We start from the raw sequence: 66349 nt of genomic DNA on the forward strand, positions 1-66349 counted from the left end.
ATTAGGTCCCTCTGCTAGCTCATATCAGACTAAACCATAGAGTAGTGTGACGAGTGATTTCGAAGTGTTTGAATTCAAATTAGGGAATATGCGCTACATATATACGATATATTTATCCGCATTTTTGTTTTATTTACGAATTAAACAAAAAAAGAGAATCTGAGATATTTAAATAAGATTTAAATATCTTAATCAATTATGTGTCGGAATTGATTGAGATTGGCATTTGAATTAATATTAAGTATTAATTAAATAGTTTAATTAATCATTTAATGTTACTTTAATTTGAAATTAATTATTCAAATGAATGGTTGAATTAAAATGAACAAAGTTAAAATGTTGACTTCATTTAATGGAAAAATCCATGTTAGTGGAATTTTGAGGTGTCAAAATTTGGTTTAACCAAACTAGCATGCTTGCCATATAGACCCCACAAGTTCGAGTGGAATTTTGAGTGTCAAAATTTGGTTAACTCAAACATGCATGCTTGCCACATAATCTCAAACATTTGAGTGGAATTTTGAGTGTCAAAATTTGGTTAACTCAAACATGCATGCTTGCCACATAATCTCAAACATTTGAGTGGAATTTTGAGTGTCAAAATTTGGTTAACTCAAACATGCATGCTTGCCACATAATCTCAAACATTTGAGTGGAATTTTGAGTGTCAAAATTTGGTGATCTCAAATTTGCATGAACATCCAAACATGACTCTTTAAATAGAGTGATCATGGTAAATGGAAGTTCTTCTCCTTCTTGGTGAAAAACCTTGAGAAAAACCTCTCACAAACACTCTCTTCATATATACAAAATTCATCTCAAGTTTAGTCACTCACCGGATTCCACAATTCTGTTCTAAGGCCGGAGGATAGTGGAGAAGACACTAGTGGTGGTTCGAAACCGGTTCGTGAGGAAAAAGGAATTTGAACTACAAAAGGTTAGTATTCAAACTCATTAAGTTTTAACACTTATGAACATGCTAGTTATTTACTATAATTGATGTTCTAAAAGTGCCTAAGATCCAAATTGCTTCCGCATGTGTTATATTAACACCGTCATAAACTACATATAATTGTAAAAGCACATATGCTCTTTTTAGTAGAGGTGTACATTCAACAAGACAACACGGACCAACTCAACCCGAACTATAAGGGTTGGGTTGGGTTGGATTAGCTTTTCGGGTTGGTTTGGGTTCATTTTTCGGAACCCAAACTGACTCGGTTCGATTTTCGGGTTCATGGACAAAACTTTGAGGTTGACCTAAGCCAAATACAAATATTTAAAATATACTAAAAAGTCCACACTAAGGATAATTTACCAGAGTGGTATCTTGTCTTATCTTTAAAACTGTCACACCTTTGATGTCAATCAATTATATTAATTTCTTTTATATTATTAATTCTTTTAAATATTTTTAAAATATCTTAATATTTCATACTATTTTAAAATACATTATTAAAATATATTATTTATAATATGAATAAATTACATATAACTATTTATTTAACCAACAATCATTGAATTTTGTTTATAATTAAGTACATATAACTATTTATTTAACCAATCATTTAATTTAAGAATATAATTTACCATAGAAATACATATAACTATTTATTTAACAAACAATCATTTAATTTAAAAATATAATTTAAGATAGATTTATAAACACATTATTATTAACTCTACTGGGTTTATATTATAAACACATTATTAATAATGAATAAATTAATATATAACTAGTTAACAAACAATCATTTAATTTAAATTAATTATAATTTATATAAATATTTAGATTATTTTAAAACAAATACATATAATAAATTAACATTAATTATAAACATATGAATAAATTAACATGTAACTATATGTAACTATTCTAGCTTATTTAACCAACAATCATTTAATTTAAATTAATTATAATTTATACAAATATTTAGGTTATTTTTGAAACAAATAGTGTCCAATGTTCATAGATTATGAATAATTTTTACTTTCCATCTATCATCTTTTTGAGTGTTTACTATAGCTTCCGAATTAATATGTAGTACGAGTGAGAGAATTTTTTTATTATTTTATGAATTTTTTAACATCTAAAATAGTTGACATAAAATTGGACTAATAAAAAATTCGTTTCAATTGATTTAAAAATTTTGTTATAAAATTGAGACAAGTAATTCTAAATTCTAATGTATTTGTTATCTTGCACTATTATTATATCACAATTTATATATTTTTATTTTATTTTTTTCTAATAGTTTAAGGCTCTCTAACTTCATATTTTTGACTTCATCAACAACTATTTCAATTATAATTTTTTTTTTTTATATTTTTGGTACATATAGTATTTTTAAACTAATAATTTCTATTGTCTTTTTAATTTCATGATTTATTCTTATATTTTTTTTACTCTAACCAATTCTGAACAAGTGTCCATATTTTAGTTGTCTTTTAGTTTGATGACAATGTCACTATATTAATATGTTAAATTTTTGCTGGTTTTTTATTGTATTTGTTTTTTCTTTTTTTCTTTTTTTTTTTTTTTGTCAATAATTATACATTGATTTGTGTTTATTTGTGAACTTTTAATTATATTTATCTAATATTGTATCGAAATAATTATAAATTGTGGATAAATAAAACTTTTATTTAAAAACAATTTTTTTAACAACTCGAACCCAACCCGAAAATTTTCGGGTTGGGTTGGGTTGTGAAAATTTTCAGGTTGGATTGGGTTGCCATTCTAACCAACCCGAACTTTTGGGTTGGGTAAAAAAAAATCCCTCAACCCAACCCAACCCAAACCATGTACACCCCCCTACTTTTTAGTGCGTTTTTCAAGTCTCCTTTACAAAGACATCGATGTCAACACTCAATTTTCGAGTTTACCCAAAGCATGGATCACGACTACGGTTGAATCGATAGTATAGAAAATATGGACAAACTTTCGCAAAATAAAAAAAAAAAAAATTAAAACATAATATACAATATATTTATATTATATTAAAATAGAGTTAAGGCATAAATAGTTTTAGATACAAAATAAGGAACAAACACAAAATTTAAAACAAAATTGTGTTGGGGACCGAGGGTGAAGCTTGTTCAATATATTTATATTATATTAAAATAGAGTTAAAGCATAAGTAGTCTTATATACAAAATAAGGAACAAACACAAAATTTAAAACAAAATTGTGTTGGGGATAAAGGGTGAAGCTTGTCTATGACATCTACTCCAGAGTTCACCACTGACCTCAATCAGCTTTTTAGTTATCTGGAAAACATGGAGTAAATACGAAGACTTAGTAAGTAACCTACTTGTAGGCTGTCTGATAAGAATCACGATGTTCCAAATGGATCTATTACCAAGAAGATTAAAAAAATGTCGATGGACCTATCGCCAAGAAGATTAAAAAAATGTCGATTCAAAAATGTCAACAACAAAATGATCCATTGATTTTAAACCATCGCATTAGCCACTCAAGCACGTCAACATTTATTAGAAAGAACTATTTTTAATTTCATAAATTATGTAAAAGTCAAATGATCAATTTGACTTATTCTTGTGTGGAGATTGGAGGGGATCTGGAATAAATCTCGTCCACAAACGTCTTTTGTCGGGAAACTATAAATACCCACAATATGTTATGTAAAATTCAGATTCGTGGATGAATGTAATTCAGATCTCAAATTGAGACGTTTCCCTTAGAAATCCGAGCATCATATTTGCCATTTCTAAGTTTAGAGCAATTCTTGTGGTAGAATTGCACCTGAGTCATTCAATCAAGCCTTGATCAAGTTCGATTGTGGAGTGACTCAATTTAGAACAAGGTTTCCAAATCTTGATTCTAGATCTCCGATCATAAGAGGTAATCTAATTCTAGCCTTATCTCTTGGTTGATCCAAATTTCGTATAAGAGATTTAATTACTTTGATTCAAGGGTTCTTGCTTCAACAAAAGCTTGGATTGTTGGGTTGAGGATTAGGGTTGCCTTATCACTACTTGACCCAATTCGTTGGGTTCTAATAAATTGGGCTATCTTCAGGCCCGAACCAATTCGTTGGGTTCTATTGAATCAGGCTGTCTTCAGGCCTGAACCAATTTGTTGGGTTCTACTGAATTGAGTTGTGTTTAGGCCTGGACCAATTCGTTGGATTTACCTTTGTCATCTGATTTATGTTTTTGCTCTAGAAGACGAAAGATAGAATTGTTGTTTTAGTAGTAGGGGATTTGGTATTCATGTTGGCTACAGGTGTGTTAAATTTATGATGAATTATTTTTAACATTAAAAGATTTTAAATAGAATTTAAAATGTAATTTTGGTGTGTTTTTATTGTAATAATTAATGTGGGTAGATACTAGGCGAAAGGAAATGGCAAAGAATGGAATGTGTATGTAGGTAACATTTATTGGAAATAGTGTATGCAAATTCTATCGAATTTATTTATAACTTTTTAATTTGAATTTTCTATTTAAATGATAGGTAAGTAGGAGAGAGATGGAGAGAAAGGAAAAGTAAGATTTGAATTTTCATGATGAGTCAATAATATATCATTAAATATGAATTCAACCTAGGATAATAAATCACTCAAAGGGAAAGTAAGATTTGAATTACCTAATTGATCAATTATATCACTGCAAAAAAATACTTATTTGAGATTCAAATAACTTCACAAATAAAATTGATCATGTCAAACTTGAATGATTATAAACATTAAACCTAAACTAAATATAATTGTAAAAGCATATATGCTCTTTTTAGTACGTTTTCAAGTTTCTTTTACAAAGACATCGATGTCAACACTCGATTTTCGAGTTTACTTAAAGCATGGATCACGACTAGGGTTGAATCGATAGTGTAAAAAAGATGGACAAACTTTCACAAAGTAAAAAAAAAAATTAAAACATAATATACAATATATTTATATTATATTAAAATAGTAGTTTTAGATATGAAATATGAACAAACACAGAATTTAAAACAAAACTGTGTTGGGGACGGAGGGTGAAGCTTGTCTATGACACCTACTCCAGAGTTCATTACTGACCTCAATCAACTTCTTAGTTACCTGGAAAACATGGAGTGAATATAAAGACTTAGTAGTAACCTACTTGTAGGTTGACCCTTAATCGTGTCCTTAAAGTATGCTAGGGTACAACACTTATTCTTTGTTTTTGTTGAGTCTTATCATTAGTTCCTATTTCTTGAGTGGTATCTAGGAAATTTCATATCTTAGTATACTTAGACTTGGGTGGTGCTACTTTAGGCATGAATGTGTGATAAGCTTCAACCTCCTAATTACTTAAAAATCAAGGGTTTACTTGAACTCATCTTAATTTTGAGGAGATAGGTATTTGATTACTAAAAAAAAATCAAAGGCTACTTTAATGTCCTCTTGGGCTAGGGGTAGCCAATTCGACATGGTAATCAACCCAAGGAAAAACTCTGATACCAAATGATATGGAATCACTACAAGGGGAGTAAGATTTGGATTATCCTGTTGATCGAATATCTCAAGGCAAGAACACTTGTTTGAGATTCGAATCACTCCATAAACAAGATCGATCATGTCTAGTTTGAATTATTCTTGTTAATCAAATATCTCAAGGCAAGAACACTTGTTTGAGATTCGAATCACTCCACAAGCAAGATTGATCATGTCGAGCTTGAATGACTCTACATGCAACCTAAACTACATAGAATCACAAAGAAACTTAGTCATTGGCTAAAGGAAGCACAAATACTTATTAATCATATATTAAAAACTAGTTTAAATATGACAAACAAATATTTAAATTATAATTAAATAGTGTTATGAATGAAATATGCTTATTAATCATCCTTGGAGTAGTTTCATAAATTCAACTGAGTTCATTAAATGCAACTCAAAGTGTATTTAATGCATCTCTTTCTTGAAGCTCAACTTTGCACAACATATAAGGGAGGTCTCCAATTGGTCTTCTAGATTTCCTTTGATGAGCTCACCATAGCTTGAATATAAGTGTACAAGGTTTGTTGTAGCTTTTTGGCTCTCATCTTTGTAATTGGACCTTGAGGTATGGAAATTCCTTGGTCGTAGTTCATATTGAGAAGGAATTCCCCCTATTGAGAAGGAATCGTCATCGAATCCAGCCATCACCTACATCAAAAGGACTCAAATCAACAACATTAAAAGTTGCACTAACACCATACTTACCTGGTAAATCAATTTTATAAACATTGTCGTTGATACGCTCAAGAACTTGAAAAGGTCCATCTACTCGTGATAAAAGCATAGATTTTCTTTGAGTAGAAAATCTTTCTTTTTGGACATGCACCCAAACCCAATCTTATATGGAATCAACCCAAGGAAAAGTATGAAACGGATTACCTTGATGATCAAGATCAAGAGTAAAGAAAACTCATTTCTAAACTTATGATTCGAATCACTCCACAAGAGGTTTGATCACTACCACTTGAATGACTCTAGCATGCAAGTTCTCAACACAAGAATTTGCAAAGAAGATCTTAGCTCTCAACAAAGCTAGAAAAATAGAAATTCTATTCCTTTTTAATTAAAAAATGTGATGTCCCTAATCAAAGAAAAGGATGCTTTACATAACCTTTACAACGTTATCGTATATGACACATAACTCCCAAATTAAATTTGCTAGTAAATGAGAAATACCCATAACCTCCCTATTAAAATGGCTAATTAATGGTAGAATATGATAACCTAGGTAGGTTACAATATAACCTTTAACTCCTATATTAAAAACAAACAAATATTTAAATTATAATTAAACAGTGCAATGAATGAAATGTGCTTATTTGTCATTCTTGTACTAGTTCCATAAATTTAGCTTGAGTTTATTAAATGCAACTTAAAATGCACTTGATGCATCTCTTTCTTGAAGCTCAACTTTGCACAACATATAATGGAGGTCTCCAACATCTTATAGAATTTCCTTTGATGAGCCCACCATAGCTTGAATATAAGTGCACAAGGTTTGTTGTAGCTTCTTGGCTCTCGTCCTTGTAATTGGACCTTGAGTTATGGAAATTCCTTGGTTCATACCATTCTCCCCCTCTTGAGAAGGATTCGTCCTTGAATCCCAGCCATCACCTACATCAAAAGGACTCAAATCAACAACATTAAAAGTTGCACTAACACCATACTTACTTGGTAAATTAATTTTATAAGCATTGTCGTTGATATGCTAAAGAACTTGAAATCGTCCATCTCCTCGTGGTAAAAGCTTAGATTTTCTTTGAGTAGGAAATCTTTCTTTTCGGAAATGCACCCAAACCCAATCTCCTGGCTTGAAGATGATAATCTTGCGTCCTTTATTAATTTGGGTGGAAACCTTGGAATTTTGCTTCTCAATTTGTTCTTTTACTTGCTTGTAAACTCAACCTTAGTCAATGGGGGTTAAAGGATTAAAGCCATAAACAATTTCAAAAGGTGTGCATTCAGTAGTGCTATGAACAACCATGTCATATGCAAATTCTATAAATGGCAAACAATCCTCCAAGTCTTAAGATTCTTATCAATAATAGCCCTAAGCATAGTAGTCATGGTTCTGTTAACAACTTCAATTTGTCCATCCGTTTGAGGACGACAAGTAGTTGAATATACTAGCTTAGTTCCTAACTTACACCATAAAACATGTCAGAAGTTGCTTAAAAATTTTACATCACAAACTTTATTAACATCATGTCTCATTTTTGGCCAGAAAAATGTTCAGAGAGCATATCATAAGTTTTAGAAACTCCATGGTGTGCCATTAAACCACCTACATGAGCTTCCCTCACAAGTAGCTCATGTATGGAACAAGATGGTATGCAAAGTTTGCCTTTTCGGAACAAAAATCCATCTAACAACAAGTAATTATCCACAATGAGTCCTTTTTCATAAGATTCCACAAAAGGAGTAAAGAACATGTCATGTTGATACAAATCCTTTATGTGTTCAAAACCCAACAACTTAGCATTCAAAGTATTGTGGAGGACATACCTTCATGATAAAGCATCTGCAACAATGTTCTCCTTACCTTGTTTATATTTTATGACATAAGGGAATGTTTCAATAAATTCCAACCACTTAGCATGTCGTCTTTTGAGTTTATTTTGTACTCTCAAATGCTTTAAACTTTCATGATCCGTATGAATAACGAACTCCTTAGGCCAAAGATAATGTTGCTAGGTTGGCAATGCACGAACCAAAGCATAAAGCACTTTGTCATAAGTTGGATACCTCAAAAATGCACCAGTCAACTTCTCACTAAAGAATATTAAAGGTCTTTGATTTTGCATTAATACAGCACCTATCCTACTCCACTAGCATCACATTCAATTTCAAAAGTTGACTCAAAATTAGGTAATGCAAGCAAGGGAGCAAAACTCAATTTTTCTTCCAAAGTATTAAAAGCAAGTTCTTGATATTTTTCCCATATAAAGGATACATTTTTCTTTAACAAGTTCATTCAAGGGTGAAGCAACTATACTAAAATTCTTAATGAACCTACCGTAGAAACTTGCAAGATCATGAAAACTTCTTACCTCACCTACACTTTTAGGTGTAGGCCAATCTTTTATAGCCTTCACTTTCTCCTCATCAACCTCAACACCATTAGATGAAACTACAAACCCAAGAAAGTTAACTTTTTCCATGCAAAAGCTACATTTCTTTAAATTTACATACATACATTCGTTTCTTAAAGTAGTCAAAACATTACGTACATGGGTAATATGATCATCTAAAGATTTAAAGTAAACAAGGATGTCATCAAAATAAACAACCACAAACTTACCTAAGTATTCTCGTAAGACATAGTGCATTTTCTCATGAATGTACTAGGTGCATTAGTTAATCCAAAAGGCATAACCAACCATTCATAAAGACCATACTTGGTTTTAAAAGTTGTTTTCCACTCATTCCCAACATGCATGCGAATTTGATGATAACCCAATTTTAAATCAATCTTAGTAAAAAGACTACATCGATGCAATTCATCAAGCATGTCATCTAATCTAGGAATTAGATGCCTATAATTTATAGTTATCTTGTTTATAGCCCTACAATCAACACGCATACGCCAAGAACCATCTTTCTTAGGTACAAGAATAACTGGAACAGAACAAGAACTCAAACTTTCACGTGCATACCCTTTAGCAAGGAGTTCACTTACTTGTCTTTGTATCTCTTCAGCCTCCTTTGGATTAGTCCTATATGTTGGTCGGTTTGGAATGGGCGCGCCAGGAATGAAGTCAATCTTGTGTTCAATCCCTCTAAGTGGTGGCAAAGTACTAGGCATCTCATCGGAAAATAAATTTTCGAACTCTTGCAAAAGCACAACGAAATGCATGTTAGTAAAGTAACAAGACCTTTTACACATCAGTACAAGAATAGTCCAGTTAGAGAGCAAAATATTCACAGCCTCACTTGATCTAACATACCAGCTTACTGATTTGACTTTTCTCTCTCTTTTTTTTTTTTTTTTTCTAGGTGGAGTGCTACTTTCTTGCTTTTCATTCAAGCTCTTTTTTTCACTTGATTCTTTTTTAATATTTGCTTTTGCATCATCCTCTTGCCTTTTCTTTTCAAGTTGCAATGATCAATAAATACATCTTTTGGAGACAATGGAACAAGAGTAGTTTTTCTACCATTGTGAGTAAAAGTGTATCGATTTGCATACCCATCATACATTACCCGACGATCAAATTGTCAAGGCCTCTTCAGTAGTAAATCTCCAACATGCATGGATACAATATCACATAAAACATCATCAACATATTTTCCAATAGTAAAAGAAACAAGAGTTTGTTGAGTTACCCATACTTCCCCACGATCATTCTACCATTGAAGCTTGTAGGGGCTTGGATGTGGTTGTGTCTTTAAATTAAGTCTTTTGACAAGAATGGAACTCACAACATTGGTGCAACTATAGCTATCAATGACAACACTACATGGTACAGATTGAATAAGACATCGAGTTTGAAACAAGTTCTCTCGTTGGTCAAGGCCGTCCTCCTTAATGTGGGTGTTTAGAGCTCGTCGAGTAACCAAAGATATATATGTGTAGGGTCCTCTTTACTAAACTCCTCACTCTCATCAGTTTCCTCATTTATGTCGTCATGTGCCTCTTCATTCGTAACAATTTCTCCCTCCTTGATGGTCACAATTATTGCATTTGGGCAATCTCTACTATAGTGTCCTACCCCTTGAAATCTCCAACACTTTAGATCCCTATTTCGAACATTAAACTTTTCTATTTTTTCTTTTCCTGTTCTAGAACTCTCATCTTTCTCAAATTTAGCTTGAGGCTTCTCATTAATCTCTTGATTTTTATGCATATAATCAATGTTCTTACTATCCTTTTTCCATGTAGAAGTAGAATTGGGAAAAGTTTTAGAAGAATACCGTTGAGACCTTCGTTGGATTTGCCTCTCAATCTTAATTGCAATGTGCAACAACTCCTCGATATCAGAATAAGGCTATAAATCAGTCTTGTCTGCAACTATGTTTAACCCATTAAGAAACTGCGCCATGAGAACCTTCATGTCCTCATCGAGATCAAGTCGATCCATCAATATATCCATCTCCTTGTAATAATCCTCTAGAGATTTGTGTCCTTGTGTCAATGCTTGAAGCTTTTGCGCCATGTCCCGTTGAAAATATTGTGGAACAAAACGCTTCCTCATGGACTCTTTGAACTCGTACCATGAATCAATTGGTGCTTCAAGGTTTCTTCTTGTAACGATCCTAAATTTCCACATACTCAGAGTCGCTACTAACGTCTCATGCTCATCTATAATGCGAAAATATAACTCTTACATGAACATAATTGATAACGTAAACTTCAAAAAAACGTTTAACACAACTTCTTCTCTGGAAAACACAGCCATGGTCTTACGTGTTTAAATATGAAATACTGAAATTTAGAGAAAACAAAAACAAATACAAAATAATTTAAAACAATGAAATGCAAAACAACCTATTCTAACTTAAGACTAGAAATTTAAATATGAATCTACTCTATGCACGTGCCACAGTCTCTACTCGCGATGCCGCCGTCCTCCGTACAAGTGCGCCTTGCCTTTACCTGAAAAATGATGTGGCACACGGCCTGAGTATTTCAAAGAATACTCAGTAAGTGGCCCCACTATAGGGGCCATGCAAATGCAAACACATGCAATCATGATTTAGGGACCTATCTCTAATCATCTTAGGGGTGGCCTCCAGTCTCGGACAAATTGGATGTGTAGTACTTCCCTACACACGACTCACACGTGCGAGTGTGAATCCCCAGGGCGCTCGCACACCCCCTGGACCCTCTGGTCAAGTTAATCTGTAGCGACGTCCGGAGGTCAGCGGAACAACATAGTGTCATGCACCTCATGAACACCCTCATCTAGGTGCTTTCGCACCTGTGCGCATATGCGCTCATCATACGGTGCGCGTCCGCACTCATCATCTCTAGGGGAAGTAGCCCTATGCTTATGAACATACAATATGCATGAGGTCCCTCTAAATCCATCATAATGTCTCTTCTGACACAACCCTCTAGTCTCATCTCTTTGTTACTCTAGGTAACACATACTCGTGGATATTTATATTAATATCATTTTCACGCTCTTAGGGTTGTGTCCTATGTCGATCTAACAACATGATGCAATATGGCACTCATCATCATATGGCATGCTCAATATGGAAAACATCATCATATTAAGGTAAACGTCACGCAATCATCATACTCATCATATTGCCACAAAGTGCATCAAACATATCAAGTACGACATTCATCAAAATATATATATACTGAGCACATCATCATAAGTCATACATCATCATAACTCATATACCGCATCGTACGACATAGTTCATACAACATCGTAACTCATACAATTTTTAGTCTATCCTATAGTAAGGCCACTTACTTGGTTGGCCTTGGCCGAAGTACTCCCTAAATAGCTAAACGTAAGCTCCCGTTCCGTGAGAGCTGCTTCCTACGTCGCCGGGGTTTGTTTCCTATCACACCGTTCACCACTTTCCGTTAGTATTTCACAATTAATTTACCTATAATTTAATAAATGTGAAATACGGCTCTAAAACGGCATCGAATACCTTAATCGGGGCTGAAAACAGATCCAGGAGGGTCGAAATAGTGGAAATCGGGCTGAAAACAGGTGAGCTGAGCCGAACAACAGCTGGAGCCGCCGAAGCGTCACCGGAGGGAGCCCGAGCCGTTTGCGCCGAGCCGAGCCGAGGGACTGCCTGCGCCGCTGTGTGACACGTGGCAGTAGCGCGGGTTGCAGTCCGGTTCGGGTCGTGGTTCGGGTCGCGAGCTGTGGAAGGCTACTGAGCCAAGACTAATCGTTGGGCCTCGGCTTATTGGGCTGGGCCGCAAGTGTTTGGTTTGCAGGCCGACTCAATTGGACCGTAGGTCTAGTCTAGGTTGGTTCAACTGAACCGTAGCTTCTGGGCCGGTTTGAGGTTTGGGCCGCTGTAGTTGGGCTGGGCCGAAGGCAGAGGCCAAGGGAGGAACGGGCTGGCTCTCCCGGGTTCTGGGTTCGGGTTGACCCGGATCCGTGGATCTCGTCTTCCTTACCCGACTTCGGCCGATTTTTCGGCGAGCTTTCTCTCTCCTTCCCACGGCGTTTCCGTTGCCGATTTCGGTCCTCTTCCTTCCCTTTTCCTCTTTGTTCGTCGTCCTTCTTTTCTTTCTGGGAGTTTTGCGGCCTAAAAGCTCCTAAAAGCCACAGATCTAAGAATCGATTAAGAAACCTAATTTTCCGACCTCGGTTACTGACGACGACGCTTACGAAATAACACAAAACGCACCCTGAGTTATTGTGCTTTCGTTAGGGATCCCTCTTATGGTGGTAACAGGTCGTTTGGTGTCGGTTTGAGGGTGGTTTGAGGGCTCGTCGGAGAAACTGGACACTCGCCGACGTTTGTCCGAAATCTCTCTCTCTCTCGAAATTTTCTCTCTTTTCTCCCTTTGCAGGTGTTCTGAAGATGCTGGGTGTCGTGGACTGAGGGTGGGCGTGCTGTGGCCGTCGTTTCGCGTGGGTTCCGCGAAACTCGGCGGTCGCCGGATTTTTTTTTTTTCGTTTTCTCGTTTTCCTTTATTTATTTATTTATTTATTTATTATTATTATTATTATTATTATTATTATTATTATTATTATTATTATTATATTTTTTTTTTTCTTTCTTTCTTTCCCGGGTCGTTACACTTCTCCTACTTGACATCAATTTATCCCACCAAATTTGAGCATATTGTTTGAATTGAGCAATGCATAACAGTACCTTCTTTTCATCAATAAAATTATGACAATTGAACACTGACTCCACCATTTTCTCCCATTCAAGGACACTGACTCCACCATTTTCTCCCATTCAAGGTACTCCTCAGGATCACTTTTGCCATAAAACATGAGAAGTTTTAATTTGATCCCCACGTTACGATCAATTCTATCATCATAAGGAATGCGTTGTTGTAAATTATGATACCTTTTTCCATGGTCTCTCCCTCGCATCAAGCCACGACCAACCGCATGTGGATTATCCTCGTGGTGATCAGAATTGTCGCCTTCATATTTATCGGTTGAGGGCGCAGGTAGTGGAATCCTTTGTCGAGCTTGATTTTGAATCTCCAATCTTCCTATTCGATTAGTCAACTCTTCTATTCCTCGAATTATTCTTTCCATGGTTCGTTGTTGGGCTTCTCTCAATCGTGCATCAGTAATGTTAGGATTGTCGTCTGAATTTTCCATGCTACAAAAGAAAGTTGAATATATATATATATGGAATCAACCCAAGGAAAAGTATGAAACGAATTACCTTGATGATCAAGATCAAGAGTAAAGAAAACTCATTTCTAAACTCGTGATTCGAATCACTCCACAAGAGATTTAATCACTACTACTTGAATGACTCTAGCATGCAAGTTCTAAACACAAGAACTTGCAAAGAAGATCTTACCTCTTAACCAAGCTAAAAAAAATAGAAATTCTATTCTTTTTAATTAAAAAATGTGATGTCAAGAAAAGGAGGTTTTATATAGCCTTTACAACTTTATCCTATCTGACACATAACTCCCAAATTAAATTTGCTAGTAAATGAAAAATACTCATAACCTCCATATTAAAATGGTCAGTTAAGGGTGTGGTAACTAGGTTACAATATAACCTTAACTCCTATATTAAAAACTGACAAATATTTAAATTATAATTAAACAGTGCAATTAATGAAATGTGCTTATTTGTCATTCTTGTACTAGTTCCATAAATTTAGCTTGAGTTTATTAAATGCAACTTAAAATGCACTTGATGCATCTCTTTCTTGAAGCTCAACTTTGCACAACATATGATGGAGGTCTCCAACATCTTCTAGAATTTCCTTTGATGAGCCCACCATAGCTTGAATATAAGTGCACAAGGTTTGTTGTAGCTTCTTGGCTCTCGTCCTTGTAATTGGACCTTGAGATAGGGAAATTCCTTGGCCATGGTTCATATCACAATCTCTTGGCTTGAAGATGACAATCTTGCGTCCTTTATTAATTCGGATGGCAACCTTGAAAATTTTCTTCTCAATTTTATTTTTACTTATTTTTATCTTTATAGTTTTTTATTGACCCAGAGTTTAAATCGAAGCTTCGCTTTATTGAAAATTTTGAGAGGTGAGAATGAGAGCTTCATTTGTATAAATGAGTGCAAACAGAGTGGCCTAAAATTCCTTGAGTGTATACACGTGAGAGAGTGTTGTGAGGTCCTTCGTATTTCCATAACTTATTTTTTGCAACAAAGTTTCAAAAATAGATTCGAGGACGAATCCTCTGGAAGAAGTGGAGAATGATATGAACCAAGAGATATCAAGATGTGAAGAAAATGCTATTGAAATTTTAAAAAATATTTCAATTCATGCCACATTAAAGAAGAATGAAGTTTCATTGTTATAAATTTTAGGTGGATTACAATTTAGAGTAATTTCGAGTGATTGTATTTCATTAATATATTTTAAGACTTTTTATTTAGTTTAGATTACATTTACATCATGGTTAATTATAGCCATAAAGTATGAATATTACAGCTCTGTAATGTCTTTAATAGTTTCATTTTGAGGCTATATAAAGCCATGTATGTTGTATTTGTGAGTAGACTTGGAAAATGTAGTAAAAGAAGCATTTGTGTTTTCTTCCGCACATGACTAAGTTTCTTTGCAATTCTATGTAGTTTAAGTTGCATGTAGAATCATTCAAACTCAACATGATCAATGTTGCTTGTGGATTGATTCGAATCTCAAACAAGTGTTCTTGCGTTGAGATATTTGATCAACAGGGTAATCCGAATCTTATTCCCCTTGTAGTGATTCCATAACACAATTACTTAAAAACTAAGGCTAACTTATCATGAGATAGCATCCTAATTACTTACAAATCAAAGGCTAAGTTTTAGCTCATCTAATAATAGTAGTCTTTTGGTAACTTAAAAACCATAGGCTATTCTAGCTTATCATGAGATAACATCCTAATTACCTAAAGTTTAGTTTAGGGTAATCACCTGATTACTTAAAAATCAAGTGCTAACACTAAGCATAACATAAACTTATAAAACACCCCGATCATGAAACATAATAACATTCAAGGCCTTAAAAGGTTAATCGATAGGGATATTCTAGTCCTTTTCCTCATGTTTTAACTTAAATCTTTTCAACTTAGTTTAAGTTTTAAATTTGGACCAAACTTCTTGGGTCAAATTTTATGTCCTTACATTATCTTAAAGAAATATTAGGGGCATTAGGATCATTTACAACCTTATATCTTAAGTATATCTTAAGGAAAATTCAAATTTGTTACTTACCTTGTTATTGACATTCGAGACCTTTATTATCGAGCTTTCGGTGTAAGAAAATAGATCTATCTTAGAGTCTAGTTACTAGAATCATAAAATATTTTCTGAGAACCAGGAATGAATTTAATTGGACCAAATTTAAGGATCACATTTTGGGCTGATATGGCTGGTTTAATTGAACCGGTCACGTCATCTGTCTTCTTCCTCAAACAGGGGAAGAAGACGATTCAAGCCAATGCTCCTTTGCCTGAAACTCAATCCTTCCAACCTAATATAGTGGTATGTTGTCCTTGAATCCTTTATGAAGCTCAAAAGATGGAGAATCAAGGATGAGAATGACTTTGGTTTTATACCTTGGCATGCACGGTAGCTCGAGATATAACCTTCAAAAATGGAAAACAATTTTCTCGCTAGAGTAAAACTCAAAAACTTGTTATTGGTTGGGACGATTCAGATCATATCATTCCTCGATTCCTTAATGAAATCGCTTCTTGGTCTTCCCCTCAAGCTAAATAAATAGATTTGGAAGAACAACTTTACATGAGGACTACAAATTTTTCGTTTGAAACTCTCGGACCCATACCCTATTGGGCAACTGATGGGGACCTTCTTAGGTCTTGACTTCTGAATGAAGCTCTCCCTCTCACCTCCACAAATATATTGGGATTGGTTTTATCTAATGATGTGGTAGGTAGAAGCTTAAATTGAATTACCCCCATCTTGTTTAAAATTGATTCGCTAATGATTTCTTTGATTACCATCGATCCTAAGCTTTTCACTCTTCTTTGTCATCACGAAAAAACACTTCTCATCGTCCTAGAAAGCGTTTGACATAGATTTGGTGTCACAAATTTGGTTGTAGTCTCTAATTGGATTTTTCAAAAAAAAAAAAAAAAAAACTTCCTTCCTCAGCCATGGAACTCAATTGTTTGAGAAAACGTGGGAAAAGCGGCCAAATCCCAGATTGGTACGCTTGGAAGGTTTAAATGTATATTTGAAAACATATGGGAAGGGAAGACGCATGAAGCAGACGATAATCACGACCCAACTCTATTGTTGTCGGCAAACCATAAAGCTCAAAATCATGGTTGTAGGCAATCAGTTTTATGGAGAAAAGTTGGGGGTTCAATTCATTCAAGCTTAAACCCGAGCTCTATGGAAGCCACACGCACACGAATGAAGCATGGGAAGATATCGAACTCAAAGGTTCAAGTTGCACTCTTATGCACTATAAACTTCAATGAGGGTCCATAAAGGAATGAATTCTGAAGACAAAATAAAATATTGAACGAACAAAATCCATTTGATAAGGCTTAATAACGAATTATGAACCACAACAATATACTCTTTCAGGTAGAGCCTGATCTAGCAGTCGAAATGGAGGCACACATAGGCTAGCGGTTATAGAGGGTCACGTCATATCTAAGTCTAGATTTCCTTTTATACTTGTATTTTAAATCTTGATCTTTTATTTCATGTATTTTAATTTGTTTGAACGGTAGTAGTGTACTTTGGTAGTCTTCTTTGTCTTTTGTATAATATAAATTTTTATTGCTATTTTAATTGAATTTTAAATGGATGCATGTTTAAATGTTACCCAAATTATTTTTTTTATTACGAAGAGTCGATCATTACATTTCTCATTTATATTCAATATGTCTAATATATTTAATATTAATTTGAACCTTTCAAAATTTTCTTTAACTAAATAAAGATTAACTAAATTGATTAATGTTACTATCATCTAGTAAAGTGACCTGAACTACTGATTATAAGTTTAATTAATTAAGTTTCATAGTCAAACCTCTCGAGTTATGCACTAAAAAGTTGTCTCCATTAATATAATCATTATAAACAAATCAATATTTCACAACTCATTCATAATAAAAAATATGTTTTACTTTTGTAATTATATCTTTCATTTATCTACCACGAATTCTATAATAAATAATTTATTTACAATCCAACAATAAACTAAGTCCATTTTGGATTAGTGAGAATGTGAGACCCCATTGTTCAAGTCTCGATCAACATTTAAGAGAATTACTCCTCTACTTTTCCTATACGGGAAGAAATGAGTTCCATCTTGTCAATTGTGTTTTCATCCGCATATTTGGTCAAGTCCCAAAAAATTGTACGCATATTACAAAAATCATTTGCTCATACAAGCCAAATGGTGAGCCCTCGTAGACAAGAGTTCATAATTCACTTAAAATTAAAATCGAGACACGTGTGATTATCCTATAAAATATTAATCTTCTCTATTGACATATTCCTAAGAAGAGATTAAATATTATATAGTTTAGTTATATACAAACTCATGGTATATAATACCCTTATTCACATATCTCCACCTAAACAATTTGAATCAAACCACAATTAGTAACTAAATTATATCACTAGTGTTAGGGCCCTCCCTTCACCACTCTCATGGGATAGTCTACAGGGTTCATAACTACTCCTTTTACTAGCTTACGTAGCCAACATTTAGATCCGGCTCTAAATTATATCACTAGTGTTAGTAGATAGAGAGAAGCCACCCAACTATATCTATATATATATATATATATATATATTAACCTTTTCATACAATAATGTTAAATTGCTTTTTACCTTCTTAGGATCATATTGGGGTTTAACTTCCCTTGCACCCTTCGCTCCAACGTTTCCTTGTCTATGTCTACCATGCTCCAACAGAGTTAGCTCCTAGTGGGTGCTTGGTTGCTACATTTTGGGATCAACTGAAACAGAGGTTCAACATCTTATGAAAAGTAATGGAAACAATAAAATCAAGGGTTGTTCTTGGTTTTATGATTATAACATCTTACTTCATCACCTTCTTTTCTGCAGTTTCACGTTCATAGCATTCACCAACTTCTCAGTCTTTGCCTCAACCATCATTCCCTTCAATGTCATCTCCCTATAATAACGCAACCCCTCTTCTTTTCTTCCCTTCTCGTACAAACCGTGTATCATAATCGTGTAAGACCGACGGTCCGGTCCCAACCCCATCTCTTCCATTTCATTCCAAGTACACTTAACCCTTTCCTCAATATCCCACTCCATGTACAATCGCAATATCAGATTGTAAGTGTCACTGCTCATCTTGCATCCACTCCTCTCCATCCTTTCCACGAGTATCGGAATTTCCTCCGGTTCCCTTACCGACGCAAGTAAGTAGCTAAACGTCACAGAATTCGGCCAACAACTTCTATTTCTCTCCACCATTTCATCCAAAAGCTCATTAACCTTCTCCATCCTCCTAATCTTACAGAGGTGTTTGATGAGAGTGTTGTAAGTTGCTACATTTGAGGCACACCCTCTCTCGTTCATTTCCTTGAAGATCTCTAGAGCTTCAGGAATCCTCTTCTTGAAACAAAGTGCATCAATGATGCAATTGCAGATTACAACATCGGGTTTTAAGCCCTTCTCCCACATGGCTCTATACAACTTCAAAGCCGTCCCTAACTTTCCCTTCTTTGTCAATGAGTTTATCAAAGTCCCATAAGTGTATATATCAGGCTCCCACTTCGATTCAATTATCTCCCTCCAAAACCTCTTGGCTTCATGAACATTTCCCAACACACACCACCCATTAAGAACAATATTACTCGTCTTAATATCAGGAAAAAACTCATGTTTCTTGGAGTGGAACAGGGTCTCTGCAATTTCTACATGCTTGTATCTACATAACCACATCAAAAGTGACTGAAACGCTATCAAATTCATCTCAAGACCAAGTTCTTGCCTTCTGTGGAAGATGTCAATTGCTTCCTCCACCTTATGAGCTGCAGCATATCTATTAAGAAGAACTAAATATGTTTCCTCATTAACAAGTTTTTTTCTCTTAGACATTTCTACAAACACCTTGTCTACTTCCTCGAAGCGTCTGGATTTCCCAAGAATATCAAGAATCTCATTGTAAATAACAGAACCAGGGGAGTACTCACCTTCTCCATTACCTCTTTTCGTGACCCAATTGAAGAAATCGAAGGCGGGTTTCCAATCCGATCGATGCCTTCGCAACACTTGGAGAACAAAATCATCGGTTAAGACGAGGCTGCATCGATTAAGAGCCGTCTCGATCTCCTCCACTGGTTTGTGTCTTCTAAATTTGAGGACGTTTTGGACATAAACAGCAGATTGGTCATAAACGTTGATGGAATCATCTGAGACAGCAACTGGGTTTGAAAGTTTAGTCGTTTCATGACAGTTTCTAGTCGTTTCGCAACTTTGGGTATGATGAATATGATGGGAGATGTGGAAGAAGGGCCTGTATGAAATGGGAGTGTGAGGAAGAACACCTTTTATGAGGTATGCTTGGAACCCTAATCTGAATTTTCCATGGAAATTTTGCGCCGCATTGTTCCTCAACCATAGGAATTTGAACCTCATATCGAGCCCTTGGATCACAAATGGGAAATGGGGCTCTTTCAATACGGAAGACTAGATTATAGATTATAAAATTTAATGCAATTATTTCAAATCAGGTCTCTCTTATTATTCCTCTTAATGCAATATACTCTACGATTTTTGTGGAGGAACCGAGTTGATTGAGTTTTCTATGAAAATATATGAAAATGTAAAGAAATCGAAAAACTAAATAGGGAGGAGACACGTGTCATACAGCGAGTGCCTTACACACGTGTTATTAGTCTTGGGATTCTGACTGCGTAGGCGAACAGGAGACCCGCGTCATGTAGCGATTGGCAAACTGCGGCAGTGTTCGACATGTGGCATGCTTCGGGTGGTGCAATGTGGCTAAATATGGTGGTGACCATCACTCAGATTCGACCCACACTTGAGAATCGTCCCACGGTCCGATCCAAACCTATGCCATCGACCTAAACCGCACAAATTGATTCAACTTGAGGAACGAGACCCATGAGTATCCCCCACCGTGCAAGTAAGGGACCTTCTACGCATGTAAGTCCCTTTTTTATTCACTTAACCTCCATTCTACTATATTTCACCCCGGTTTTGATATTGGCCTTAATTTTACTTGAGCGATGACCTACCAATGAATTTTCAGAAAATTTGTTGCCTCAAACAAGCAAAAAAAAAGAAGCTTAAAAAGGCACGTTTCATCCTGGTAACTAGTCACACAGTCTTTTGGCAAGTAAGGCTTACAGGGATCACTGGGGCATGTTAGCATTCAAGCATTTCTTACCTTAGGCAGGTAGAATATGCATGTATAGGACTACAAAAAGGACAATTTTGGATAAGAATGCATTGTAAGTACCATATAAAAAAATTACCAAATTGCCCCTAGAATGAGATTTGAGATTAATATAGTTTTAGATGATTTCTGATTGTGCTAGAAAGAAGGGCTATTATGATATGTGCTTCAGGAAAATGATGAATGTTATCTCCGGGTTGAATTTGTTTGTTTGTTTGATCACATGAATGCTTAGTTTATCTCTTAGTTATTTTTTATTGATAGGATCTCTCCCTAATAAACTACCGTATATTATGTAAACTATGCTCTAGGGGATCAATAGGATAATCTTCCTATTAAGAATATTTAGTACTAAATGATAGTTTACCATATATATCATATTTGATATTTTATTATAGGCAAATATCTTCTTATCATAGGTATCTTTTCATTTATTACTCTTTCCATATCCTTGTAATTTATTTTATTATAAATAAGATAACTTTCACACCCATTTAAGTGGGGTGGATTAAACAAACCTTCTCACTTCCTAACAAAGCATGCACAAGAGAACCAAGTTGAGACTATGGCACAAGAGCTAAAGTGGTTTCGAGCCAACCCAAGTCATAACATTTTTAGTACACCCAGCACCATAGAATCGTGAATGGAGTCAAAAGTTTAGACCTACATGTACCCAGAGTATGTATAAGCCGAGAAATTAGCCCTAAATGTCTTAGAAACAATAGTTGAGCACCAAACTGCCTAGACACCCTAAGAACCTAGTAAATCCCCGCAACACCTAAGAAAAAGTTACAAGGACTTATGAGACCTCTAGAGCGTGAAGAATAATTGTAACAAGTCACTATTGTGTGTAGAATAAACCTCGAGTCATTATTGTGGGCCAGAAATAACCTATTAATGTATTATAATATATTTGTCATACATAATTAAAATTAAGGACATATTTTTAACACCCTGAATTTGAGAATGCTGTTAAATCTTTTTGAACAAAAAAGTCATAAAAATAGCTCATTTGTCTGGATGCTCTCTAAAATTCAAAGTTGGAGGGGTTGTAGCTGTTATTTGTTGTGTTCTTGTCATGTTTATTCTAATGTCGGATCCCATGTTCCTTTGTTTTTCCGAAATCTCCAATGGTTTCTTCTATTTTATGTGTTATTATGTTCTTTGCGTTTCAAATATTCATCCAATGCAAGACCCTAAGCTTCCATTCATGAGTTGCATTGGAGTTGTGAAAAACAAGAAAAGGTTGACGAATTTCTTGCCATGTTTCATATCAGAGGAGAGATTCAATAGGAAATGTTTGGAAAAGAGCATTAAGGAGTATTATGAGACTAAAACTTTAGCCTCACTTGCTATCATTTCCCTCAAATCTGGTACCTTCTCTCCCTCTTCTTACCACTTCATTCATGTTCGGGTTTGAATTTCCTTCCTCGAAAATTGTATTTGAACATATTCAAATCTTATCTCGTAATGTCCTTCTCATTCAAATTTGGAAAATTTGGAATTTGTTTAAGCCAATGGAAACATTTATGGTATATAACTAATGTTTGTTTGAACCCTTATGTTTAAAGTAATGATTGTTCTAAATAATTGATATCAGATTCATGCCTAACTGGGTTTTTTCAGTAGAATTCTAAAGTTGATGAACCTTAAGGGCAAAGTTGTCACATGGAATTATGGATAAAAACCCTTATGGAATATGAGTTGTGATTAGGTTCTATCGAATGTGCTGTCCTCCAAAAAGAAAAGCTAGTATAGAGCGTCGAAAAAGGAAGTAAAACTTTCACCACCGACGAGACCTACCTTCAAATTCAAAGGCACAAGTACCGGGATTACTCCCAAGAGATTAGTCCAACAAGACGGATGAGCTACATTAGCATGTGTCGTAGACGTAAGAGGAAAAGAAAATAAAAAACCCTAGAAAACGTGTCATTAGTAAATGAGTTCCCGGATGTATTTCCAAAGGAGATATCGTGGATACCTAATATGCACCTAGACGTCTTATAGGAAAGGAAATTAGACGTAGATTGCTTTAGAGAATAGAAGCTAACCCAGATGGATAAATGACTCATTTAAGAGGAGACCATAGTACTTTGTTCAAGCGCTAAACTCACAAGCAATGTTCATAATGTTTTGTGGTAAACTTGTAGAGAACAATAAGCGAAGGTACACAACAAAGGAGACAAAGAAGAAAAGCAAAGAGAAAAGCTCCGTACAAACTTTCACATTTCGTCAGCTATGCGTGGCCACAAATAACTTCAGCCACCACAATCTGTTAGGGGAAGGTGGGTTTGGAAGAGTTTACAAAGGCCTCATTGACACCACAAGACAAGTACCCATCAATCCTTACTTTCCTTTGCAAATTCTATTAATTCATGAGTGTTCTATTGATTATTCCTCTTCCTTAGGTGGCTGTGAAGCAACTTGATCCAAATGGGTATCAAGGCAATAGAGAATTCCTTGTGGAGGTTCTAATGCTAAGCCTTCTTCGCCATCCCAACCTTGTCAATTTGGTTGGGTATTGCGTTGATGCATATCAAAGGATTTTGGTGTACGAGTACATGGCTAAGGGTTCCTTGGAGGATCATCTTCTTGGTATAGCTTCAGATAATGGAGCTCTAGATTGGAAGACAAGGATGAAAATTGTGGAAGGAGTAGCTAAAGGGCTTGAATATTTACATGAAACGAATCCTCCGGTGATATTTCGGGACTTCAAAGCTTCGAATATATTGCTCGATGAGGAATTCAATCCAAAACTCTCGGATTTTGGACTTGCAAAGCTAGGTCCCATGGGTGATAAATCTCATGTTTCCACTCGAGTGATGGGAACCTATGGCTATTGTGCTCCTGAATATGCACTTACCGGACAATTGACTACCAAATCTGATGTCTATAGCTTTGGTGTCGTGTTCTTGGAGATCATCTCTGGGAGGAGAGTTATTGACAACACGAAACCAAGAGCGGAAAAGAATTTGCTTGCATGGGTTTGTTTTCTTTTTCTATACACCGCATTCATTTTATCTAAACTTGTTGGGAGGGAGTCCCACGTTGGTTAATTTAGGAAATGATCATGGATTTATAAGGAATGAATATATCTCCATTGGTACGAGGCTTTTGGGGAAGCCCAAAGCAAATCCATGAGAGTTAATGCTCCAAGTGGACAATATCATACCATTGTGAAGCTTCGTGATTCCTAACATGGTATCAGAGCCATACTCTTAATTTAGTCATGTCAATAGAATCCTCAAGTTTCGAACAAAGAAGTTGTTAGCCTCGAAGGTATAGTCAAAAGTGACTCATGTGTCGAACAAAGAAAGAAGTCGAGTCTTGGTGTACTTTGTTCGAGGGGAGGATTCTTGAGGATTGTTAGGAGGGAGCCCACCTAGGTTAATTTAGGAAATGATCATAGATTTATAAGAAAAGAATACACATGCATTGATATGAGAGCTTATGCTCAAAGTGAATAACATCATATCATTGTGGAGAGTCGTGATTCCTAACAATTCCTAAGCTCGATTATTACTTGATTACAGGCACAACCACTCCTCAAAGATAGAAGGAAATTTATTCTAATAGCGGATCCAAAGCTAAAAGGAAAATTTTCAGTGAAGGCTTTGTATCAAGCTTTGGCGGTGGTGTCTATGTGTTTACAAGAAGATGCAAGTACTCGGCCATTGATTAGCGATGTGGTCATGGCTCTACAATATTTAGCTATAAACAGTGATGTCGATGTCGATGTAGACAACGAATCGAATTCGGGGTCGAGATGGGGATTAAGTTCAAATGGAGGCTCAACTACTCGTAATAGAAGTAGTGATAATGATGAGAAAAGGAGTGTTGATGTTGTAGGTGATGGGAGGTGATTTTTAAAATGATGAAACAAGAACACAATGCGTAGCCCTTTTCCTTCATTGTTTTTTATGATATCACGGCCCAATTTTTGAGGCTTCAAAACTCGGACCACGACGGAAAAGACAAAGACCAAAGAAAATAAAATAAAAAACAAAAAAAAAAAACTTCGGAACGATTCCTTCTATAACCATGCAGTTTTTAAACGCTCCCCACCTCGACTAGCAGCCTGCAATTGAAACTAAAGGAAAAAAGAGTGAGTATAAAAACATTTAGTAAGCAACCGCTCTCGCCACATCCTTAATCTAGTAAGTTACCTGAGCTTTTCTTGAGCTCTAAGAAGTTCGGGCCTAATTCAGGAATTCCCCTGACTGTTACCACATTTGATATTCTTATGTAGTCTCTTGTCTCCTCTTAATACAGGATATATTCTACATGCAATAGTACTTTCTCCCGTTATCTACTTATGTAGTCTCTCATCCACTCTCAAGGTGGTTTTGTTCTATACACGGTAGCAGTTCTTTTTGTTATCTACTTATGTAGTCCGTCGTCCCTCTCAAAGCGAGTTTGTTCTACACATTAGTAGTAGTTACTCTTATTATCTAGTTATGTAGTTTCTCGTCCCTTTTCAAGGCGAGCAGCTCCTCTTGTCGCCTACTCATGTAGTCCATCGTCCTCTCTCAAGGCAGGCTTATGGGTTGTGACCCATTTCTACACATAATAGTGGTTATTCATGTTCTCTATTTATGTACTCTCGTGTCTCCTCTTAAGGTGGGTTTACATCAACACATAGTAGCAATTTCTCATGTCGCCCACTCATATACTCCCTCGTCCCCTCTCAAGACGGGTTTAAGGACTTTGACCCCTTTCCACATACAGTAACGATTCCTTAAATAAATACCGTTCATGTTGCAAGCAGTCTCGTAAGTTCTCTTAAAATTTCTTGAGCATCATAGAGGTTTACTAGGTTGTTAGGGCATTTAAATGGTTTAAATCTCTTTTAACGTTTCCAGGACGTTTGGAGTTCGCTTCTCAAGGCTAAATCCACTTTTGGGTGCACTCGAGTCTAGGCCTCTGATAGCCGCTCACGATCCTAGTGTGCTCGGTCTACTAAAAACGTTCTAACCTAGGTCAACGTGAATACCGTTCTAGCTCTAATTCTCTAACCTTAACTTGGCTCATAAATGCTTAGCCATGAAAATCATGACCTAAACGTACAAGCAAGTTCAACATAGAGATAACATATATCAATCACTAGGAGCACACATTACAATATCTCACCCTCCTTTCTAAAGCGTTAAAATAGATATGCAACTCAATAGATATGCAATAGATATGCAACCGAGAAGAAATCAATAGGTATTCTGCAAAAATGACTGATTATTGATACTATGTGAAGGGAATGTTCGTGTCGTAATTTTGAAATCACAACTTAATATGAAATTGAATGAAATCGAAAACCTAATATCTTATTATGTTCCTATTAAGATTATCTTAATGTATCCCTATTGAAGATATAATTAATACAATATATGTTTATATTATTATATGTTTGGAATTTATGTCCTTAAGTATTATAATTAATTTTTTTTTTTTAATAATAATTTTGATTAATCTATTTATCATTTAAAATGGTTTATTGCACGAAAAATTAAAGATTATTAGTGTAATGTTAAATAATATGTGATTGACATACAAGAGTATTACCAAGTAATAATCTAAAGGGTCTGTAAGATAGATAATCTTGAGTATTTTATCCTAATAACACTGTTGATACGGCCTACTTTTGTTACAAATGATTAGATCCAAATCGTTCATGTGAAGATATGTGAGTTGGAGACATACCCAATAGAGAGTTGGAAGAAACGAACGACTCAGGTGTAATTACAAACAACTCGTGAATGATCAACTTGCTTCTAATGATTATATCAACAAACACAACTTGTCCTATAGTGCAAAGAGTGCAACTCTGGGTCTATAGTGGAGTGACCCATAGTTAATGAATGAAAAGTAATTAGTCAAAAGTTTAATTAATTAATTTTAAACAATTGGAGCTTATAATCGGTAGATCCTTACCATCCCCGGAGTAAATATAATAGTTGAAGAAAGATTCTACAAAGATTATAAATAGGAATTGAGTCAAAAAAAAAAAAAAAAAAAAAAAAACCTTACTTTTCACCTCATTAGAGTCTTTTATGTGTGCCTTTGGGTTCACTCCCTAGTCATGATCTTGTTCATATGGGAGCAAGAGACTGCATAGGCTTATGAACATTAGCAGATATGAGCATTGCTCCCTCCTTTATGATTTTTACGTTACGGGGCCTACCAGGGAGCTAACAACTAAATCGTGCTAGAAAATCTAATAATAATGTCCAACTATGGGTTGGAACCTTTGAGGAGGTTGTGCCTTAAATACCTATGATATGTAGGTTGATGATTACGATAGGGACTAGTTTACTAATCAAGATGCCTTACAACTCAAAGATAAAACCGATGAGATAGTAAGCTCAAATGAGTTGAAACTCCAAAAATTAATGGCCCGTTAAGCAAAGAGATTTGATGACTTCCACAACATTACCCTAAGTTGAGGTAGGATAAATCAAGTGGGGATAGCTTAGAAGAGCCTATGACTTAGGGATGAGATAAGAAACCCAAACGATCGCGTGAACTGAGTGAGATAAGATTTAAGAACAAACTAAAAATCTACAAACAAGCTACTTACAAAATATTTTTATACTCGTACATGTTATTTTATCCTTTTCAGATGAAGGTTGTGCGGCATAGTTGAGGAGAGGGCATGCAAAGGTGCAGGGTGGTAAGGGTCGAGATTGATCTGTGTCCTGCCTTTTTAAGATTTTATGTTTTCTATGAACTTAGTTGTTTTAGCATTTGCTCATTTTGTTAGTGTGGCTTTGTAAATTGTGTCCCCGACATGTTTGAAACGATTTGATGTACTATTTGAACTATTTCAAATTAAATGTCTGCATTATTTAAATGTTTTAAATTTTTGTAGCTTTTAAATATTCCACGTCAATTAGTGATGAGCATCACTTAAGCCTCTCGAAAAGTGAGTTGTTACAAGTTGGGAGCAAATGAAGGCACGTGAAGATGCGTGAGGTAGTTGTTTTCTTTCATTTGACCTCCATTTATCCGTTTTTCAATTTGATTTCAATAGTATTGATGTTTTCTCCTACTTTAGGGTTGACTTGATAAATTTGGAGGACGTTGAATAAAGTCTAGGTGCTAAATTTGTACAAAAATGAATGTCGACGACAAGTGTAAGTAACATTTCAATTCAACCCATTTAATTTCTGTTTAAAGGATAAACATACTATGAGTTGTTATAGACAATGTCTAATATTTGCAAGAGATTGATTTAAGCGATTAAGTTAAGACTAATTGAATATGTCAAACGTAAGAAGGTATTTTAATATGGTTTACTAAATAACAAGTGAGTAAATCGTGCATACAATAGGGGCATGATTGTGCTCTATTTTGTCTCGGGTATATCTTATGTTTGTAGGATTGCTTTCATAAGTGATGGGTTAAGTTTTATAGTTTCGAACTTAGTAAGTCATGTGTGCACTAATAGTGCAAATGGAAATAGGGGATCTCTAACTATCTTGTTAGAGTAGGACAAGGACCACGTGACAGATATGAGGGTCACTCCCTCATGTGCCATCTTCGCTTGAGAGATTTTTAGGGTTAGGCCGACTACCCTAGTAGTTTATTTGCTATAAAGGACAAACGACTTCCACGTTGTATGCTAGTACTTATAACACACCCATTCAAATTACCCCTAAGTTTAGCAACATCTCAGCCTTGTTAACGAGTCTTAAGAGATTAGTAATATGGTAGGACCTTGTCAGGGATAGACAATGAACAGTTAGGAGTTTGTCAGCTAAGAACTTAAAGTAAATAGAGACACATTCATAAAACTCAAACGTAAGTCTAAGCAATTGGAAATGGTTGAAACTTAAACTCTTAAAGATACGTTTACTTATGAACCTACAAACACACTATTTACTGAATATTTTAATATTCATTCATGTTACGATTATGTTTTAGATAGCATATGAGCGGCATGGCCAAGGCGATGGTAAGAGAGAGTTGTGAGACGTTGGTGTGTTGCTGTTGTAAAATGTTGTCCCCGACATTTCTTTTAAAACGTTTTTATTGTCACCAACCTATAAATACCATTTAGAATTTTTTGTCAATAGTGACCGTGTCACGGCTCAACGAGCTCAAAATATCGGGTCGTTACAAAATTCTTCAATGTCAACATTTTTACCCAAAAAGAAACAAAAAAAAAAATGAAAAACTAGGCATATTCCTAAAAATGTTATCATAAAATCTGTCCCTTGAAATGGAATCAGCTGGAAAGAAGAGAAGGAGAAGGATAAAACGGAGAGGACATCACAGAAGTCGCGTAGGTGTCGTTTGGTTGTTCTTCCAATTTTTGAATTTCAGCTTCCTTTTCTCTAAGTCTCGCCACGAATCTCCTCCTTGAATTTATTCTCCTTCTTTTCCCTTTGCTAATCGGATGAAAAGGTACTCTAAATTCCGAATCTAAAATTCTGATATCCGCTCCCCTTTTTGCTCATCATCACCCCCTTTTGATTCTTTTCTTTCCATTTTATTTCTCTACTTCGATTCATTACGTTATTGATTCATTCACCATATCTCCCATTACCCAGGGTGCGAAACTAGCTCACAGGGTCAAATTTTGCGCTATTTGAATCCGAGGTTTATTAGTCTCATTCGCTGATTCATTCATTCATTGATTTTGTACCCATGTCGCTCCGTAGACGGACTTTGCTTAAGGTTATCGTTCTCGGTGATAGCGGGTATGTGCAATCATCACCTATGGTTCCTCTGCTGCTTGCTTGTTTCATTTTGGATTTTGATTTGAATGGTGTTTCATTTTGATTTCAGGGTTGGTAAGACGTCGTTGATGAATCAGTATCCTTCGAAAATTTTGTTGATAATGGTATTGATCTAAGTTTTGAGCATTTATTTTCGATCCTGGAATTTATGTTTCACTTCCTCTTATTTTGCCATTCATTTCCTAATTGGGTACGCCCCTTGCTTCAGTTCATGTGGAATATTGAGATTAATCATCTTCTGTTGGTGAGAGATCTTTGAATAATTTGTGTTTTCTTTGGTTTTAATTTTGTTTGACCATTTGTTTCTATATTCTCCTCGGAATTAGTTCTAACACATAGCTTATTGAGATTTTGATCCGTTGGAAATTGATGTTGAGTTAGCATTACCGTTGAATTGGAATATGGGGCCTTAACTAGCCATTTAGATATGTGCATAAGAAGTTCAGTCAACAATATAAAGCTACAATTGGTGCTGATTTTGTCACCAAGGAACTTCAAATTGATGACAGGCTTGTCACACTACAAGTACGTTCTACTTCATAAAATCATTTCCTTTCAATAGCGTGGAGGCTGTGTTCACTTTGGCATGATTTTGTTCTCATGTTTATACTATATCTATAACATTTGCATTGCTAGATATGGGACACGGCCGGACAAGAGAGGTTTCAAAGTCTTGGAGTTGCATTCTATAGAGGGGCAGATTGCTGTGTTCTAGTCTATGATGTTAACGTGATGAAGTCATTCGACACACTTGACAATTGGCATGATGAGTTTCTCAGACAGGTGAATCAATTCTGTTCCTTAAATTTTCTCGATTTTTCTGATGGATGTATTCGCTGTTGAGCTTGGTTATTACTGCTCTGTTACTAGGAAGTTTTATTATGGTTTTGGGGTTGTTGTTTTAGTTCGATTTTTAAGATTTATATACTTCGTATGGTTTGGGGTTGTTGTTTTAGGTCTTAATTTAAATAGCTAATGTACAACCTTTGCTCCTTTAAGCTTTTTCCAAACACCTTTAGAGGTCTTTGTGTATTATAAACCGTGCTACTACCTTAAGTCGAGGAACAACCACCTCGGAAGCCATTTGTGCCTGGCTTGTAAATATTGTTTTGGCCTTTGAATGAGTGGCATTCTTCATTCTGGTGTGTACCCGTTTCTTTACCTTTGCAAGGCTATACCCTGCCTCTTCATTTTCCTCTTCTCATTGTCAAAGTATGGTTTTAATTGGATTACACTGCCATGCATGGTGTCGCTGAGATAATCATTGATGCTTCTTAGATTAAAGGACAATGATGTCTGAAAGCAGATTTTTACTCGCAAAAAACACTGAAGGCATATATGATCCATTAGAGAATTAAAAGAAAGATACTAGTACATACATGCGCTCGTAGCTCTCCATGTATGCTTAGGCTGTTCGAGTTTGAGTGTGTTTATTTGTACTGATCTTTTTCTTTATTTCGAGTCTCGATTGCTTGCAGATTTTGGATGATGTCTAAATTAGTATTTTGTCTTTCAGGCAAACCCATCTGACCCCAGGACGTTCCCATTCATATTACTCGGAAATAAGATCGACATTGATGGTGGGAATAGTCGAGTGGTAAGCTATAAGGATGTCTGAACCTGTCACTTCTGAGATGTGTATTTTGTTTTTATGTTGATCTGATTATTATTACTGTAGGTCTCTGAGAAGAAAGCTAGGGAATGGTGTGCTTCAAAAGATAATATTCCTTACTTCGAGACATCGGCTAAAGAAGACTACAACGTTGATGCTGCTTTCTTATGCATTGCCAAGACTGCATTAGCCAACGAACACGAACAGGATATGTAAGTTTCTAAAACGTGAATTTTGTCGAAAGGATTTATTGGAATGTTATTAGGATTTTAAGAGTTTCTTAAACGTAGCATTTACCTTGTGACGTTATCGGAAAGAATCGAGCTAATACAACTGAATTTGGCGTGGTAGTTATTAAATATTCTATTCCATCGATTATTTCCATTTTATCGGTTATGTGTAAATTACCTCGGAATTTCAACATTTTTTTTGTGATTAGAGTTGCCATGAAATCTGTGTTTGTGTTTTATTTTTGGTGGTGTCCTCATTTGCCATACTTTTATGATGTTGCATATTCTATTTTTCATTACAAGACTTTGGACGAGACCGAAAAACACCAACGCCTTACTGATCATGAATGTAATTGCAGATATTTTCAAGGAATCCCCGAAACCGTTGTGGAGACCGAGCAAAGGAGTGGCTGTGCATGCTGAATTTAGGAACTGAGAGACTCGGGAGCTCTCGTTCCTGGTCTTTTGGTTCGAATTCTTACACAATTTTTCTGGCATTGTGATTCATAGCTAATCTTTTGATTGCAGACCACCACCCTCTGTTCCATAACCTAACCACAGAGACTTGAATTTCATGTTATTTTTTTGTTGAAGAAATTAGCTTTCTTTTTGGTTAGGTAAGAACTTTGGGGAACCCTGAGTTTGTAGGATCCATTATTTCAAGGATCCTCACCAATCCAGTGTTCCTGAGTTGATAGTTCCTTTTTTTTTTTCTTTTTTTTTTCCTTCTCGGGGTTGAGAAGAACACAATGGTGATTATCTCACATGTTCAGCTCGTTTCTTTGATGTATTTTATTCTTAATTCTCTTGTGGCTTCCTCTCCCATTTGAACTCTTGTGGCTAAATGTTGTAGGAGACATGAGATGGGAGGGTATAGCCGCACCATGAGGTAAAGCCAAACAAGTCCAACAATCCCCTTAAGAGTTTTAAGGCTTGTCATCATACCAAGATTATCGTATAATTAATCTGATCCCAACGCTATTAATACCTAAATTATCAACATGTAAAAGTAGAAACTCGAACCACAGACATTTTGTTAAAGATATCGTAGTCTTAGTTGAGCTATAATCAAGTTAGCATTGTTGCCAAATTTTTAGTAGTTTCAAGCAATCCAATAGAGAAATTGATATTCAAATCTAACCATGAATGATAGAGTTGAGGATCCGATGCAAACTAAGTACAATGACCCCCAAGCAACAATAATAGAGGTGGATGAGTTGAGTGCAATGGTTGTCTTACATAAACTGTATTCTACTTTCTTTAAACAACAGTACAAAAACAGCCAACCATTTGGCAGTAAAATGAACATTCTATGGTAACACAAGGCCTTCAAGTTTCAACATGAAAGGGGCTGACTTCGCTATCTCTATTATGGGTGCACCAAAAAATGTCCATCACTTCCCCCTGTAATTTGCAGATGATTATATCATTCATTTACTTTTCAAAGAGAATTATACGGTGAAAGAGAGAGCTTCAGGAGCTTACGTGTTCATCATCAGAGTTATGTTATCTCCTTTGAGCAATATCCTCCCTGAAAATGTGGAGGACAAAACAACTTTTTAGTCTGTACTTAATCACAGAAAGATTTGGATACCGAAGAGGGTGAGACAAACCTAAACTCTTCTTGCTCTTCTTCTTCACATTGACCTCCTCGGCATCATCCAACACCAAATTCATATATTCATCAAAGCCCTACGGAAGTACAACTCATAAGTAGATCCAATTGATAATTATTTCATTTTTTAAAACTTGTCTCGGGTTTTGACAAACATTTTGGAAAGTAAATAACAAAACAAAAGAAAGTCATAGATTTATAGAAAACCATATAATTATCAGTCGAGACCTAAATTTTTGCCGAACCTTTTGCCGTGAAGTTACTACTAGCATTCACGGTTTAAAGGCTAAGCATACCAAAGGCAGAAAGGAAATGGAGTCTTAGAAGTCGATGGTTGAGTATTTCCGAAGTATGGCTGCGCATAAATTTTCTTGCTCATTTGAAACTAGGCAATGGTTGTAGAAATTCTTTTTCGGCAAGACCTATGGCTCAGTACTCTCCTTTGAAGCTTCAATCGTTAGCTCAGTATTTCTTCTTCACCACAAGGTTTGGTTTTGGAATTCTAAGATGCTTCAACTCGCTTGTGGAGTCTTGTTTTTAGAAGATTGCTACAGAAAGAGGAAATTAAGGACTGGATGGTACTTCTGAGCTCTCTCCCTGGTTCATGTTGGCTCTTTGGTTGATGCTAGGGTTTGGTCACCTGAACCAGGTATTTTCTGGTCGAGTCCTTATCTAGGTATTTGAGATCAATGTAAAAATATTAGACAGTTTACACTAAGATATAGCTTGGTAAACAACATGGTTGAAAAGCTTTGTGTAGGTCGGTGTCTTTTCTACAAATATTCTCTAATTTCTTTCTTTCCACCTATTCCAAAAGAAAGCCATGATGAGGTTTTTCCAATAATAGGCCTTTTGCATTCTTGAAAGGGTGGTACGTCAAGGCCATGTCTAAAAATCATTTATCTCCCTAAGAAATATGAGATGTCATCCGAATATATTGAGAATCTTTGTCCAGAAATTCTGAGTATACGTGCATTGCATAAACAAGTGGTTTTGTGATTCGTTTTCTTTCTTGCATAATGGACACCAATTTGGAGAAAGAGTGATGTAAGACATTCTTTTTTTTTTTTTTTTAAGATTTTCACTTGTGCTAATGGCTTTATGTGCTACTTTCTAGAGGTAGAAGAACTTCACCTTTTTAGGTCGATGTCCTTTCCATTCCGTCTTTGCTAGGGTGGGATTTATTGCTTCTACCTTTTCCCCATGTCCATCATCAAGGATTTTGTAGAAAAGACCCCGTTAGCGCTAGGGAGCCAAGTCAGTGAGTCTACTTTGTTTAACAATGCCATAGGGACAAAAATACTTTTTTTTTAGGTGTAGAGAGAGAGTCATGACTTCTGAAACCGCTGTCTTGATGTCTTCGTCGTTGCCTCCCAACAAAGTCACGACTTTTGGAAGGCGAAGAGTTGCAACTTTTGGAAGACGAAGAGTCGCGACTTCTTGCGTCAGCCAAGGTGGGGAAGACGAAAAGTCGCAAGCAACATTCCAAAAGACAAGAGTCGCGACTTCTGGCGCCATGAATCGCTAGGACTACCGCTCCTCCGACGACAGCCACGACCGTAGAAGACCAAAATGACAGTCGCCCCTCCGATCCCACACCTGCACGGCCTGCAAGCCGCTCCTCCGACTAAAGAAAACCACGACGATAACCGCTCCTTTGACTTCCGACGCTAATAAACGTGTACAGCCGCTTCTCCAACGATGCCTGCACAGCCCAGACAACACCGATAAAAAACCTAGGAATCCACCTCTGAAGATTTCCTCAATTTCTCAAAGAGCAACTGGTTGCTGTTTTTGCCTTGTACCTTCGACAGCAATGATTTTGCATCAACCAGCAGGAATTTCATTTGGACAGTAACCCAACCCATGGCACACACCAAATACTTAGGATTTTGCATCAACCAGCAAGAATTTCATTTGGACAGTAACCCAACCCATGGCACACACCAAATACTTAGGAGGATTTTGAATGGAAGACCTATGCAATTGAGTGAGACGACAAATGCAGGAGAACAAGAATCAAGCTATCAGAAATCACCATGAATAGAAAAACTCACAAACAAGAAGGGTACTATGGCTAAAATCTCATTATTGCTTTAGGGGGACAAACGACCCAGGTGAAGAACGAAAAGGTTGGATAGCTTTTTTTAATCTTATTAGAAACTATTCCTTGCTCTCCACTAAAATACCAGACCATCAACTAAACTCAAGATCTCAGAGTTGAAGACAAAACCACAAACATATCTATCCACACAACCTTTACCTGTTACTAAAAAGTCGCCACAAATGCCAGAAAATAGAAAGACATGCAGAAACATACCTTTCGATTTTAAACAAAAAAGCAAAGACGATCAATAACAAGTTTCCCCTCTCCCCCATTCATACTGTATGGGATACGATGGTGATTGTCACACGGAAACATTTTCACGATGACTGGTTTATGATAAACAGGCGCATCCAATTCATGCTCAATGACTTTTGCCAACTAAAACCCCACAGAGCAGACAAGGCGATTCTCTGTTGCAGGTCAAAGGAGCAAGTCTCATTAGTTTGTAAAATAAAAAAGGCTAACAAAAAGTTGGAAACTACGCTGTGAAAATAGAACCATGGTCTGGTGAAAAGCACCCGAATGATCCCGTGGTTCCCTCATATGAAGGTTGGATTAAAATAAAAAATCTGCCTCTCAATCGTTGGGACATTGAAACTTTGAAACACATGGGAGATGCCTGTGGAGGTTTTGTTGAGATGGCTAAAAAAACCTCATCAAGAATAAACCTTATGGAAGCCACCGTTATGAAAGCAAAAGTCTCAATACCATCACCTTCCTCCAAGATTCCCCTTATGGTCATTATATTGACCGAGCCTTGCTTTAATGAAGAACCATTTGTTGATGTTATGCTTGGCTACTAGCGCACTAAACAAGCACGGAAAAGATTTTGTACCTCGAAGAATACTAAGTTTATTACAGATATTTCTTGCGGCATTCTTGGACCACACCATTCGTCAAACCACTGAGAAACAACACCTAAAGGGGCCTCTCAAGTACAACAAGACTCAACACCAAATTTACACATAACAGAGTCTATGGTCATACCACAAAGCCCCAAAAAGGTAATGACCAATCCCATCCCATCCGCCATGGACATCCCCCTACCCTCCAAGCCAACTCCTATAAAAGAAGGTCAATCCCCCAACTAAACCATACTCCTCCACCCTCCCCATCTACCATGCCCCATAAACTCATAGTCTCCCCACATAAACCAAAGGCCACCAACCCCTCACCCTACTTTCCACCAATCTCCAAAACCCCATCTTCTACACCACTTCTTATCCCCGACCCCGACCCCGACCCGCAAGTTGTGACAATATCACCAGAAAATATGTCATCATCATAAATAACCAAAAACTTTCCTCGTCCCAAGAACAAAATACTCCACGGTTGGCATTGACCAAGAATTAGATGATGAATATGCATCCAGCCCCTTACCCCTCTCCACAGCCCCACCATCCCCCACTGCGGATAAGGCGAACAACTCTCACCCGTGGCTAAAGATCACCCTTGCGGATGCAGAGCTTGGCACTCTTTTATAGGAGAAGCAGGATGAAACAGAGGTAGAAGAGGTCACCCCAATATTAGCAACACTCACCAACAAGAGCCATCCAAATCTTGGCACCATGGCTAAAAGAACACCACATGTGCATCATGGCTATTCCATCTAGGAAAAAGAAGCCCACTATGGCCAAGAAATCGAGTAAACTGAATAGAGAGATTGTTGGTCTCTTTTCAAACATCAACTATGAGAAACCGGGCTAGTCACAATTGGGAGGTCAATACCTCTTATGATTATTATCTCTTGGAATGTTATGGTTTTGGGAGATTCGCAAAAGAGAGCTCTAATCAAGTACTTCCTCCACAAATACAATCTCACTATGGTTATTCTTCAAGAAACAAAATTGAATTATGTTAATCACTAGACAGTTAAATCTCTATGGAGTGCCAAACATATTGGTTGGTCAGCTTTGGCTTGATCTTAATCATGTGGAATGACCCAACTCTGACGATTTCAGAAGTCACCAAAGGCTTATACACCTTAACCATATTACACTGGCTGATAATTATACAGGAATTTATGGCCCCAGTAGGTTTCAAGAAAGACATCTGGTAGGAATTACAAGACCTATCATGCTTATGTATAGAGAATTGGCTTTTGGCGGGAGATTTCAATACCTCTCGATGGGCACATGAAAAATCCAGTGGAAAAGCCACCAAAAGCATGAGACACTTCAACAATTTCATAAGAGAAGTCGAACTCATTGATCTTCCCCTCAGTAATGGACTCTATACATGGTCAAACAACAGGTCTCCACCCACCTTGACACTCATCGATAGATTTCTTGCCACAAAAGGCCTCTTTGGAAAATTCAGTAACTTCGGTGTTCAAAGACTGAATAAACCTACATCTGATCATTATCTCATTCTACTTTCCATGGGTTGCTATAAACAAGTGCTTTTCATCAGACCATGGTTCTATTTTCACAACCTTTTTTATTACAAACTAATGGTATACTTGCTCCTTTGACATGCAGCGGAGAATTGCCTTATCAACTTTGTAGGGGTTTAGTTGGCAGAAGTCATTGAGCATAGATTGGATGCTCCTGTTTATCATAAACCACTCACCGTAAAAATGTTTTTGAATGACAATCACTATCGTAGCCCATACAGTATTAATGGGGGAGAGGGAAAACTCGTTGTTGATCGTCCTTGCTTTTTTATTTTGAATTGGAAGGTATCGTAGCCCATACAGTATTAATGGAGGAGGGAAAACTCATTGTTGATCGTCTTTGCTTTTTTATTTAGAATTGGAAGGTATGTTTCTACATCTGTCTTTCTATTTTCTGGCATTTGTGGCGACTTTTTAGTAACATGCAAGGGTTGTGTAGGTCGATGGATATGATTGTGGTCTTGTCTTCTACTCTAAGATCTTGAGTTTAGTTGATGGTATAGTATTTTAGTGGACAGCAAGGAATAATTTCCAATAAGATCAAAAAAAGCTATCCAACCTTTCCGTTCTTCGCCCACTGGGACAAACAATTTGTTTATATCTCCACTCATGGTGCAATGAGATTTCAGCCATAATACCCTTCTTGTTTGTGAGTTTTTCTATCCAATAATTTGTTCCGAAAAACGTTTCTCCTTGAATTTTTGGTTTAGTGGAGCCAATAGTAGTGGATGTTTTCAGCCATTGGAAAAAGCCTCATTTCAATGATAGGAAAAAAGTTTTGTCTCTGGTGATTTCTAATATATTAGATTTCTAATAGCTTGATTCTTGTTCCCTATATCTGTCGTCTAACTCAATTGCATAAGTTTTCCTATCAATTACAGTTTTGCATCTCTGAAGTATTTGGTGCGGTGCCATGGGTCAAAGGTTACTATCCAAATGGATTCAAGATCCTCTGAAGTATTTGGTGTGGTGCCACGGGTCAAAGGTACTGTCAAATGGATTCAAAATCCTTGTTGGTTGATGCAAAATCATTGCTGGTTGATGCAAAATGAAATCATTGTTGGTTGATGCAAAATGAAATCATTTCTGGTGATGCAAAATCCTTGTTGTCGGAGGTACAATAAGCAAAAACAGTAACCCAACTACTACAGGGATGGATTTCTAGGCTTTTTATCGGTGGCTGTCGAGGGGGCGGCTGTCGTCGTCGGCTATATAGGCGTCGGAGGAGGAGGAGCGGTTGTACATGTTTATTGGCGCCGAAAGATGGAGGAGCGATTGTCGTCGTGGTCTTCTTCAGTCGGAGGAGCGACTTGCGGGCTGTGCAGGTGTGGGATCAGAAGGGCAACTTCATTGTGGTCTTTTACGATCGTGGTTGTCGTCGGAGGAGCAAGTCGCAGCAATTCATGGCGCCAGAAGTCGCAACTCTTCGTCTTTCGAAATGTTGCTCGCAACTCTTCGTCTTCCCCACCTTGGCACGACGCTAGAAGTCACAACTCTTTGTCTTCCAAAAGTCACGACTAATCGTCTTCTGAAAGTCGTGACTGGCCTTCTAAAAGTCGCGACTCTTTGCCTTCCAAAAGTCGCGACTTTGTAGGGAGGCAGCGACAATGGCACCAAGACGATGGCTTAAAAGGCGCGACGATCACAAAGACAAATGAAGCCAAAGATTTCTGTCTAGTCTTCTTCTAGTGCCATTTTCTTTTTTACCTAGACTCTTCTTAAAGGAACACCGAAGACATGTTGCAGTTAAAGAGATCTTAAGACCTTAATAATCTTTAATTCAAGGATTAAATTTAGTAGGCCACGATTGTCAACCTAATGAATTGGTAAAATTTTAACCTCCATAGTCCTAGCTCAAACATATATTTCTCCAGTAACTTTCTTGCTCTTCCAAATATGTAAAATGACATCCCAGTTCTTCCTACGAAGGAATTTCAAAGCATACTATCTCCAAAGGAAATTATGGGCCATCAGACATTGCAGAAGCTCCAACAAAGCTTTCTTTCTCCAACCCAAAAAACTTACCATACCAATCTTACGTAAGAAGGAAGAACTTTCTTCTTCTAACTGAACTTTATGAAACCCAGAAAACCGTAACTAATCTAATGAAGAAAGACTTATTTTCGCACTACGACTACTAACCTCCAGGGGCCAACCCAGACGTACAACTACGCTAATACAGAAGAAAATAATATAAAATGATTTTCTTTTGCATTTTTTTCTTTCAATGAAAGCTGATTTTGAATTGTGTAATCAAAACAACTAAGGGAAGCAGAATTTTATGTGTATTTTCATGATTTTTGCTTTTCTGTCTCTTTTCCTTTACAAAAAGAAAAAAAAAACAATTGTCTTTTCTATACAGTGAAATATTAGAGAATTAACAGAAAACAAGCGAACCTATCCAAATTTTAGAGTCATTTCTCCCCTTTTCAACTACTTTTATTGGGCCAGGGCGGCCAGTGCTCCTAAGATCATAGAAGCAATGCTGCAGAAAAAGAAGATTTGTTGCAATATAGCTCCATAGGGCCATCGTAGAAACATAGATAGGGTCGACGACAGAACGAACAACGAAACTTTATGACAGCTTTTTAGTACACGTTCACTTGTATCACATACACAAGTGCTCAATCATATACCATTCAATAGAAAATTCCTCAATACTAGTTTCTATTGTTCTTGAGAGTAAATTTTAAGATGCACAACCCTTTACACCTCCCAACATTTCACCACATCAAACGATGAGAGTTGTGGCATGATTGATTAATTCAAGCTAACTTAGTATGCTTGATGCTTTCAGTACCTCCACAAAATGTTTTAAATATCAAATGATAACCAATTTCACTAATCTAACTTCCATTTTATCTAGATTGCAACGTTCTTATTTTACCTTGGTTCGAGAAAAACCTTTAGGAAAAGAAAAAAGATGACGATTCAACATTTGGAACTTAAACCCTAGTAAGCTTTTATAGCATTTAAACGTACATTTTAAAAACAAAAACTATTAATTAGCACGATAGTTTCTCAAAGAAAAGGCTCACTTACAATGATTCGGCCTTCGATCCTCAGGTCTTTCTGCTCAAAAAGCCATATCTGAATCCGAGCTTTCTGTATAAATTTGGAGCGTGAAGATTTCGTGAATAAAATCAGAGATAGAAAACATCAATTTCACTATGAAAAACCATGAACAAAATGAAGCTGAAAAAGAACTTACACTTTGAAGGAACCTGAAAATCAAGTTCTGAAGGCGCACCAACATCAATTGAAAGAGAAATAAAATGTATAAGTGAAAGACGCAGAAAAATGATAGAAAAGCGACAATGAAATGAAGAAGAAGGAATTGAGATGAGAAGGTACGATGGGTTGGGTCATAATCCTCTGAACTTTGGTGCTCGCCATGGCGACTGAATCGAAAAGATTTCTAAAGGAAGGGGAAAAAGGAAATCGAAGGCCTAACTTCTCCGCTTTCGCTCACAAATTGCAGCTCACAGCTGTGGTATAGATTGAAACTTCTGTTTAGGGCAACTTCCGGTTTAAGCTAAAGCCGACACTTCACTCCAACGAAAAAAAAAAAAAAAAAAACTCGTTCTCATTATTCTTAACATGATATCAGAGCACTGATCTTGGTATTCTTAAATATCAAAATTTCCTCTTGAGTTAAGGTTTGGTATTCGAGCCAAAACTAAACCCTAACTCAATTAGGAGAGCCTTTACCGCCGCAGTTTATCAACTAAGTCAATCAATGAAGCCTTTACAGCCACCGATCATCCAATAATACGTTATAAGCATCTTCAAATTTCTCACCAAGCTCAAAGATGGCATATTCAAGATGTTCGTATTTTCTTTTTGTTTGTATCTTCATATTCAAGATGTTCGTATATTCAAGTTCAAATTTCTCACCAAGCTCAAAGATGCTCAAAGGTAGCTCACAACCTCTCAAGTGATCAAGAGCACCGATCTTGGTGTTATTATCCAACTTCAAAACTTCGGATGTTTATTTAACACATCTTTATTATATTCATCACTCTGATCAACTAGGGTATTCTTTTTAAATGGGAAGACAAAAGTGTTATTGGCCTACACTCTCTTCTCAAAGACAACTTGGGTGTTATTGACTACACTTATAAAGACAACTTAGGTGTTATTTATCTACACTCGTAAATACAAGTTGGATGTGATTAACATACACTCGTAAATACAAGTTGGATGTGATTAACATACACTCTCCAAATATTATATCTCAATACTTACCCTCAATAAGTTGTCCAAGATTGATTAAGTCGACCACTTAGTGGATCGACCAAAAGCTTAACTCTTACCAAAATATTAACGAATCTCTCAAGAAAACATGGTGTAGATGAGTAAATTTCATACTTAACCTAAGGTGCATGTTGTTCTGAACATTTATTACAGAATTAACTCTATTTATTTCTTTTATCAAAAAGTCAACATTAAACTTTGCCGCTTCATTTATTACCTTGGAATAAAACTAATACAAAGAAAATAAATACACGAAAACAATATAAAATGAAACGCCCTATACTATAACCTATATACTACTCAATGGAAATACAACTCAACCTATACTATTAAAGGAAAAGACAGTTCAACCTATACTACAAAAATTAAATGTGAATCTATTCTATGCATGTGCCACAGTCTTGGGATTTCGATGTCTATGTCAGTCTTACATAGGCGCCTTGCCTTTATCTGAAAAGATGTAGTAGCACGAGGCTTGAATATTTAAAAATACTTAGTAATAAACCCCCTATGGAGTTATAATGCAAGAACATACGAATGCATGCATGAGACCAATTATAACAGTATGTTTTCCTATCGCGACTACCCTAACGGGCAACTTGGATGGTAATTAATTTCCTACACGCGACCCACACGTGCAAGTATGGACCTACCAGTCGATTTGCACACCTCCTAGGCCCCTTTTCTAGACGGGCGAGCATACTTTGAGAGCTCTTGATGCCGGACACCCGTTAGAAGTAGTGACCATCACAGCAACATTATGTCAAACATAATGATTAGGGGTGTACATTCAACCCGGCAACCCGACAACCCGGACTAACCCAACCCGAACTATAAGGGTTGGGTTGGGTTGGATTAGTATTTTGGGTAGGGTTTGCTTCATCTTTCTGAACCCGAACTGAGTCGGTTCGGTTTCGGGTTCATGGGTAAAACCTTCGGGTTGACCCGAGCCAAATAAAAATATGTAAAATATATTAAGAATAATTTCGTATTAATGGATTTGCCAGAGTGGTATTGAGTTCAGTCCAAGGACATTAACATCCTGGTTAGACTCCTGCCAAATTTAAATTTAATAAATTTTATGCATATAATAACAAAAGTTTCGGGTTGGGTTGGGTTATCCCTCCAACCCGGACCATGTACACCCCTAATAATGATCATTCTCATACCTAGTAGTGTACACGTCCGTACTGTGCATAAGGTCCCTAAAATTTTCATGTCATTTCTCATAATGTCTAACAATTTTCATAGCATTACGTACTATTTCATAACAATCTAAATATACGGTTTATGACACTTGCGAAAACCACGAGCACGTGTCAACATACAACATTCAATTCATAACCTAACGACAGTAGGGCCACTTACTTGGTTAGCCTTAACCAGCGTTCTCCCTAATACAATTTATGTAAGCTCCCGCTCCTCGAAAGCGTTCCAAATTATCGTCGGTCGTCGTTTCCTATTGGATCGTTCGTCACTTTTGTTAGTATTTCACAATAGTAATTTTAACTCCAACTGAAATTGTGAAATACGACATTAAACGATTTCAGTAGGGAGGGTCGAAACAGTGGAAGTTGGACAAAAAAAAAAAAGGGTTTTCGAGCTGGAGCCGCAGAGCCAAGCCGATTGGAGTGTGTTGCGCAACAGGTGTGCCACATGGTGCAACATGAGGCCACCACGTGAGCAGGTCCTTTCGGGTCGAGGTGCGAGTCGTGCATGGGTTACGAGCTGACCGCGAGTGAATTGGGTTGCAGGGATTTGTGCGGGGTGAGGCGTTAATTTAAAATCAAAAGGCACTCCTTTGTTTTGGTTTGCTTTTTGTCATTATTTAGGCCACCACATTATGATTAACATTTTTTTTAAAGTAAAAATTTAAAATTGGTTCCATTGACTTTTCTTCAATTAAATTTGAAATGTGTTTTATTATGAAATTATTATTTGACTATTTTTTAATATAAAAATTAATTTTAAAATAATATGACTAATTAATTCTAAAATTTATGTTTATGGAGTGAAAAAAAAAAAAAATATACATTTGTAGAATGAAACCTAAATTATATTAAATTTTTTAAAACCCAATTATTTAATTTCATATACTGACATGTCAGCGTAGATCTTAACCGTCACCTCATACTCTCAGAAGATTCCAGCTTAATCCCCACCCCATATCCTCTCTCATTTCTCTCATCAGTCTTCGTTCGTTAGATCTCATCACGCGATTGGGTTTTTCGCGTTCTGGCAAGTATCTTTTTCCTTCTGGATTCTCGATCCACTTCCTTTTGATCGTGTTCTTGGCCTTCGATTTGTGATTCTTTTGGTTTCTGGATTTTGTTTTCTGGTTCGTCTTTTCCTTCCTTTGATTAATGGTTTTTGTGTATTTGGTCTGACGACGGTGGGAGATTGATCGTTCTGTTGAGGAATAGATAGGGTTTTGTTCGTCTGCTGGATTGTTGTCTTGTTGCCTGTTTCCTTTATCTTGTTTAGGGTTGTTTTTCGTTACGAGATGCGTTTTCTTTCTCCAACGGTAGAGATTTATGCACCCAAAGGAATCCGTTCTCACAATCAATTTTCTTGAAAAAGTTAGGAAAGCAAGGTTAATAGTCAATGTTGTCTGGTACCTATCGGACTAATCTTGGTTTTAAAGACACTGAACTCTAGGGAGTGATGCTTCTCTGTGATCTTGATCTTGAACTTTGCCCTGTGGACTGGCCACCTACTTAGGATTCGATATTCTACAAGGTGTGCACAGGCTGACCCAAATTAAATTTGTATCTATTGATTATTAGGGCATACAAATTTTACAAGTCCAATCTGTTTTCTCTGCGATTGAGAATGAAATTAAGTTGATTTGAGGGTGTGAGAGTTCTGTTTTTCTTTCATTCAGTTAACTGCAGACAAATATTGATTTCTGGAATTCATTGTGTTAATTTTTATTAATTGCAGTTGAATATGCCATCGGCTCAAGATCCGTTTTATGTTGTAAAAGATGAGATTCAAGAATCTGTAAGTTTGTTGCTTGCATCCAGTTATGATTGTCTGTAGTGCTTGAATTATGCTCGCATTGTCATTTACATTAAGCTTCTTGAACCTATGTTTTTGTTTATCTGCAATATTTAATTGGTTGTTTAAAGCTAAAGAATGTGAATTAGAACAGGAAAACTGGAGAGTGGAAATAGCGAGACAAACTTGTGACTATGCTTGCTTGCTGCAAAAAGAACCCTCGTCAACATACGAGACATAATGAAAGTTGTTACACGAATATATGAAATATAAATCTAACTAGATCTCGGATGTCCAATGTGGAGATAGAATGCACGTTAAATCACAACTCCCAAGATGAACATTTAGCAACTATCAGTGATTGAAATTTTTTGTGAAAGAAAAAATATGGATGTAAATTCATCCTTTTTCTTCATAAGTTGACATCTTTCCGATCTTATTGAGATTTTTCTTTATCTCTAAAAATCTACCTTGTCCTTTGTATTTGTCACTAATATTCTGTGAGATGATAGCCACAGGCCAATATACAACCTTCCATTTGAAAAGTTCATCTTCAAATTATGAACAGTTAAGTTAAACATGACATCTCAATACCATATTGGATGTTCGTTAATTGTTCAAAGAGGCTTATGAGGATGGTGTTTATATGATGGGTGTTGATGATACCGTGGGGGTTTTTTTGGAGAGTGAAGTGGGGAAGGCACCTGGACAGTTAAACATGACATCTCAGTACCATATTGGATATTCGTTAATTGTTCAAAGAGGCTTATGAGGATGGTGTTAATATGATGGGTGTTGATGATACCGTGGGTTTTTTGGAGAGTGAAGTGGGGAAGGCACCTGGACAGTTTGAGTGGGTCAAAGGGAGGGCTACCCGTCTGATCCTTGAAGTGTTAGTTATTCTGAAGATGAATACTTTTTATCTTCTCCAATGTTGAAGGATCAAGACTTCCCTAGTTGGGTTAAATGTTTGAAGTGGGAAGGAATAAGAAGATTGATGATAGTGTAGTTTCCCTGAGCAAATTCTATCTATTAGTTTAATGCCCCATGATATTCGTGAAGTTAATTAGGAGGGGTTAATGTAGAGGAATAGTGAAAGCTTGTCTTTGGAAGGGCATGAATGCAGAGGAGTAGTGAAAGTTGTCTTTGGATGGGCACAAATGTAGAGGAGTAGTGAAAGCTTGTCTTTGGAAGGGCACAACAGGGTGTGCTTGATCCCAACAGTCCCTCTCTAATTGTTCCTTGGGGTTAGCTTTGAAGTCTCATCCAATTAGGCATGTTTTCCTTCGTCTGCATTTTGTCCTAAGTGTTGAAACCTTGTCTTTGGAAGGTAACAACAAGGTGTGCTTGATCCCAAAAGTTCCTTACCAATTGCTCCTTGGGGTTAGTTTGAAGCCTCAGATAATCAGTACATTTTCCTTTAGATTTTTTGCCTTACACATTTAATGTGAGAGAGAGGAAGGTGGCTGGATCTGGGCCTTTTTCTCCTTACTTGCCATTGGGGTAGGAATCAGTTTGGATGTCTTTCTCATCCATTTCCTCCTCCATTTCCTCCTCACTTCCTTAATCCTTTCCCTATTTATAGTTTTATTGTGCCTCATCAAGTCGTTACTTAATTGTGAGAGAGGTTTGTTCTATTTTCTTTGCCTTGTGTTTAGCTTCTTTGGCTTGTGTTGAGGGTAGAGGATGATTAGTGGAGGGAGTTCATTTGGTAGCCTTAGAGGGTGTTATGAGAGATCCTTTTTATTGTGTTTAATCAACTAGGTATTCTCGATGTGTCATTAATGGAGGTTATTATTTTCATTGGTTGTTGATGTGTGCCCTTTTAGCTTCAGCTGGCATGCATGTGCTATCCATAGAGGGTCCTTTGTTGGGTGGCAAGGTTCCTCTCCCAATTTAGGTTTGTAGGTAAAGATGAAGTAGGAGGAAGCAAAAGGGGGATAGAGGGTTTGGCAGTTAAAAAATTTGGGGCGTTCCCTAAATTAGAAGGGAATAAAGGTAGTTCTTTGAGGTTTTAAAATGAAGGTGATCTCTTTGAACATTAGAGGGTTTAAGCAAGGTATAAAATAGATTGGTTAGGGAGTTTATTACTAAGGAGAATCCAATCATTGTTGTTTTGATCGAAACTAAGTATATGAGCTTTTGAGGAGTCCTTAGGGAAGAAGGTAGGATGGGGTTATTTGGCGACCTTGGGTGCCTCTAGGGGTATTGTTATGATGTAGGATGTTAGTGTTGTTAAACCTCTTGAGGTGGAGGGGTGGGTGACGACAGTGTATGGCCCTTTGAGATAGAGGGCTAAGAAGGAATTTCAGGAAGAGGTGGGTTGGCTCTTTGGCTTGTGTGGGGTGTTTGGTAGGGGACTTTAATGTTTTTGATTTCCTCGAGGGAAGGTGTTAAGGAGGAAGAATAACCCGGTCTGTGAGACATTTTAATGTTTTATTGAGGATTGCCTTTTGTTTCCATCCACCCTTAGTTAATGGGAATTTTACTTGATCCAACCGCTTGCTTGAAGTTGGATTGGTATGTTCTCGTCATTTAAAGAGTGGATAGATGCTTTTATTAATGCGAGGTGTCACAATCACACTCTTGTGGCAGTGGGACAACGATTGTGCTACACTCGTTCTAACCTGTCGAACAAGTTAGTTGTATGAAAATCGTAAGTCGCGGAAGATTCAAATGTATGATTGAACCTTGGTCACATTCTGAGAAAGCATTTTAGAAAACGTGAGTGAGGAAATGTGTTGAAAACAATTTGTAAGAATTGTAAGTGGAGTTCTTGTTTTAAACTCTCCCAAGTGTCCATGGTACATTGGCCATATTGAATGTGGGTACTTGGATCTCCACCACAACTTTGCATCATTAGATGCATTATGGCCAACATGACCTTCGCCTCTTCTGCCACAGTATTTGTGGCTTAAAGTATTGTTCAAAGTCTAAGATAAAATTCTCTAAACCTTAGTGTCTCGAGCCCCACATAAGTGCTTAGGCTTTGAGACCTTCACTTTGTTAAACTAGACCGCACCCCAAGTTGGAGTTTGGTTCCCTACCGCTTTCATAGTGAGGTTTAACTTGGCACTCAAATCTGCCACTTCAGCCTTGACTATTCCAAGGGAATCTCAAATCCTCAGACATTTTTGAGATAATCTGAATGATTGCTTGTTCGGCATTGTCTAGGCCCTCGATACATTCTTCCATTTGGGCGATAAGAGCATGTTGATCTATTCCCATGCTTGAAGTCACCAGTAGTTGTGACTGTCTTTTAAGGCCTTGACCCTAACCATTAATTCATGGACTAACATTGCCTCAAGGCGGCTTGCCATTTCATTGATCCTGTTTACTTTAGCGGCACTCTCGTTCATGTGGGACTCCAAAAGCCTCATTCCCTTAAGAACTTCACTATTGTAGAGCAAGTGATCTTTGATCTCTACCAATCGGTTAGCTCGGGACTTACCCAATTGTTTTGCAGTGGACATGTTTCAATACTAGGAGCGAACTTGGCTCGGATACCACTTGTCTCAATCGCACTCTTGTGACAGCGGGACATCGATTAAACGACACTTGTTTCAACCTGACAAACAAGTCAGTCGTATGAAAATCGTAAGTCGTAGATAATTCGGTTCTATGATCGAACCTTGGTCATGTTTGAGAGAGCATTTTAGAAAACATGAGCGAGAAATGTGTTGAAAACAATTTGTAAGAAAGCAATGTTATAGGCTAAAAACAAATAAGCAACAACCATTGCTTTTATAGCATATAACCTAGGTAGGAAGAATTGACGATTAGTCACATCCCTTATAATACATATTGGGGCATTTTAACTTTGGCGGGTGTAGACCTGATTTTGGTGAACAATCATGCACCCCCGTATTGTTACGATAGGAATAATAGAAACCTAACTATACATGAAAACAAGTAAAAGGGGTTTGAAACGGGGATGTGGTCATGGACAACACATCATGGACAAACATGACTGAGACATCCGACATGCGGCCACAAGCAACATACATGGGACAAACATGATCGTCACATGAGGCATGTTTTGGGGCTTAAAGTTGCTTTGGACCATTGGTGGCATTGTTTGGACTCAGGTCTTTGAGTTAGGCCCCATATCCTTTCAGGTTTGAGAATATGTGGGTTGTCTCACCCTCACTTTACAACCTCATTCTCGTGGTGTTGTTAGGTTGAGGCTCTAGAAGGAAGCTGTGCGCACTCAAAAGGGGGTGTTGAAGTCTAGGAGTAGAGACATTTTTGGGGATGAGGGTCAAGAAGGAAGATGTAGTGCTTAATGATACTCTTATGGAAGAGCCTTTTTTTTTTTTTTTTTTTTTTTTTTTTTTTTTTTTTGTTTTGTTTTGTTTTAGACTGGAAAATGAGTGTTGGAAAAGAAAAAAAGAAAAAAAAGGAAAAAAAAAAAGGGAAGAAAAAACAATGTCTAGTGAGCTAGTGATGTAATCTGGCCTATTTTCACGGACAAGAACTTTGTTGGCTCCATTGAGAATGAGGCCAAGGTGGTGTTGAAAAGGGACTAGGGGATTGAGGGGGAAGTGCTCCTTTTTTTTCTTTCTTCTCTATATGATCGTGTAGTGGCTCTCAAAGCTTTTCTAGAGGACGTGGATTGGAGTGTAGACTAAGCTATGTTGGACTCTCACTTCTCAATGGGAGGAAGTTAGAAGGATGGTTCTTGGGAAACGTTGCTCTATGTCTCCATGTGTTTTCTTATGATCTTTCTCCAAGATAATTGAGAGTTTATCAAGGACTTTTGAAGATTGCTCAGATGAGTTCTTTGAGAGTGGCATTTTGGGTAGAACTTTACATAAAACTTTTGTTTGCCATATTTCGAAGAAGGATAGACTATGAGGTTCGAGATTTTCGGTCTATCAGCCTCATGACTAATGTGTATAAGATGAGAAGATCTTTGCCAAGGTGTTGGTTGATTGACTTAGAAAGGTTCTCCCCATGACAATTTCAGAGCAAAGCCTACAGCTAATGAGGCTATTGAGGATTATAGATCCCATTAGTGGGAAAGGGGTCATCTTTAAGATTGATTTTGAGAAGGCTTATGATCGTGGATTGAGATTTTTCTTGTAGATCGTTGTGAAGAAGGGGTTTGGGTATAAATGGACATTGTGGAATTGTGACCTTCTCTCTCATTTTCTTTTCCTCTTTGTAGTGGACATCGTAGTAGAGTTATTACAAAATGATTGTAGGGTAACATTCAGCAGGGGTTTTAGATTGGAAGGATAGAGTGGCCTTGTTTTACTTTAATTTGTTGATGATACAATTTTTTCTGTCTCGAAAGGAGGGATCTTTCTTAATTTGAATCAAAACTTAATATTTTTAGGGTATTTTAGTTCTTAGGATTGATAACGCAAATGTTAGATCTTAAGTTAATTCTACTAAAATTGGGCAGATGGGTGACCTTTGTGGGGTGTGAGGTCAGAGCATTTCTTAAGCCTAGGAGCCTTATGTTTTAGGACCCTGTCGAAGGAAAGATTTGAAGGAGATTCGCATCTTGGAGGAAAGGTTTTTTCTTCAACGGTGAGACAGCCTAAATGGTATCCCGATTACTATATGTGATTGTTTAGAGTGCCTAGTGCAATAAGCGAGACAATTGAGAAATTGATGAGAGATTTCTTATTGGGAAGGGGTTGATGAGGAGGAAAATTTTGAACTTTGTGAGCTGGGAGGTGGTTTCTTAATTGGTGGACCTCGGGGGGGTGTAGGCACAGGTTGAACGTAAGGACTAGAAGCAAAGCCCTGTTGGCTAAATTGCTTTGGCAATTCCAGCATGATTTTTATACCTTATGGCATAATATCATTGTAAGTAAGTACAAATTCTCATCTTTTTGAATATACCAATGGTGAGGTTAGAGGCTCTTCTAGAAACCCATGGGGAAGATTGGAGAGATTGGAGAGATACTTATTGGAGGATAGATGTTTTTAAAGTCTATGTTTTTCTGCCATTTTGTTTGGTAACATGTGCATTTTCTTATAATGTGATTTTTCATCCTATTAGATCGATAAACTGCAATCAAGTTTTCACCAATGGGAAAGGATATCTTCCGATCTAGGAGAGAGAGTACAACTCACAAAAGAGTTGCTCGCTGCCTGTGAGAGCATTGAATGGCAGGTAAATTCTCAATTTTTAAACCATCATGTCCGCTTCTTTTATTTGTTGTGAACCTTTTTTTTTTTTTTGAATTATATCGAAAAGATTGGATAGCATTTGTTCTGACTTTTAAGCATTGTAAATGATTCAATATGTTGCAACTGGTGCTCCTAATTTTGACTTGTAACATAAACTTTCTCTGAAAGTCAGCTTTCTTGATAGGAAGGTGGATGAACTGGACAAAGCTATTGTTGTGGCAGCTAGAGATCCTTCTTGGTATGGCATTGATGATGCAGAACTTGAAAGACGAAGGAGATGGACGAGTACAGCTAGGACACAGGTGAGCCTTTTTTTTGTAATCTTTGTTTCTTTCCATATAGTTGCATGTGCTTCTTGTTTATTGTAATGACTCAAGATATTCAGGAATGCGTCAGTTCAAAGCATCTTCTATGTATTTACGTTTCTTTTTGATACTTTATTAGGTTGGAAATGTCAAGAAAGTAGTGGGAGCTGGAAAGGAGCAAGCTGGAACTGCTAGTTCTAATGGGATGCGTCGAGAATTGATGAGATTACCAAATCCGCACGAAACAGACAGATCAAACTTATATACAGCCCACCAAGCGAATGATGACTTCATCACATCTGAATCAGATCGACAGCTGCTTCTCATAAAGTAACGTTTGTGCATCTTAATTTGGTTGTTATCTGAATCCTTCCTGCTTAAAGTATAATGATGAAGTATCAAAACAACAGAATAAAATGAGATGTCATTGTTCGTTAGCACTTTTCCGTCCAAACCTGGGGCTGTTTATGTGGAGTACTTGTTTGCTCACCTGGATTTTGTTTCCCTGTTGAATTTAATATAGGCGGCAGGACGAGGAGTTGGATGAGTTGAGTGCAAGCGTGGAGAGAATTGGAGGTGTTGGGCTTACAATACATGAAGAGCTCAAATTGCAGGTGTAGATTTTGTAGGCTGCAGTGCTGCCAATTGATTCTGTTATACATAAGCAATCTGGTTCGATTTTCTAAAACTTGAAAAAAATCTGTGCAGGATAAAATTATTGACGATCTTGGAAATGAAATGGACAGTACATCAAATCGCCTCGATTTTGTTCAGGTGTGTTCATTATCTCAATGCTTGCCATATGCACAAAATCACCTTCAAGTTTCCAATAATAAAGATTAAACCTTTTTTGTATTGACTCTTACAGAAAAAAGTAGCTGTTGTCATGAAGAAGGCCAGCGCCAAGGGCCAGCTAATGATGATCTTGTTCTTGGTGGCTTTGTTCATCATCCTTTTTGTGTTGGTGTTCCTCACCTAGTCTTTGAATCAAAATGAGACCCTTGCCATTCACGATGATGGATCAGAAATGGATATGTTAAACCAGAAGATGAGGTACTTTATCCGCATATCGTCAAAACTATCCCGAAATTTTGAATTGAGAACTACATTGGGTTGATCAGAATTCAGAACCGAGCTTCTGAATTACAAAATGCAATGTGAAACTCATTTGCACTTGCTCCTTATCCTTGTTTTATAGTTTTTTTTTTCCTTTTCTTATTATTATTGTTTTTTTTATAGTTCGTTTACCTTAATTTCGTGTAATTATAGAGATCTACACAGATTATGATAAATTGAACATCACTATTTCTATTGCCTTTTCGTCACTCTGTATATCTCGCACGACATACACTTCTGAGGACATATTTGGCAGTGGTTTTATAGAATAACCAAAATCACTTCATTTCTCATGTTGTTTATGTTGCATACATATGTACGCCTCACCAATCATGAAGATATTTTAGGATGACTATTATGTTAGAAAAACATGCATTACCACTTGTAATATCTTATCTCTATCTATGCCGCTAGAGGATGAATCCACTTCATCCCATTCTCGAAGGTTGTGTTTGGGTCCATCCCTCTAGTGAATGCCAACTCTATCATGTAGAAGGTTTTTAAAACAGTTTCTGGTAGGTTGTGGAGGCAACATAACATGTGTTCGACATTGGACTTGAATCGAGTAGAAGGTTTTTCCTTCGACACCTCCTTTTTAACACACTGAATGCCAACTCTATCATGTTTCTTGTTGATAAATGTTTCATGTCGAAAGTTCTATTGGATTTGTTGATGCATTCTCTATACCATGCCATTTAGATAAGTGGTATCGTTCTCCTCTATATAGTGTCAAGTGTCATAATTGCACATTTGAGGCAGCGGGACAGCGATTTTGTGACACTTATTCTAACTTGTCGAACAAATTAGTCGAAGTTGGATTTTGCAGACAACCTTGATGTATGATCAAGTCTCGTGACATGTTTAAAAGGAATGTTGTAGTAAACGTGAGCGTGAGGGAGCAAAATCTGTTGAAAGCAATTTGGAAGAATTGACAACTACTCATATTTTCCTTTAGTACAATTTTTGACATTTTAGTCATGACGTGGGAGACATGATCTTGGTGATTGGTCATACACCCCCGTATTGATACAAGAAGTAGTAATGCCTGTCTAACATGAAAGCAAGTAAAAGGTGTTAGGAACGGGCATCCGACTTTGGATAATATGTCTTGGACAAGCATGAATGGGACATCTGACACGTGGCCCAGACAATATGCCTTAGACAAGTATGACTATGACATCCTCCCCCACTCAATTGGTTGACGTCTCTATTATCTAACTCTTCATGAACTCAGTGATGTAGGATGAGGTTGACTTTTGGTCTCTCGATGCACTTCAAGCTGATCCAACATTGAGGAGTCTCTTCCAATCTACCAGAAACTGTTGAAAACCCTTTTCGATTCGTCGACTTTTCATGTCTTCCCTGTCGGAGTCTCTCAGACTTTCTTTTGCAGACTCAGACTTTCTTTTCTGGGAAACTCTTCTTCATTGCGTGGGGTCATAGCAACTCCTTGTGTTTGGTGTGTTCTTGGTCGAGATAGTAGTGTTTCAAGTTACTGAGTGGACAACAACAAAGCTAGTCCGCGTCCATAGGACTAGTTAGATCCTAAATGATGCCTTCTCGACTTTGTTGATAACTTTGACTAGTCTCTAGTGTTTTTGCACTAGTCTTTGGTTCCTGTTGCTTTGAAATCAGAGTTGATCTAACCTCAACTTGATCTCTCTCTCTCAATTGTTGTTACCGACGCTTTCAACTGACCCTTGTCTTCATCCGTTTGTATGGTATTTTTGTGTGAATGTGAGTTTCTCAAAAGGTTTGTCTTTGTCTCCCTCTTTCATTAGGGGTGTTGGCTTGGTGTCTCTCTCTAATATTTAGGTGATCACTGACAAGAGTGTTTGCGGGTCTAATGAACCCGACTATCAAAAACTCATTTAGCTGTTTGTAGGATTAAGCTAGCTCAAGTTGAGTCGTATGACATACGTCTGTGGCAGTTGATCTCGCTCCCGACATAAAATCAATCTCGTAATCATACGTCTGTGGTCGTTTAATTCTTTGTTTGACATTCTAGCTTTGTGTCATAGTGTTCTTATAGTGGTCGCGAGGTTTCTGTTGGAGCGAGTTCACTCAAGCTCCCCTCTTCAACCATGGTAATGATAGTGAGCGTGGGTTCATCATTGGTAGATCCCTTCTCAACTGTAGTGCTGACATCATCTTTACCTCTTTTAGCTTATGGGTGATAGTTTGAATGATTGTTGAGTTGAACCTTGTTACTACTAGACCTTTCACTAGGGGCATGAGAATGAATTTGTGTTTAAGCAGGAAATCCATCCCTAACACGATGTTGAAGTCATCCATCTCAACAATTACAAAATCAGTTTGACCTATCTAAGTCCCCATCATAATTAGAGTTCTCTTTGTAATACTCGAGGCATTTAGGATCGTTAAAGTGACAGCTTTCATCCATCTTGTGACTCAGGCTTCAATATATATAAAATCGCCACTAGTTGTTTTATCTTACTCACTCTCCTATAGAGGACAAATAAATACTTTAGGGCCCACCATGCAGAGTTTTTTTTTTTTACGTTTTCGACTAGAGTGACTCGCATTCTCCTCCTCCGCCTTCAAGTCTATCACTTCCCCACCACGTGTGGTTTCGTTATCTTGATAGCATATGTAGCTGAACAAAGGATCTAAACCAATAATAATAATAAAATAAACAAAATGTTAGTAGGAAACACGATTTCATGATACATATCAATAGCAAAAAATGAACAAACGATTTTATATTAAAAAAAGAAAAGAATTTGTAAAAAACTAAATGCATAAATAGAATTATTATTTTTCTTAAACAACAAAAGTTGAATAAAAGGTAAATTCTTCTATCTCAAATATAAACAATTCCCATGAAAATTAACCTAGTTGGAAAAGAGAATTTAAGAACGACACTCACCGAAGTAGCTTCCTTTCAAGAATGACTCTTTCCTCGCAGTGTTGGTATCGAACTCACACGTATACAAAGCATTCATCTGTTTCTGAAAAGAGGGTGTGGGTTATGTTAGGAATCACGACTCTCTACAATGGTATGATATTATCCACTTTGAGCATAAGCTCCCATACTTTGCTTTTAGCTTCCCCAAAAAGCCTCATGTCGATGAAGATGTATTCCTTGTAAACCCATGATCATTCCCTAAATTAGCTAATGTGGGACTCACTCCCAATAATCCTCAACAAGTTATTGTTTCATTGGACCCAAACCACAAATCGAATCCAGCTTCAAAATCAGATCTCGACAAATAGAATCAAACGAACATTAACTCAGAAAATTTAGTATTTCCAGTTTAAGCCAACAAGGCAAGTGAGCTTACTATTGGAACACTTTTTGTTCAAGTTTGACGAATTGTATAATGTATGACTAATAGTACTATGTGGGTTATACGTGTTATTTCTTGTATTAGCTTATGAACTTCTCGTGATGTATGTACTTTGAGAATATTGATCCATGTATTCTCATAGGAAGGTTATGTCATGAAAGGTATAAAAGTATGATGTTAATCATAACTATCTACCATGATTTAAAATGCAAGACCTCTTTTGAATGTCATGAGCACATGATACTTCTTCAATATGTTTTTGTACGTATGCATACATCATGATTTGATACACGTTTCTTTCTTTCCATTGGTTTTCCATAGTACGAGCATATGCTAATCCGTAGACATCTTAAGGTTACGTATACGAGCTCGCCTAGTGGATTCATGTGCTCGTGCGTGAATCATGCATAGAGAAATATTATGCATCCAACCCTAACTAGAGAAGAAAATAAAGCCGAAGCAATAGTCACGAAAAGTAAGTCTCAACATAAACTATGTTGCATGTGATTGCATTTTTCAACGCCAATAGTATGATCACTTACTGAATATTTTTAAATATTTGAACCACGTTATATTTTTTCAGGTAAAGGCAAGAGTCTACCCTTAACTAAAATACAAAATAACCTAAATTTATGTCAAATAAACAGAGGGACGAGATATAAATAAAACCTATAGAGCGAGGGCTCCAACCACTAAAACACAGTGTCTTGTGTCACAATTCTACTTGTCTACGTCATAGCCACATAGATTCATTTCATTCTTCTTCTAGTCATAACATTTTCGTTTCATGTTTGATTTTAGCAATTCAAAATGTATTAAAATCGTCATTTTAAGCTCTACGCTGTGCATGGTTTGAAAAACTAAATTCATTTATTAAATTAAAGCTATGTTTTTATTAAAACATATGATATGATTGATTGAACCTCGTAAAAACTAACATATACGATGATTTCATTTAGATCTTTTCTCTCTCGATAGTTTTCTTGCATCCGACTCGAAAATCATCTCTCCAATATGATCTCCTTACCAAGAACGAGCCTCTCTATGATGGCCACTTCAACAATTTCCACATTTAAGATAATTGTTCCCCTGTTTTTATATAATATCCATAGTTAGGATAAATCCATAATCAGCATGATTGATCAAATGAGTGCCTGATATCATTTTCAAAACTAATCAATCAATTACGGGTAGAAGAAATTCATACGTTTGGTCACATAATTGTTAAATCTTATTTAAGTTAGATCGAGTCGGATTAAAACATTTGTTAAATCCGACCCAATTATTCGAATCACAATTATTGACGAAGGAGTTTGATCAAAATTTCATTTTTTTGAGCACTCAAACGTATTGAAAATGAAAATAGCAATAAACAAAAGATCTTTTCCTTTAAAAAACTAAGGAAAATTCCAAATTGGTGAATCAATAATTGCATGGGAGTTCCGATGTGGTACAAGTAACCGTGTCACAGCCAATCACAAAGCTCCACCAACTCCCTAACTTCCCTGCAACTACGGAGCTTCTCTAATATGTCGCCACGTTTACGCCTGTTTTGTTGTACGAAATTCCACGTGCACCCTTTTTTTTTATTTATTTTAAATAATATAAAACTTATTTTCAGTTAATTAATCATCGTTGACAATTAATTTAATATTTAGTTGATAATTATAATTATTTTTACGGTTTATAGACATATTATCAAATAAATTTTGAATAATTCTAAATTGTTTTCTAAATTTATTATCAAATATAAATCTATAAAACATTATATACAAACTTTTATTTTAATCTAATCTCTTCAAATTTTTGTTTCAAATTATTAACTTTTTTTTTTTTTTTTTTTTTTTTTTTTTTTTTTTTTTTTTTTAGTTAATGCAAATTAATTACTGTCATTTTATCATGTTTTTTTTTTCATATTTATCCATGTAAATATTTTATGGAAGTATTTATAAAATTAAAATATTTATATTATAACGACCTGACTTCTACGACTTTTCTAAAAGTTATTATGACATACGTGCTAGTAAAAGCATGTGAAACAAAGTAAAATGTAACTTCAATTTAAAATAAACGAAAAACCGTGTTAAAATAAACTCCATGGGTTGGTTGGAAACGACTCGTCACATGTCTGTACGTTCTTGTAGTTTTTATTTATTTTTATTTTTTTAAATGTGGAGTATTAAAAATACTTAGTAAATAGCCCTTTGATGATGAAGTATGACATGCATACACACATAACTAAAAAAAACATACAACATGCATTGTATGATTTGAATCTAGACAGTGTAAATATGTCTTTTTTTTTTCTCGGTCAAGTGGACAATTAAATCATGATATGAGCTGTATCAATTATTCGGTGGTGCATAAGCGGAAGTCCTATAAACTTTTACCCCAGCGGATGGAAATTGGCACCTAGTTAATAGAAGTGAGCTGCATTCATCCAAGCGCCTCATGAAATTAAATAGCTAGTTGTCACAATCTCATGATTTTCATATCTACATGTCATTCACACACATGCACGAGGACTCTAAACTAGCTATCTACAATCCACAACATATATGTATGTACAACCATCTTATTCATTTCAACATACAACACAAATCACAACAATTCACACCCATCCAACCCAACCATAAGGTTTATTAGCAGAACCAGTTACCTTAAAACAATCTTCAACAATGAATTTTCTTGTCTTAGAACGTCCTTAGCATCAATCTAACCAATCACAATAATTAAGCACAAATTAGAAACCTTAATAATATGTTACAAACCTTCACCAAAAGTGTTTTTGAGGTCATAGATCAATGCGGTTCTCTTGTATGTCACTGACCCATCAAGGTTTAGAAGTTGTTCATTGGGTTCTAGTGCCACATATCTTTTGGACGACTAATCTCATCTTTGGGTGAACTTACTTTTTTGTTCTCATACTTGGTGATATGAACTAAGGCATCTAAATCATGCAATATTAATGTCACGTGAAGAAAAATCAAGCTTCATTTATGCAACAAATACTTCAAGATACTTCAAGTGGGGCTTCATTTATTCTTACATGGTTACAAATTTATGATGGAAACTTAGAGTTATGGTGTTTCTTTAATGTATTTCTAAAACTTATTTCCATAGGGGCTATTATGGCCATAAAAGATAAAATATGAAGGTTACAACTCTTGGAATGCTAAGGTTAAGGGTTTTAATTTTGACAGTATATAAAGTCATGTATGTTGTCTTTACGAGTAGACTTGAAAAATGTAGTAAAAGGAGCATTTGTGCTTTTCTTTAGCCAATAGCTAAGTTTCTTTGCAATTCTATGTAGTTTAAGTTGCATGTAGAATCATTCAAGCTTGACATGATCAATCTTGCTTGTGAAGTGATTCGAATCTCAAGCAAGTGTTCTTACTTTGAGATATTTGATCAACAAGGTAATCTGAATTTTACTTTCCATTGGAGTGATTCTTTATCATTAGGGTTAAGCGTTCTTACCTTTCGTTTGCAATTCTATGTAGCTTAGATTGCATGTTAGAATCATTCAAGCTAGACATAATTGATCTTGCTTCTGGAGTGATTCGAATCTCAAGCAAGTGTTCTTGCCTTGAGATATTCGATCAACAAGGTAATTTGATTATTACTTCCCTTGTAGTGATTTCTTATCATTTGGTATCAGAGCTTGCCCTTGTGTTGATTCCTTATCATTTCGTATTAGAGTTTTTCCTTGGGTTGATTCCTTATCATTTGGTATCAGAGTCTTCCCTTGAGTTTATTCCATATCACTTAGTAAGCTTGCATGGCCACAATAATGAATTATCAGTATCCTAGGGTGAGACATGACTCCATCCTATCTCATAGGATGGTATGACATCCTGTTTAAACACATGCGTAAGGTTAACTAGCAACTCTTCCACAGGAAAAGCCATACAACCGAAGTCTAGGGGAACGATCCAATGTGCTTGTCAACTACTTAGTTTACCCATGTGGTCCCTCACCCCTCTCAAGGTGGATTTACGGTACAACGAGTCTATTTAGAGGACCTTTGAGTGTTTCCACATACAATAGTGGCACCTAGTCGCCTTAACGTGCTATATTATCCACCCTAGGTCTAGCTTATTGGTACTGCTCCTTTATTCCTACCGCTTGTCGGGCATTAAAACTTTGACCTCAGTCGTTAATAGCACTAAAGGACGTACTGGAGAAGATAGGAGGTGGAGACTCTAGTGACACAATTCTCACTATTACTAGGCATGTTAAACTTTCTTAATCATCCTTGTCGTTGAAGTTTACTAGGTTTTTAGGGAGTTTAGGCCGTTTAAATCTTATCTCACATTTTCAGGATGCTCAAGACTAGCTTCTCGGAGTTAATGAAATTTAGGGAGCACTAAGGCTTAGAGCTCTGATTACCACTTATGATCCTAGGGTGCTCAGTCAAATGAAAATGTATTAACCTAGATCATTGTGAAACGGCTCTAGCTAAAACGCCCTAATCTTAACTTGGTTCACTCATGCATGCTTTGTTACAGAGATATTCCTACCGATCACCTAAAACATGAAAAACATAATTTATTTATTCATATGCAAGCTCAATGGAGAGATAACATTCATCAATCATCTAAAGTACAAATATCAATATCTCATCCTGTGTTCTAGCATAGTGGAAATCAATTAAAACAACATTCATCTCAAAATCTCATTCTATGGGCATTTTGGTAATTTTTACATCATAGGACATTCTCATCCAAATTGCATAGCAGTCCCTACAATTATTACTTGAGGAAAGTCTGAATGGCTACCTACATGGATGACGTGTGTGTTTTTTAGCTAGTTTTTTTTTTACTTGGAGCTCTAAATTTCCTAAAATTTATTTGGTAGGTCCTAATTCAAGTTAAGATAACGGTAGTGTGAAACTGGGCAACATATGATCAAATAGGGATCGAATGGGTGAAAAAACAACCTCACGCGTGCTCACACACTACCACGGCGGCTGGAGGTCGAATGTGCAGTGTCAAGGTCAATGACGATTCGAACATTGGATTGGCTGCTAATACGAAAATTTGCACACTACTTATGAGTTATCCAACTATCGGACCTTCTCTCGGTCTCTAAGACTCACAACATAAGCACGACAAAACACAATTGCCCAATGATTGTGTAACGACCCTAAATTTCCACATATCTAGAGTCGCCACTAACGTCTCATGCTCATCTCTAGTGCAGAATAAAAATCTAAGCATGCTCATCTTTATTAGCGGAAAAATTTAAAACTTCAGAATACATTAAAACATTGGAAAACACTGCCGAACTTACGTGTTTCAAACATCGTGCTGGAGTTCAAAAGATAAAATAAAACGATTACAAATTAATTAATATAAATGAATGAAATACAAACGCACTATCCTAACCAAGACTAGGAATTTTAAATATGCAACTATCCTATGCACGCGCCACAGTCTCTGATCACGATGCCACCATCAACCGTACATGGGAGCCTTGCCTTTACCTGAAAAACAATATGGCACACGGTCTGAGTATTTCGAAGAAATACTCAGTAAGTGACCCCACTATAGGGGCCATGCTAATGCAAACACATGCAATCATGAATAGGGACCTATCTCTAATCATCTTAGGGGTGGCCTCCAGTCTCGGACAAATTGGATGTGTAGTACTTCCCTACACACGACTCACACGTGCGAGTGTGAGTCCCTAGGGCGCTCACACACCCCCTGGACCCTCTGGTAAAGCTAATCTGTAGCGACGTCCGGAGGTCAGCGGAACCCCATAGTGTCATGCGCCTCATGAACACCCTCATTTGTGTGCTTTCGCACCTATGCGCATTCGCGCTCATCATAAGGTGCGCGTCTGCACTCATCATCTCTAGGGGAAGTAGCCCTATGCTTATGAACATACAAAATGCATGAGGTCCCTCTAAATCCATCGTAATGTCTTTTCTGACACAACCCTCTAGTCTCATCTCTTTGTTACTCTAGGTAACGCATACTCGTGGATATTTATATTAATATCATTTTCATGCTCTTAGGGTTGTGTCCTACGTCGATCTAACGACATGATGCAATATGACACTCATCATCATCTAGCATGCTCAATATGAAAAACATCATCATATTAAGGTAAAAATTATGCAATCATCATGCTCATCATAATGCCACAACGTGCGTCAAACATATCAAGCGTCACTGAACAAAATATGTATATACTGGCACATATCATCAAGCATCATACAATTTATTTAGCCTATCCTATAGTAAGGCCACTTACTTGGTTGGCCTTGGCCGAAGTACTCCCTAAATAGCTAAACGTAAGCTCCCGTTCAGTGAGAGCTGCTTCCTACGTCGCTGGGGTTTGTTTCCTATCACACCGTTCACCACTTTCCGTTAGTATTTCACAATTAATTTACCTATAAATGTGAAATACGGCTCTAAAACGGCCTCAGATACCTTAATCGGGGTCGAAAACAGATCCGGGAGGGTCGAAACAGTGGAAATCGGGCTGAAAACAGGTGAGTCGAGCCGAACAGCCGCTGGAGCCGCCAGAGCGTCACCGGAGGGAGCCCGAGCCGTTTGCGCCGAGTCGAGCCGAGGGACTGCCTGCCCCGCTGTGTGACACGTGGCAGCAGTAGAGAGAGCCACGTCGAGCGGTAGTGTCGGGTCGAAGCGCGGGTCGCAGTCCGGTTCGGGTCGTGGGCTGTGGAAGGCTACTGGGCCAAGACTAATCGTTGGGCCTCGGCTTACTGGGCTGGGCCGCAAGTGTTTGGTTTGCAGGCCGGCTCAATTGAACCGTGGGTCTAGTCTGGGTTGGTTCAACTGAACCGTAGTTTCTGGGCTGGTTTGAGGTTTGGGCCGCTGTAGTTGGGCTGGGCCGAAGGCAGAGGCCAAGGGAGGAATGGGCTGGCTCTCTCAGGTTTTGGGTTCGGGTTGACCCTGATCCGTGGATCTCGTCTTCCTTACCCGACCTCGGCCGATTTTCCGGCGAACTTTCTCTCTCCTTCCTGCGGCGTTTCCGTTGCCGATTTCGGTCCTCTTTCTTTCCTTTTCCTCTTTGTTCGTCGTCCTTCTTTCTTTTCTGGGAGTTTTGCGGCCTAAAAGCTCCTAAAGGCCACAGATCTAAGAACGATTAAGAAAACCTAATTTTTCGACCTCGGTTACCGACGACGACGCTTACGAAATAACACAAAACGCACCCTGAGTTATTGTGCTTTCGTTAGGGATCCTTCTCATGGTGGTAAAAGGTCGTTTGGCGTCGGTTTGAGGGTGGTTTGAGGGCTCGTCGGAGAAACTGGACACTCGCCGACGTTTGTCCGAAATCTCTCTCTCTCTCTCTCTCGAAATTTTCTCTCTTTTCTCCCTTTGCAGGTGTTCTGAAGGGCTGGGTGTCGTGGGCTGAGGGTGGGCGTGCTGTGGCCGTCGTTTCGCATGGGTTCCGCGAAACTCGGCGGTCGCCGGAAAACTCGCGGGTTTTCCGGCGACTGAGTTTTTAAATTTTTTTTAATTTATTTTATTTTTTTATAATATATATATATATATTTTCTTTCTTTCCCGGGTCGTTACAGATTGTGAGTTATCCGACTAAGAACCTAACTCGCCACTTCTTGAACTCGATCAGGGACTCAATTTCTCGCCTAAGCTAAGGTGAGCGTGCCCCAAACGTGGCCAATTTGATCTCAACCATCATATTTTCTAAACCGTATGAAGATTTGATTCACGATATTTCCTAGTCATACCCACATCCCTTTTATAGTGGCAAGGTGGGTTTGTGTATTACAACATATTCTTGTCATGACCAAAACTCTTTTCGAATGCAAGGTTTGGAAACTTGTAACACAGCCCCACTAAGCTTCAGCCAACTTCTCATTTGGGCCACCTTCATGTGGCACACGTTGCACTGATACTTCTCTGGTCTTGCTGCAGCTTCGTTCTCTATGTCGCTCACGTTTAACATGATGTTCTCTTCTTGAGCGGATGCTGATCTCGACACTCTTGTGAAACCACCCACCATAGACACTAGGCGATGACTCACTTCAAGGTGAGAAACCCACTCTCTCGAACTCTCCTCCACTTATCTCAATTGCCGCACTTGGAGCGACATCATCCACCCATATGGACTTGCGTTGTGCACATTTTGGCACTTGGCAGACACATGTCTCATCTGACACCCAACTTCTTCGAAAGTACCTACTTGATAAACCTTATAATTATCTGTTGTCCAATTTCGAAACTCCCAATCTCTTGCCAAATGAGCTTGATTCGTACTTCTTTGACGGGTAAGACTCCTCCTTAGAGTCTGACTTCAACCCATAAAGCTATTGCTGATTCTGACTTGCAACTTCCCTGCCTAATCTGGCACATATGATACACTTGTGAAGTCTTCATTCAACCCTCAGGTTCATATTTTCTGAATGTCTTGTTCAACTTAGACACACAAAGTATGGCTTTGATACCAACTATCATGGTCGTACATCTTCAACCGTGTGGCGTCATGAGCTTGACATGTTTATGATAAGCCTTAAAGAGAACTCAAGCCCCATTTTCATTTTTTGCCTGACTTTGTGGCTTTGTCGGACCTTAGGTGAGGTTTGCCTTCACTAACCGAACATAACTTGTGTGAAATCCAAACTTGTTTGGCCACACATGCCACCTGTGTGTGCATGTTCAATCGTCTACGACTTTAGTCGACTTGTCTCTACACTAGGCCAAGTCATCTGACTCGACCTTGCCTCTACTCTAGAATAAGGTCTATCATAAGCAATGTCACATCTCATTGTCATCTAGGTTCCCATTAAATAATCATGCATCATGATGTTGTCCCATGTCTTAGGACAACTCGACTACCTTGGCTTGCTCAAACATATCAATCAGAACTAACTCATGTGTCATTCATAACACTGAGACATTCCAAACATTCATCCATTCGAGTTATATTGAGGCATTGGAACCTCTCGTGTCCATGCTATATCCTTTACAGATTTTGTGCCAGATAGTAGAAGCATAATCTAACCTTCGATACATTGGCAGGAGCGCAATGTTAGCACACCCATGTCGTCTTGACACTGTCCTTATAAGATCTATTTCAAAGGAAGTTGACTGAGAAACTCATCTCTCAATACTCGACCTCACTGTGACACATAGCTTGTTTAGGTCACAGAGCCTAGAAGTGGTGGAAAGCTGACACCATACCTCCCCTACAGTACATTTTGAGACATTTTCAATCATTCTAGAGTAGACGTCATTTTGGCAAGTGGTCATACGACCCTATGGAGCAACCATCGGATATCTGATTGACACCAATTTTGGTGAATTTTCATATTTCATATACACGGACTTAACTCCATAGCCACATGTTGAAATTCATATTGAAAACCTGACTTCTAAGGCTATGCACAAGGCCTTACCCAGCCCTCTCCAAGCTTGTCTTCGACAATCTATCGTCTTGTTATCTTCAACCTTGTATATGCCTTAGCTTTGCTTGAATGCACACTCTTGGTGTGTTGGATGATGCACTGTCCTCCTCGTTTGCATCATGTCGCATCATGCAATTGTCTATCTCTGCCCTCATGTGGCAGGATAGACACTACTTGAGGGTCGTCCCTTGTTTGTCTTGCATGTGGGGTCACAACCTACTTTCTCTCAGTAAAGTTGTAGCACGCAACTCACACACGAGTAGATATGCGCCTCTAGAGGGAGAGTTACGCTCCCAGCGTAATATGTAGCGTACTTGGAATGACTTCTTTAGCTTAAACAGTGTGCAATCAAACCTAGACCCACGTGAAATTTCTTTCAATTTTTCCTTGGTCGTCGCGTGTCTACCGCCCTCGTCTGACGCATGTCGCTATTGATGATCAATGCATGTCACTGCTGATGATCAACACTTGTCTCCTTCTCTATGTGACACATGTTCTCTTGTGGTTTGTCTTCCTCTTCGGGCCCGTATTTCATGGTTCTTCAATTAGATTTCATGTTTTTTTTTCTATTATCTTCCAATTTTTGTATATTTTTGTAGTAGCTCGATTCGATTCGATTCGATTCGATTCGATTCAATTCCTTAACCAAAGTTGAAAAGTTTTCTATCACCTTTCCAAAAAAATTATTTTCATTATTTTCGTTAAGTATATAAAAAAATAAATGTCAAAAGTCGATTAAAAACTAGTTTCTTACCATTCTCGATAATCTAAAAATCTCCGCATATTGATCCAACTCTATGGATTATTACTTTTTCTCCAAACCCTCATGCTATCTATTTCTTTCCTTTTGGAGTTGGTGAGATTCTTTTTGAGTATTTTTTGTTTTACCTCGTCTTGAAATTTGGTTATAAAACCTTCAATAAATTCGTACACCTCAAAGAAAAAATATGAGTTTATTGTCGGCTAAAATGTTGAAGTATATGAACATCTTAACTTAGCTTAGACGAAGAAATGTAAAGAAAAAATAAAAAAACTAATCTTCGTCTCAGCTAAGTTAAGATGTTAGGAGTTTATTGTTAATTTATGTTTTAAAATTTTATTA

At 37.1% G+C, this 66349-nt stretch overlaps 5 protein-coding genes and 1 long non-coding RNA gene across 12 annotated transcripts; 3 read left to right on the forward strand and 3 right to left on the reverse strand.

The window, feature by feature from the left end:
- Nucleotides 1-17978: 17978 nt before the first annotated feature.
- On the reverse strand, nucleotides 17979-20282 carry LOC111784410 (Tetratricopeptide repeat (TPR)-like superfamily protein). 2 transcript variants are annotated; one of them, XM_023665125.2, is made up of 2 exons: nucleotides 18672-20282; nucleotides 17979-18576 (listed from the first exon to the last, which is right to left on the reverse strand). In XM_023665125.2, the coding sequence occupies exons 1-2, from the start codon at nucleotides 20228-20230 to the stop codon at nucleotides 18573-18575; spliced, it is 1563 nt and encodes a 520-aa protein (XP_023520893.2). In that variant the 5' UTR covers nucleotides 20231-20282; the 3' UTR covers nucleotides 17979-18572. The 2 variants fall into 2 exon arrangements, with proteins under 2 accessions (XP_023520893.2, XP_023520892.2); XM_023665124.2 differs by having other exon boundaries at nucleotides 18664-20281.
- A 3146-nt stretch (nucleotides 20283-23428) lies between these two features.
- LOC111784398 (putative serine/threonine-protein kinase PBL23) lies at nucleotides 23429-24918 on the forward strand. Its single transcript, XM_087120923.1, has 2 exons — nucleotides 23429-23998; nucleotides 24548-24918. Exons 1-2 carry the CDS (start codon nucleotides 23489-23491, stop codon nucleotides 24875-24877), a joined length of 840 nt encoding a protein of 279 aa, XP_086977049.1. The 5' UTR covers nucleotides 23429-23488; the 3' UTR covers nucleotides 24878-24918.
- A 4311-nt stretch (nucleotides 24919-29229) lies between these two features.
- LOC111784399 (ras-related protein Rab7) lies at nucleotides 29230-32411 on the forward strand. 3 transcript variants are annotated; one of them, XM_023665108.2, is made up of 8 exons: nucleotides 29230-29414; nucleotides 29561-29710; nucleotides 29799-29825; nucleotides 30175-30274; nucleotides 30386-30532; nucleotides 31266-31346; nucleotides 31428-31573; nucleotides 31951-32411. In XM_023665108.2, the coding sequence occupies exons 2-8, from the start codon at nucleotides 29658-29660 to the stop codon at nucleotides 32012-32014; spliced, it is 618 nt and encodes a 205-aa protein (XP_023520876.1). In that variant the 5' UTR covers nucleotides 29230-29414; nucleotides 29561-29657; the 3' UTR covers nucleotides 32015-32411. The 3 variants fall into 3 exon arrangements, with proteins under 3 accessions (XP_023520876.1, XP_086977047.1, XP_086977048.1); XM_087120922.1 differs by having other exon boundaries at nucleotides 29231-29414; nucleotides 29672-29710; XM_087120921.1 differs by having other exon boundaries at nucleotides 29230-29710.
- Nucleotides 32412-32681: 270 nt separating this feature from the next.
- Nucleotides 32682-41241, reverse strand: LOC111784400 (uncharacterized). 2 transcript variants are annotated; one of them, XM_087120924.1, is made up of 7 exons: nucleotides 41207-41241; nucleotides 41063-41174; nucleotides 40920-40946; nucleotides 40751-40813; nucleotides 33205-33283; nucleotides 33077-33122; nucleotides 32682-32995 (listed from the first exon to the last, which is right to left on the reverse strand). In XM_087120924.1, exons 2-7 carry the CDS (start codon nucleotides 41102-41104, stop codon nucleotides 32986-32988), a joined length of 267 nt encoding a protein of 88 aa, XP_086977050.1. In that variant the 5' UTR covers nucleotides 41105-41174; nucleotides 41207-41241; the 3' UTR covers nucleotides 32682-32985. The 2 variants fall into 2 exon arrangements, with proteins under 2 accessions (XP_086977050.1, XP_023520878.1); XM_023665110.2 differs by having other exon boundaries at nucleotides 41063-41235.
- Nucleotides 33284-40744, reverse strand: LOC147793591 (uncharacterized). Its single transcript, XR_015415050.1, has 2 exons — nucleotides 35012-40744; nucleotides 33284-34911 (listed from the first exon to the last, which is right to left on the reverse strand). It is a non-coding gene; the product is annotated as an uncharacterized LOC147793591 (long non-coding RNA).
- A 2826-nt stretch (nucleotides 41242-44067) lies between the features above and the next one.
- Nucleotides 44068-52742, forward strand: LOC111784404 (syntaxin-61). 3 transcript variants are annotated; one of them, XM_023665113.2, is made up of 8 exons: nucleotides 44068-44203; nucleotides 44909-44968; nucleotides 50982-51095; nucleotides 51301-51414; nucleotides 51557-51747; nucleotides 51941-52031; nucleotides 52126-52191; nucleotides 52286-52742. In XM_023665113.2, exons 2-8 carry the CDS (start codon nucleotides 44915-44917, stop codon nucleotides 52394-52396), a joined length of 741 nt encoding a protein of 246 aa, XP_023520881.1. In that variant the 5' UTR covers nucleotides 44068-44203; nucleotides 44909-44914; the 3' UTR covers nucleotides 52397-52742. The 3 variants fall into 3 exon arrangements, with proteins under 3 accessions (XP_023520881.1, XP_023520880.1, XP_086977773.1); XM_023665112.2 differs by having other exon boundaries at nucleotides 44147-44303; XM_087121647.1 differs by lacking the exon at nucleotides 44068-44203 and having other exon boundaries at nucleotides 44933-44968; nucleotides 51281-51414.
- The last annotated feature ends 13607 nt before the right edge of the window (nucleotides 52743-66349 follow it).

This window comes from Cucurbita pepo, chromosome 2 (assembly GCF_057944985.1).
Source record: "Cucurbita pepo subsp. pepo isolate OVF chromosome 2, ASM5794498v1, whole genome shotgun sequence".
Lineage (NCBI taxonomy): Eukaryota > Viridiplantae > Streptophyta > Magnoliopsida > Cucurbitales > Cucurbitaceae > Cucurbita > Cucurbita pepo.

Coding starts and splice junctions, on each gene's coding strand:
- LOC111784410 (XM_023665125.2), bottom strand. CDS start 20,230: ATGAGGTTCAAATTCCTATGGTTGAGGAACAATGCGGCGCAAAATTTC.
- LOC111784398 (XM_087120923.1), top strand. CDS start 23,489: ATGCTAAGCCTTCTTCGCCATCCCAACCTTGTCAATTTGGTTGGGTAT. Junction 23,999..24,547: donor AAAAGAATTTGCTTGCATGG/GTTTGTTTTCTT, acceptor ACTTGATTACAG/GCACAACCACTCCTCAAAGA.
- LOC111784399 (XM_087120921.1), top strand. CDS start 29,658: ATGTCGCTCCGTAGACGGACTTTGCTTAAGGTTATCGTTCTCGGTGAT. Junction 30,533..31,265: donor ATGATGAGTTTCTCAGACAG/GTGAATCAATTC, acceptor TTTGTCTTTCAG/GCAAACCCATCTGACCCCAG. Junction 31,347..31,427: donor ATGGTGGGAATAGTCGAGTG/GTAAGCTATAAG, acceptor TTATTACTGTAG/GTCTCTGAGAAGAAAGCTAG.
- LOC111784400 (XM_087120924.1), bottom strand. CDS start 41,104: ATGGCGAGCACCAAAGTTCAGAGGATTATGACCCAACCCATC. Junction 40,814..40,919: donor TTTTCAGGTTCCTTCAAAGT/GTAAGTTCTTTT, acceptor AAATTTATACAG/AAAGCTCGGATTCAGATATG. Junction 33,123..33,204: donor GAAGAGCAAGAAGAGTTTAG/GTTTGTCTCACC, acceptor CCACATTTTCAG/GGAGGATATTGCTCAAAGGA.
- LOC111784404 (XM_023665113.2), top strand. CDS start 44,915: ATGCCATCGGCTCAAGATCCGTTTTATGTTGTAAAAGATGAGATTCAA. Junction 52,032..52,125: donor ATGAAGAGCTCAAATTGCAG/GTGTAGATTTTG, acceptor AAATCTGTGCAG/GATAAAATTATTGACGATCT. Junction 52,192..52,285: donor ATCGCCTCGATTTTGTTCAG/GTGTGTTCATTA, acceptor TGACTCTTACAG/AAAAAAGTAGCTGTTGTCAT.